The sequence below is a fragment of the Dendrobates tinctorius genome, unplaced genomic scaffold, assembly GCF_039654945.1.
Source record: "Dendrobates tinctorius isolate UK_male_01 unplaced genomic scaffold, ASM3965494v1 ptg000070l, whole genome shotgun sequence".
In the NCBI taxonomy this organism is placed as follows: Eukaryota; Metazoa; Chordata; class Amphibia; order Anura; family Dendrobatidae; genus Dendrobates; species Dendrobates tinctorius.
The window spans coordinates 30,193,406-30,265,494 of NW_027361738.1; the positions used below are offsets into that span (position 1 = coordinate 30,193,406).

The 72,089-nt window shown below is 45.2% G+C and overlaps 2 long non-coding RNA genes and 1 pseudogene across 2 annotated transcripts; 1 reads left to right on the forward strand and 2 right to left on the reverse strand.

The window, feature by feature from the left end:
* Positions 1-13,104: 13,104 nt before the first annotated feature.
* On the reverse strand, positions 13,105-42,148 carry LOC141095515 (nuclease EXOG, mitochondrial-like; annotated as a pseudogene).
* Positions 42,149-57,050: 14,902 nt separating this feature from the next.
* Positions 57,051-58,354, forward strand: LOC141095927 (uncharacterized). The gene is made up of 2 exons (XR_012233508.1): positions 57,051-57,257; positions 58,171-58,354. It is a non-coding gene; the product is annotated as an uncharacterized lncRNA (long non-coding RNA).
* A 698-nt stretch (positions 58,355-59,052) lies between these two features.
* Positions 59,053-61,327, reverse strand: LOC141095928 (uncharacterized). The gene is made up of 3 exons (XR_012233509.1): positions 61,234-61,327; positions 59,374-59,439; positions 59,053-59,080 (listed from the first exon to the last, which is right to left on the reverse strand). It is a non-coding gene; the product is annotated as an uncharacterized lncRNA (long non-coding RNA).
* Between the last annotated feature and the right edge of the window lie 10,762 nt (positions 61,328-72,089).

Below are 72,089 nucleotides of genomic sequence, written 5' to 3' on the forward strand. Positions count from 1 at the left end.
GATGTTACTCACACTCCACTGACTGAAACCCTCAGAGAAGTTCCGTTCGGCAGTTGATTCTATGTCATCGTGATATCACAACATTCCGTGACCTCATAACCGGCAGCCACCTACAGCCAATGCTCTATACATGAAATAGGCTTCTCACGACTTATGGGCACAACTGGTTTTGGCCTTAAAGGGGTTCTCCAAGAAATGTAATAAAATAAATAAATAAATAAATACACAAATAATAAACAGTTTTCTAAATCATAGAATCATAGAATCGTAGAGTTGGAAGGGACTTCCTGGGCCATCTGGTCCAACCCCCTGCTCAAAGCAGGATTCGCTAAATCATCCCAGTCAGATGTCTGTCCAGCCTCTGTTTGAAGACTTCCATTGAAGGAGAACTCACCACTTCTCGTGGCAGCCTGTTCCACTCATTGATCACTCTAACTGTCAAAAAGTTTTTTCTAATATCTAATCTGTGTCTCCTCCCATTCAGTTTCATCCCATTGCTTCTAGTCTTTCCTTGTGCAAATGAGAATAAAGTTGATCCTTCTACAATGTGACAGCCCTTTAGATATTTGTAGACAGCAATTAAGTCTCCTCTCAGTCTTCTCTTTTGCAAACTAAACATTCCCAAATCCTGCAACCTTTCCTCATAAGACAGGGTTTGCAGACCGGTCACCATTCTGGTCGCTCTTTTCTGAACTTGCTCCAGTTTGTTGATGTCTTTTTTAAAATGTGGTGCCCAAAACTGGACACAATATTCCAGATGAGGTCTGACCAAAGAGGAGTAGAGGGAAATAATGACTTCACGTGATCTAGACTGTATGCTTCTGTGAATACATCCTAGAACTGCATTTACCTTTTTTGCTGCTGCATCAGACTGTTGACTCATATTCAGTCTGTGATCTATTAGTATAACCAAGTCTTTTTCACATGTGCTGTCACTTAGCCCTATTCCTCCCATTCTATATATGCTTTTTTCATTTTTATTGCCCAGATGTAGTACTTTGCATTTCTCCCTGTTAAAAACCATTCTGTTAGTTACTGCCCACTTCTCCAGTTTATTTAAATCTTTTTGAATCCTCTCTCTCTCTTCTCTAGTATTAGCTATCCCTCCTAGCTTTGTGTCATCAGCAAATTTAATCAGTTTACCCTCAATTCCTTCATCTAAATCGTTGATAAAGATGTTGAACAATACAGGGCCCAGGACAGAGCCCTGTGGTACCCCACTTGAGACATTCTTCCAACTGGATGTGCAGCCATTTACGACCACTCTTTGGGTCCGATCACTAAGCCAGCTATGAATCCACCTAACAGTTGCCTTGTCCATTCCATACTTAGTCATTTTTTCAATAAGGATTGTATGAGAGACTTTGTCAAATACTTTGCTGAAGTCAAGATATACTATATCTACAGCATTTCCTTGATCCACCCAATCAGTGATACCGACATAGAAGGAAATTAAGTTAGTCTGACATGACTTATTAGTTACAAACCCATGCTGACTCTGTTTGATCACTTCATTCTTATCCAGGTATTGACTTACATGTTGTTTAATAATTTGTTCAAAGATCTTTCCTGGTATAGAAGTCAGACTCACCGGCCTATAGTTGCCTGGGTCCACCTTCTTCCCCTTTTTGAAGATAGGAACAACATTTGCTCTTCTCCAGTCTTCTGGCACTTCTTCTGTTCTCCAAGAATTTTCAAAGATTATGGAGAGTGGTTCAGAAATTTCTTCTGCTATCTCCTTCAGTACTCTGGGGTGTAATTCATCTGGACCTGGAGACTTGAATTCATTTAGGTTAGCTAAGTGTTTCCTCACTATCTTTCTGTTTATAGATATCCTGGATTCTTCTATTCCCTTAATAGGACAGTGAATAACAGTTGGTGTTACATTTCCTTTCTGAGAGAAAACAGATGCAAAATAGGAATTTAAAAGTTCAGCCTTCTCAACATCCTGTCTTACCATTTCATCATTTTCATCCTGTAAAAATCCTATAGCATCTTTGACTTTTCTTTTACTCTTGACATATCCCCAAAATCCTTTATTATTGCTTTTGACATCTCTTGCAAGCGTCAATTCATTTTCAGCTTTAGCTAATCTGATTTGTGCCCTGCAGATTCTGCAGACAGCATTATATTCTTCTTTAGATATGCCTCCCTCTTTCCATTTTATAAACATTTTTTTCTTCCTTTTTAGCATGTGCTTAAGTTCTGTGTTCACCCATCCTGGTTTCCTTAAATGCTTCCTATTCTTCCCTCTTTTCGGAATTGTTAACAACTGTGCTTTGAGAATTTCATTTTTCAAGATTTCCCATCCTTCCTGGACATTTTTGTCTTTAAGGATATCCAGCCATTGGATATCCTTTATTTAGCAGAAAGCTATGCTTTATGGACTGCGCCCTGTCAGGATTTTTGCATGAAAGAGTGGTCCAAAATTCAAGTTGAGAGGTGTAAGAAGCTCTTGATGGTTATGGGAAGCCACTGATTGCAGTTATTATTTCCAAAGGGTGTGCAACCAAGTATTAAGATGAGGGTGCCAACAATTTTGTCAAAACTTCAGTTTCTGGAACAATTTCAAGGGTTCCAACACTTTAGGCCATTATTGTGTGTGTAATATGTATACACAGCAGTCTCGGCGTCTCCTATGTGATGTAGCTGTATATACACCATTCTAGGTGTATCCTGTCCTGTGCCATGTATATAGCTATAGTGCGGTGTTAACATAGTGGGTAATATTTATATATTGAGCTTTTTTTCTCATACCGAGTCAGTATGGGAAAAAAATATTGCACTTCCTCATTCAATAGTATCTGACGGCCCCACGTGGCTACGATCGCTCTGGTTGGCTGTTAAGAGTGAAACAGCCAATCAGAGCGATAGTAATATTTCATCAATTAAAATTGATGAAATATTACAATTCAGCCATGTCCGATGCTGCAGTAGCATCAGACATGGCTGGAGACACCGATTCGACCCCCCCACCGGCGATCGCCCCCCCGCCACTGAATGACAGCGGCGATCTGCCGCCGCTGTCATCATCTGCTCCCCCTCCCATTCCCTCCGCTCTCCACCAGCTTCCGATAACCCCCTCACCCCCTCTCACCCCCCCTGGTACCTTCTAAGTCCCCCTGTCGCTCCCGGTGTCCGGTTCATGGGCGCCGCCATCTTGTAATATGGCGGGAGCATGCGCAGTGCGCCCGCCCGAATCTGCCGGCTGCAGATTCCATTATTTCATTTTGATCACTCGCACAGTGATCAAAATGAAATAAAAAGTAAATGAACCCCCCGATTATCACCCCCATAGGTAGGCATAACTAATAAAATAAAGAAAATATTTTTATTTTTCCATTAGGGTTAGGGTTAGGGTTGGAAAGAGAGTTAGGGTTAGTGTTAGGGTTGGAAAAAGGGTTAGGGTTGGAAAGAGGGTTAGGGTTGGAATTAGGGTTAGGGTGGAATTAGGGTTAGGGTTGAAAATTAGGGTTAGGGTTGGAATTAGGGTTAGGGTTGCAATTAGGGTTAGAATTAGGGTTAGGCTTGTGGTTAGGGTTATGGTTAGGGTTGGGATTAGGGTTAGGGATTTGTTGGGGTTAGGGTTGAAGTTAGAATTGATGGGTTTCCACTGTTTAGGCACATCAGGGGGTCTCCAAACGCGATCTGGTGCAACCATTGATTCCAGCCAATTTTGCGTTCAAAAAGTCAAACGGTGCTCCCTCCTTCCAAGCCCCGACGTGTGCCCAAACAGTGGTTTACCCCCACATATGGGGTATCAGCGTACTCAGGAAAAATTGTACAACAACTTTTGGGGACTAATTTCTCCTGTTACCCTTGGGAAAATAAAAAATTGGGGGCTAAAAAATTATTTTTGTGGAAAAAAAAAGTTTTTTTCATTTTCACGTCTCTGCATTATAAACTTCTGTGAACACGTCTACATAAGTTCCTTGAAAGGTCTAGTTTCCAAAATGGGGTCACTTGTGGGGGGTTTCCACTGTTTAGACACATCAGGGGCTCTGCAAACGTAATGACGACCGCAGACTATTCCATCAAAGTCTGTATTTCAAATCGTCACTACTTCCATTCCGAGCCCTGACGTGTGCCCAAAAAATGGTTCCCCCACACATATGGGGTATCAGCGTACTCAGGACAAACTGGACAACAACTTTTGGGGTCCAATTTATCCTGTTACCCTTGTGAAATAAAAAATTGCGGGCTAAAAAAGATTTTTTTTGAGGGAAAAAAATGATTTTTTATTTTCACAGCTCTGCGTTATAAACTTCTGTGAAGCACTTGGGGGTTCAAGGTGCTCACCACACATCTAGATAAGTTCCTTGGGGGGGGTCTAATTTCCAAAATGAAGTCACATGTGGGGGGTTTCTACTGTTTAGGCACATAGGGGCTCTGTAAATGTAACATGACGCCCGCAGACCATGCCATCAAAGTCAGCATTTCAAAATGTCACTACTTCCCTTCCGAGCCCCGACGTGTGCCCAAACAGTGGTTCCCCCCCCACATGTGGGGTACCAGCGTACTCAGGACAATCTGGACAACAACTTTTGTGGCCCAATTTATCCAGGTACCCTTGTGAAAATAAAAAATTGCTGACTAAAAAATTTTTTTTTAGGAAAAAAAAAGATTTTTTATTTTCACTGCTCTGCATTATAAACTTCTGTGAATCACCTGGGGGTTCAAAGTGCTCACTATGCATCTAGATAAGTTCCTTAGGGGGTCTAGTTTCCAAAATGGGGTCATTTGTGGGGGAGCACCAAAGTTTAGGCACACAGGGGATCTCCAAACACGACATGGTGTCCGCTAACGATTGGAGCTAATTTTCATTTCAAAAAGTCAAATGGCGCTCATTCTCTTCTGAGCCCTGCCGTGCACCCAAACAGTGGCTGCCCCCACATATGGGGTACCAGCGTACTCAGGACAATCTGGACAACTTTTGTGGTCCAATTTCTCCTGTTACCCTTGTGAAAATAAAAAATAGCGTGCTAAAAAATCATTTTTGAGGAAAAAAAAATGATTTTTTATTTTCACTGCTCTACGTTATAAACTTTTGTTAAGCACTTGGGGGTTCAAAGTGCTCACTACACACCTAGATAAGTTCCTTAAGGGGTCTACTTTCCAAAATGGTGTCACTTGTGGGGGAGCTCCAATGTTTAGGCACACAGGGGCTCTCCAAACGCGACATGGTGTCCGATAACGATTGGAGCTAATTTTCCATTCAAAAAGTCAAATGGTGCTCCTTCCCTTTCGGGCCCTGCCGTGCACCCAAACAGTGGTTTATGACCACATATGAGGTATTGGTGTGCTCAGGAGAAATTGCCCAACAAATTTTAGGATCCATTTTATCCTGTTGCTCATGTGAAAATGAAAAAACTGAGGCTAAAAGAAAATTTTTGTGAAAAAAAAGTCCTTTTTTTTTTACGGATCAATTTGAGAAGCACCTGGGGGTTCAAAGTGATCACTATGCATCTAGATAAGTTCCTTGGGGGGTCTAGTTTCCAAAATGGGGTCACTTGTGGGGGAGCTCCAGTGTTTAGGCACACAGCGACTCTCCAAACGCGACATAGCAAGCGCTAAATATTCCAGCATATTTTCCATTCAAAAAGTCAAATGGCGCTCCTTCCCTTCTGAGCCCTGCCGTGCACCCAAACAGTGGTTTATGACCACATATGAGGTATCGGTGTAGTCAGGGGAAATTGCCCAACAAATTTTAGGATCCATGTGAAAATGAAAAAAATTGATGCTGAAAGAAAATTTGTTGGAAAAATTAAAATATCCATTTTTTCCTTCCACATTGCTTTTGCTGCTGTGAAACACCTGAAGGGTTAATAATCTTCTTGAATGTGGTTTTGAGTAGCTTGAGGGGTTCAGTTTTTAGAATGGTGTCACTTTTGGGTATTTTCTGCCATATAGACCCCTCAAAGTGATTTCAAATGTGAGGTGGTCCCTAAAAAAAAATGGTTTTGTAAATTTTGTTGTAAAAATGAGAAATCATCAACTTTTAACCCTTATAACTTCCTAACAAAAAAATATTTTGCTTCCAAAATTGGGCTGATGTAAAGTTGACATGTGGGAAATGTTATTTACTAACTATTTTGTGTCACATAACTCTCTAGTTTAACAGAATAAAAATTCAAAATTTGAAAATTGCGAAATTTTCACCAAATTTCTGATTTTTTCACAAATAAACGCAAAAATTATCAACCTAAATTTACCACTAACATGAAGCCCAATATGTCACGAAAAAACAATCTCAGAATCGCTAGGATGCGTTGAAGCGTTCCAGAGTTATTACCTCAAAGGGACACTGGTCAGAATTGCAAAAAATGGCCAGGTCATTAAGGTCAAAATAGGCTTGGTCATGAAAGGGTTAACATCATCTTTTACATACTATAATTCACTACGTAATTTAAAACTAGTTTACAAACTAATAAAGCAATCTTATATACAGGTATAGATAGAATAGATATAATAAACTCTAAAGTTGGCTCTGAAGGATCTTTAGCCTTGTTTAACCCCTTTCTGACATCGGATGTAATATTCCGTCCACGTGCCCTGGGCCAATTTGACCATGGACGGATCATTACTTCATCAAGATCGACCGCGCTAATGGGGAGTACGCAGCCGATCGCAGCCGGGTGTCAGCTGATTCTAACAGCTAACACCCGGCATTAGGTGCCAGCAGCAGTCACAGAACGCTCCCGGCACTTTAACCCCCAAAATACAGTGATCAAACAAGATCGCAGCATTCCGGGAGCCGACGCAGTGCTAACAGCCCCTCTGTCTTTATATCAGAGACCCTGCAGCGTAACATGGGATCCCGATTGTTGCCATGGTGGGTTACCAGAGCTGGGAAACTGGTTGATCATGCACAGTGCAGCGCTGACAGCTTCTACAGTATGGCATGCAGATGCTGTTTCATCAGGATGCTATAGAAGCGATCAGCCTGCAAAAAAATGGATTGTCCCATAGTGGGACAAAGTGTAAAAGTTAGGAAAAATTAAAAAAAAATGTTAAATAATTGAAAAAATATTTTTAAAAAAATAAAAAATAATAAAAAAATCCATATACAGTGTGAGCCATTTATATAAATACACCTAAATAAAATGGGAATGGTTGGTGATATCAACTTCCTGCTTGTGACACATTAGTATATGGGAGGGGGAAAACTTTTCAAGATGGGTGGTGACCATGGTGGCCATTTTGGTTCCAACTTTATTTTTTCCAATGGGAAGAGGGTCATGTGACACATCAAACTTATTGCTAATTTCACAAGAAAAACAAAGGGTGTGCTTGGTTTTATCACAACTTTAGTCTTTCATGAGTTATTTACAAGTTTCTCTTTGTTTACAGCCATTGACATGTCGCAGAGGTTAACACGTAAGGAGCGGATAGAAATTGTGTTGATGTCTGGTGAACGCAGTACCCGGGTCATTGCAGCAGATTTCAATGCAAGACACCCTACGCAAGAAAACGGTCACCATTCCCATTTTATTTAGGTGTATCCATATAAATGGCCCACCCAAAAAAGTTTGCCTCATCGCTAAACATAATGTTCTGTGTAAATTGAGGGTCCTGTTCCAATTTTTGTTTTGCCCATTCTGCAAATTCAGCGCGCTGATCTGGGTCACCAACCACTCCCATTTTATTTAGGTGTATCCATATCATTGGCCCACCCTGTGTATTCTATCACTAAATAAATATTTGAATGAAGAAAAAAATCTAAACAATAAAAGTACACATATTTGGCATCACCGTGTCCACAACAACAAGACCTATAAAACTGTCTCACTAGTTAACCCCTTTAGTGAACACCATTAAAAAAAAGGCAAAAAACAATGATCTATCATCATACTGCCGAACAAAAAGTGGAATAATACGCAATCAAAAAGATGGATATAAATAAAAATGGTACCGCTTAAAACGTCATCTTGTCCCGCAAAAAACGAGCTGCCCTACAGTTCCATCAGTGGAAAAATAAAGGAAAAATAAAAAAGTTAGCGCTCTCAGAATAAAGCGATGCAAGAATAAACATTTTTTCTATAAAATAATTTTTATTAGTTAAAAGCGCCAAAACATTAAAAAAAATATAAATGAGGTGTCTCTGTAATCGTACTGACCCAAAGAATAAAACTGCCTTATCAATTTTACCACACATGGAATGGTATAAACCGCCCCCCACAAAAAAAAAGAAATTCATGAATTGTTTTTTGCTCTTTCTGCCTCCCAAAAATCTGATCTTAATTCCAGCCAATTTTGCATTGAAAAAGTAAAACGGCGCTCCTTCCCTTCCATGCAACCAAACAGTGGTTTACCACCACATATGGGGTATCAGCGCACTCAGGACAAATTGCACAACATCTTTTGGGGTCCAATTTCTCCCGTTACACTTGGGAAAATCAAAAAAATTGGATCTGAAGTAAATTTTTTGTGAAAAAAGTTAAATGTTCATTTTTTGTTAAACATTCCAAAAACTCCTGTGAAGCACCTGAAGGGTTAATAAACTTCTTCAATGTGGTTTTGAGCACCGGGAGGGGTGCAATTTTTAGAATGGCGTCACTTTTGGGTATTTCCTATCATATAGACCCCTCAAAGTGACTTCAAATGTGATGTGGTCCCCCAAAAAAAATGGTGTTGTAAAAATGAGAAATCGCTGTTTAACTTTTAACCCTTATAACTTCCTAACAAAAGAAAATTTTGGTTCCAAAATTGTGCTGATGTAAAGTAAACATGTTGGAAATGTTACTTATTAAGTATTTTATGTGACATATCTCTGTTATTTAAGGACATAAAAATTCAAATAAAATTTACCACTATCATGAAGTACAATATTTCATGAGAAAATAATGTCAGAATCACAAGGATCCATGGAAGCGTTCCTCCAGAGTTATTACCTCATAAAGGGACAGTGGTCAGAATTGTAAAAATTGGCCTTGTCATTAACATGCAAACCACTCTTGGGGGTAAAGATAATAAATAAATAATTTACAAGAAATATGTGGCTCCCCTCCTGTGTTTGATAACCAGGAAAGGTAAAGCAGACAGCTGTAGGCTGCTATTATCAGGCTGGAAAGGTCCATGGTTATTTGGCCCTTCCCAGGCTAAAAATACCAACCCTCAGCTGCCCCAGAATTGGCTCATCACATTAGATACGCCAATTCTGGCGCTTTCCTGATTGCCCTAGTGTGGGGGGATCACTGGTATTTCCTGCTAGGCCACAAGTCCAACTAACAAAGTCAAGTAATGCTCTATGGGCTTCCCTCACACTAGCTGTCCCTCGTTCCATTTACTGCACAGACCCGGACAGAACCCTAACAGGTAATCTCTGCATGTGTTGTGGCTGTCGAGCAGTCGCAAGACCTGCAGGCGCGAAAACTAAAACATAGTATTTGAGCACGCAGAAGTCACTTGGTTAGTACCCAAGCATGCTCGGATAACACCTTATCTGACCACGTTTGCTCATCACTAGCAGTAATGTTACTTACTGCTATTCACATTCACAGTCACCGGATTGGGGGGAATGCTGGACAACCTCAGGGCTGCATGGGGAACAATTTTTAAAATAAATTGGTGAACAAGTGACATTGTGTTGTTTTTTTTTTCTGTTTGTGTTTTTCCATTAGTGGACTACGGCGGATTTGGTGGACTGTGGCAGATTTCCTTGATGACAGCGGACCTGTGTGGCTTTTTTTTCAAAAAGAAATTGGTGACCCAGGAAAAGTGTTGGAGAGTGTTTTTTAAATAAAATTTATTTTTCTGTCTGTGTGTATTTTTTTCCATAACTTTGTTAGTAATGGGGGTGTCTGATATACACCTCTCCATTACTAACCTCAGGGCTTGATGCCAGCTGTGATTTTTGACATGCGCAGCTCATTGTCTCTGCTGAATATCCGGTTGGACGCTCGCATCATGCCAACATTCAGCCTGACACCATGGTGCAGGGCCGCCATCAGGGCATCACTGCCCTGATTGACGTATGGGGCCCGCAGTATCGGGCCCCCTCTCTTCTGCTTACCGGATCCCAGCGGCAGGATTCTGCTGGTGCAGTAAATCAACCTGCCTTCCGAGACTCAGGTTCAGTTAGTAGAATCCATGCAGGACCTGTTGAAGCGCTCGAGCAGCCGAAACGGCCGTTGTCAGCCTTTCTTGCACTCCTTATGTCACTCCCCCGACTTGACATGTTCATGATATGTCAATAAATCAGTGAAACTTCGATCTTGATGAGTGCGACCTTTTCTCTTTGCATGGATTCCCAGGATTGACTGTTTCCAGGTCTGGCACCCGAGATTCCCAGCTGCTGGGCTTCTGTATGCCGCACATCAATTGAAGTCACACGGTAACAGCGGTGCCGTCCGCTTTTTATCTTGAGTTTTGTCAGTTAATAGAATGTTCATTTCATACAGTTCCTAGTTAACAATTAATGGCTGGTTATTGATTACTCATATCGTCTTTATCATTTCTTGCAAAGCTATATAAGAACATTTTGAGTGAGATTGTAAAATGCAGTACCCAGCCCTCCTCCTCCAAAACCAACTTCTCCACCATTACAGAAGATTGACTCTCCACTCCACTCTAAAGATCACATCTCACCACCTGTGCACTTGACCCGATCCCATCCCACTTCATCCCAAACCTCACCACAGTCTTCATCCCAACCCTAACACATCTCTTCAACCTATCACTAACAACTGGTGTTTTCCCCTCAAGCTTTACACATGCCTCAGTCACACCTATCCTCAAAAAGCCCTCTCTTGACCCATCCTCTGTATCTAGCTATCGCCCTATATCACCTCTCCCCTATGCCTCAAAACTACTGCAACAACACGTCCATCTTGAACTGTCCTCCCATGGCTCATCTCCCTTCCTCTTTGACCGCTTACAATCTGGCTTCCAGCCACACCACTCCACTGAAACTGCCCTGAGGTCACCAATGACTTATTAACCGCCAAGGCCAAGCGACACTACTCTGTCCTCCTCCTCCTGGACCTGTCCTCTGCCTTTGACACAGTGGACCATTCCCTATCACTACAGACCCTCATCTCTTGGTTTCACAGACTTGGCCCTATCTTAGATCACATCATACCTAACCAACCGGACATTCAGCGTCTCCCACTCGTACACCACCTCCTCACCTTGTCCCCTATCTGTCGGAGTCCCGCAAGGTTCAGTCCTAGGGCCCTTGCTCTTCTCCATTTACACCTTCGGCCTCGGACAGCTCATAGAATTTCACGGCTTTCAGTATCACCTCTATGCTGGTGACACACAGATCTACATCTCTGGACCAGATATCACCTCCCTACTAAACAGAATCCCTCAATGTCTGTCCGCTATTTCATCCTCCTTCTCCACTATATTTCTAAAACTTAATACGGACAAAAGAGAATTCATCATCTTTCCCCAATCTCACGCACCCCCCCCCCACGGACCTATCCATTAAACGGCTGCCCACTCTCCCCAGTCCCACAAGCTCGCTGCCTCGGGGTTATCCTCGACACTAATCACTCTTTCAAGTCACATATTCAAGCCCTTTCCACTTCCTCCTGACTTCAACTCATATTTCATGGATCCGTACATTCCTCATCCAAGAATCTGCAAAAACCCTAGTGCATGCCCTCATCATCTCCCGCCTTGACTACTGCAACCTCCTGCTCTGTGGCCTCCCCTCTAACACTCTCGCACCCCTCCAATCTATTCGTAACTCTGCTGCCCGACTAATCCACCTGTACCCCCGCTATTCCCCGGCCTCTCCCCTCTGTACTAGTTGTGACTTGTATTGTTTAAGGTTCCTGTACTTGTATTTATTATGTATACCCCTCCTCACATGTAAAGCGCCATGGAATAAATGGCGCTTTAATAATAAATAATAATAATAATAATCAATCCGGAAGTTTGGACTGCCATCTAGTGGTGGTAAAGCTTACCTGCACATAGGAAAGGAACTTTTTTTTTCTTTTACAAATTTTATAATAAAAAAGAGACATGTAACAATACACATGTCTGTATTGCATGTTTGACCATCACACTGGAGAGTGTATGGATCAATATAGTCATTTTTTTATGCAAACCAATAGTAAAGAATGTTAATAATAATCATGTCGGTTTTCAAATCGATCAGCTGCGATCAGGTTTGGCAGGACATAAACTTTGAACAGAGCTGGAAATCACAGCTCTGCTTAATGTGTAATGGCCGATGCCACGTACTGCAGATCAGATTTATGACAATAAGGATAGGTCATTGATATTATATGCCTGGACAGCCCCTCTGCATTGGATCTATCACTGCTACCTTCTTGGATAGTTAGCTGTATAGCCTAACTACTGCAACTGTAAAGAAGCCTTTCCTTTACTGATGTCTGAATTATTTTCCTCCACTTGTAATGACTGTCCCCTGTTCCATTGTTTTAAATACATCTGTATAGACGTGTGTACTATCAAGAAAGACCACCGAGTAAAGGGATCACCCCTCTAAGGTTGAGTTCACACTAGGCATATTTGCAGCTTTTTTAATGCAAATTTTCAGTTCCGTTTTACACTACCAGCAAAGTCTATGAGATTTCAGAAATCTCATGCACACACATTGTTTTTTTCTGTCATCAGGATTTTGTGTGTTGCATGGTTTTTTGCACAATGGAACAAGTCACTTTCAGCGTTTTTCACCCATTGAAATGAATGTATCAGGTTTTGCTAATTTTTTGTGCCAAAACCTGATTCTATAGAACAGAACTTTTGTTTCAACACTAAACTTTATCAACATGCATAAGAAACAAGTCTAGCATGCCAGAAACACAGCAAAAATGAGAGAGATCAGGTTTTGCTGCAGGAATTGGAAGACTTGCAAAGTCAGCAGTCTATCAAATACTTAATTTTCCCCACTGTATATACTGGCCCAAAGTACGCTCTGGCTGGCCTCCATTACATGAAGAGGGTCCTATGGATAAGTCATAAGAATGTAGGCAGACATATTTTTAGGTATGTGCCAACTCTAAGAATAATGTATATTGAACACCATGTAAATCTAACATCAAAGGGAATCTGTCACCAATCTGTCACCAGGTTTTTACTACCTCATCTGACAGCGGCACAAAAGTAGGAAAAGACAGATTCCAGTGATGAGTCACTCAGTTTACTGTGGCAGATGTGACACAGAGTTCTTAGATACAGCATATACAATAGAAGAGCTGAAAAGCTGCCGTGGGCCACACCACAGCTATGTACATTATCTATAGACAGTGAGCTGCTTATCACAGGAGGGGCGGAGTCGAACTTGGTGTCACCTGCTGCTGCAGTCTGAGCAGTGATAAAGTCCTGGTGATAAAACCTTCATTATAAGTAAACAACAGCACACAGCCTCATAAGGGACACATCGATGAGTTACCCATTTTAACCCTACCTCATACTTTCTTCAGATTACATAGCGAAAGCCTGCTGATGGATTTCTTTAAATATATAGATGTATTTCCATCCTTTGGCAATTAAAAGAAAACATCTGATAATCCCTGATGAGTTGGTAATAATGGCCTGGTATCAATAGTCGTAGCAGCACAAACCGGACACTCAGCCGGCAGCGAGATTTCTCCCCCTTCATGAGTCTGGAAGGGAGTGATCACAGCCTTCTTGGTCCGGCTCACAGACCGACCCACTGAATGACAAATTTAACTTTTTTTCTATGCTTTATTCCCCCCATATTTTTTTTTTACGTACTTTACAAAAGTCCTCATTTAAAGGGATTTTTCCTTGTTAAAGGTCACCTTTACAGATTCCTGAGCAAAGAAAAATAGAACTTGGTTCCATGTGATTATGGGCCCTGTAACATGCAGCTATGACTTGCTACCCTTTCCTTCCGTCTCGTACAGTAACGGTCTCACCAGACTCCAGTTCATTCTTCTTCTGTTCATAAAGTTCTAACAGATACCGGTCCGGCTTTATGTTGGCCTCACGCAATTCTAACATGATCTTCTCCACTTTCTGGAGGCTTCTTGCATTCTTCATGCTCCGTCCTGCAATGTATAGTTTGAACTCTTCTAGTTCAATAAGCTTACAGGTGTCCTCCTCACAAATGTTCTTCACTTCTTTTGATTTGTCCACTTGAGGGAAGAAAACAAGACCAGACGACTTCTCAAGTGTCTCAAGAGGGACCTGAAATTCTGGCAACTGATGCTGAAAGCTGATGGGGACGTTGGGAACAATAAATGCTCCTTCAGCTAGAGTCTCCTCAGAGGGCTTCCTCCTGGCGAGGATCACCTTGTACAGATGTGTGGGCACGACTACATCATCACTGCCAATAACCTGAAATAAAAAATGAGCAAGAACATCTTCATTACACCAAAAAGATCACAGTGCACCACCACAAATTGCAGTAGGCCTCTGTGCACCTACATGGAGACTTCCACATCGCCCCTCACACACCCCACCCATCTTCACTATTAAAGTTTAAACTTTAAGGACTTGTAAGATTTAGAAAACGAATATTAAAATGCCATCAAATAGCAAAAGCGAAAGAAGCTGCGGTGGGCATCTCTATTCCTGGGGACCCAACTTGCCCCCAATAATATAAACTTTCAGCCCACTTATTTCACTGTTATCTGACAATTGGGTCCCGGAAAGCGGTGACTGCATTAATGGATAAATAGAAAATCAGCAAATACCTTTATTACAAATTAGATTGTTTAAAAGTGCCACCAACAAGGTGCATTCATTCTCACTAACCTGTCCGTCCAACGCCTAATGTCAGGTCTGTGGCAACAGAAAGGGAACCTGTCACCAGTAGTGTCATAACAGCTAAAACTATGACTTTACTCAGCATCTGTGCTGCATTTCATAAATGCTTATATACCCCCTGTATACGCCCAAAAAAACCTTCAAAGTTCTCCCGCGTTGTATGGAAATCGGGTCGGTCCTGTCCGATGGCCATGGTTTCGGGCCTCTTGATCCCTCCCTCCCGGCTGCTGCTCGCCGCCCCCTTCCCCGGCTGCTGCTCGCCGCCCTCCTCCCTGGCTGCTGCTCGCCGTCCTCTTCCCTGGCTGCTGCTCGCCGTCCTCCTCCCCGGCTGCTGCTCGCCGCCCTCCGCCCCGGCGGCTGCTCGCTACCCTCTTCCTCGGCTGCTTCTCACCGCCCTCCTCCTTCAACTAACATGGATGATGCCTCACATCAAGATTTCGCCAGGCAATGTGGATGCATCAAGGAGTCACCTACGTCAATTAAAGTAGAACAGCGAGCAGGAGCCAGGGGGAGGGATGGGGAGGCCTGAAACCACGGTTCCAACCTCTATAGTGCCCACAGAATGATAATGAAATGGGGCAGCCCACTAGAAAAAAAGTTTGATGCAAAGTTACAAAGCACCAGAATTTTATAGTGCTCACAGAATTATAATAATGACATTGAGCAGCCTACTGAAAAAAAAAGTGGAAGCCAAGTTACAGAGTATCAAAATTGTGTATTCTAATAAAGGAAGTTCCAGACTCTATAGTGCTGACAGAATGATAATGAACTGGAGTATCCCACTGGAAAAAAAAGAAGCCAAGTAAGAGAGTGTCAGAAGGTTGTACTCTAGTAAGGGAAAAAAGGAAGTTCCAGACTCTATAGTGCTGGCAAAATAATAATGACCTGAAACTGACCATTGAAAACAGAGTGGTAGCCAAACTACAAAGCATTCGCATTGGAACAGTTCCAGTTAGACTGGTACAGTTAGGTCCATATATATTTGGACAGAGACAACATTTTTCTAATTTTGGTTCTAGACATTACCACAATGAATTTTAAACAAAACAATTCAGATGCAGTAGAAGTTTAGACTTTCAGCTTTCATTTGAGGGTATCCATATTAAAATTGGAAGAAGGGTTTAGGAGTTTCAGCTCCTTAACATGTGCCACCCTGTTTTTAAAGGGACCAAAAGTAATTGGACAATTGACTCCAAGGCTATTTCATGGACAGGTGTGGGCAATCCCTTCGTTTTGTCATTCTCAATTAAGCAGATAAAAGGCCTGGAGTTGATTTGAAGTGTGGTGCTTGCATTTGAAATGTTTTGCTGTGAAGGATACATGCGGTCAAAGGAGCTCTCCATGCAGGTGAAACAAGCCAACCTTAAGCTGCAAAAACAGAAAAAAACCCATCCGAGAAATTGCTACAACATTAGGAGTGGCAAAATCTACAGTTTGGTACATCCTGAGAAAGAAAGAAAGCACTGGTGAACTCATCAATGCAAAAAGACCTGGGCGCCCACGGAAGACAACAGTGGTGGATGATCGCAGAATAGTCTTCATGGTGAAGAGAAACCCCTTCACAACAGCCAACCAAGTGAACAACACTCTCCAGGAGGTAGGCGTATCAATATCCAAATCTACCATAAAGAGAAGACTGCATGAAAGTAAATACAGAGGGTTCACTGCACGTCGCAAGCCACTCATAAGCATCAAGAATAAAAAGGCTAGACTGGACTTTGCTAAAAAACATCTACAAAATCCAGCACAGTTCTGGAAGAATATTCTTTGGACAGATGAAACCAAGATCAACCTCTACCAGAATGATGGAAAGAGAAAAGTATGGCGAAGGCGAGGTACAGCTCATGATCCAAAGCATACCACATCATCTGTAAAACACGGCGGAGGCAGTGTGATGGCTTGGGCATGCATGGCTGCCAGTGGCACTGGGTCACTAGTGTTTATTGATGATGTGACACAGGACAGAAGCAGCCGAATTAATTCTGAGGTATTCAGAGCCATACTGTGTGCTCAGATCCAGCCAAATGCAGCCAAACTGATTGGTCGTCGTTTCATACTACAGATGGACAATGACCCAAAACATAAAGCCAAAGCAACCTAGGAGTTTATTAAAGCAAAGTGGAATATTCTTGAATGGCCAAGTCAGTCACCTGATCTCAACCCAATTGAGCATGCATTTCACGTGTTAAAGACTAAACTTCAGACAGAAAGGCCCACAAAAAAACAGCAACTGAAAACCACTGCAATGAAGGCCTGGCAGAGCATCAAAAAGGAGGAAACACAGTGTCTGGTGATGTCCATGAGTTCAGGACTTCAGGCAGTCATTGCCAACAAAGGGTTTTCAATCAAGTACTAGAACTGAATATTTTATTTACAATTATTTAATCTGTCCAATTACTTTTGGTCCCTTTAAAACAGGGTGGCACATGTTAAGAAGTTGAAACTCCTAAACCCTTCATCCAATTTGAATGTGGATACCCTCAAATGAAAGCTGAAAGTCTGAACTACAACTGCATCTGAATTGTTTTGTTTAAAATTCATTGTGGTAATATCTAGAACCAAAATTAGAAAAATGTTGTCTCTGTCCAAATATATATGAACCTAACTGTATTTGCACTAACAGCAGTGATGAGGGCAACAGGTCCAAGCATTTACCCTGGTTTTGGATATTATATCAGGTACGCCGCCCCAGATTATGATTACGGCTGATTGCTGGCACAAATCACACATAGGTGCAAAAACGACAAAGAATATTTGCCCAGAATCACCCATGATGCCAATGATCATGCCATGGAGGTGTTGCAAACCTGCCATTCGCTGCCCCACGAAGCCTTTTATTGCATATTATGCCCATAGCTCCTCATTTAAATTCTGAATTTATAATTTATCAAATTATATCAAAAACCAGGGGAAGAGTCTTGAGGAGATCATTTGCATATTCCCAGTGCCTTCTGGGATAAGTGAAGAGTCTCCGCGAGCTCAACGATCACTGGGTTTTGGCCGTTGCAGCTGAAAAGAGGAAATCGGAAAACCAGGGGAAGAGTCTTGAGGAGATCATTTGCATATTCCCAGTGCCTTCTGGGATAAGTGAAGAGTCTCCGCGAGCTCAACGATCACTGGGTTTTGGCCGTTGCAGCTGAAAAGAGGAAATCGGAAAACCAGGGGAAGAGTCTTGAGGAGATCATTTGCATATTCCCAGTGCCTTCTGGGATAAGTGAAGAGTCTCCGCGAGCTCAACGATCACTGGGTTTTGGCCGTTGCAGCTGAAAAGAGGAAATCGGAAAACCAGGGGAAGAGTCTTGAGGAGATCATTTGCATATTCCCAGTGCCTTCTGGGATAAGTGAAGAGTCTCCGCGAGCTCAACGATCACTGGGTTTTGGCCGTTGCAGCTGAAAAGAGGAAATCGGAAAACCAGGGGAAGAGTCTTGAGGAGATCATTTGCATATTCCCAGTGCCTTCTGGGATAAGTGAAGAGTCTCCGCGAGCTCAACGATCACTGGGTTTTGGCCGTTGCAGCTGAAAAGAGGAAATCGGAAAACCAGGGGAAGAGTCTTGAGGAGATCATTTGCATATTCCCAGTGCCTTCTGGGATAAGTGAAGAGTCTCCGCGAGCTCAACGATCACTGGGTTTTGGCCGTTGCAGCTGAAAAGAGGAAATTGGAAAAACCGCGCGCCGATAGGCTCATCTTTCATCGTTTTTAAGAAATCTCAAGATGGAAGAGGCCAGGAGCCATTTGGTGAGCTGCATTTCTTGCTACATGTTCACAGACTTACCAGTGGAAAAGCCAAACTTCACATGCCACAAATGCAAGCTTGTGTCCCTGTTGGAGGAAAAGTTGCAAAATCTCGAAGAGAGGTTAGCTACGTTGAAGATCATTAAGGAAGGTGAAGAGTTCTTGGACAGAGCACAATTATCTCTTCATGGTACAGAAAGAGAAGAAATTCGAAGTGCACCTGAAGAAACAGAGGAATGGAGACATGTGACCCAGAGAAGCAGGAGGATCAGGAGGCAGTCAGCACCCATACTGCTCAGGAACCAGTACCAGGCTCTCACGCAGGAAAACGATGAAGAAATACATCAGGATAAGACTTTGCCAACAAACAGCAACCTTGTACGCCCTCAGAGTCCTCCTGGATGGAGAAAGAAAAATGTTGTGAAGAAGAAACGGAGAGTGGTGGTCATGGGGGATTCCCTGCTGAGAGGAACAGAGGCCGCTATCTGCAGACCGGATATAACTACAAGAGAAATGTGCTGTCTTCCAGGTGCAAAAATTAAAGATGTGTCTGACAGGATATCAGGACTCTTCAGACCTACAGATGACTACCCATTCCTGCTACTACATGTGGGGACAAATGACACCGCAAGAAACGACCTGGAAACCATCTGCAGAGACTTTGAAGACTTAGGCAAGAAAGTGAAAGAACTGGGAGCGCAGGTGGTCTTCTCTTCCATCCTCCCAGTGGATGGCCATGGAACAAGGAGGTGGAATAAGATTCTGCAGGTGAACAACTGGCTACGTCGATGGTGCCGTCAGCAACGATTTGGATTTCTGGATCACGGAGTGAACTACTTATACGATGGACTACTTGCTAGAGATGGGGTGCACCTTACGAAGACTGGAAAGCATGTATTTGGAAGTCGCCTTGCTACACTTGTAAGGAGAGCTTTAAACTAGAACAACATGGGAAGGGAAGCAAAAGACCAGAAAAAGCCATACACCTGACAAATGCTATTGAGAACTCTGCTATTAGAAGTGGAAAGGAAGAACAAAGACGAAAGAATCTAATTAATAAAAATATTGGAGAAAGAGAAACCAATCACAAACTAAAATGTTTCTATACTAATGCACAAAGCATGGGCAACAAACAAGGAGAATTGGAACTACTAACACAGGAACAGAAATATGATGTAATTGGAATCACTGAAACTTGGTGGGACAATACACATGATTGGAATACAAGACTAGAAGGATACAACTTATTTGCAAGAAACAGACTTGATAAACGAGGAGGGGGTGTCGCATTGTATGTTCGAAACGCGTATATCTGCACAGAGATTGAAGCTTCAGAGACTGGGAGTTCTGTGGAAACTGTTTGGGTAAGAATACAAGGACAGAACAATGGAAAGGACACCATTGTAGGCATTTACTACAGGCCGCCTGTGCAAGCCGAAGATATAGATGAACTCTTTATGCATCAGATGGCCAAGTTCTCCAAAAAATATGACATAGTTGTCATGGGAGATTTCAACTATCCAGACATTTGTTGGGAATCTCTCTCAGGCAAAACTAACAGGTCAAGGAAATTCTTATCCTCTCTTGCTGACAACTTTATCTTCCAAAAGGTAAGGGAGAAAACAAGGGGAACTGCTACCTTGGATCTAATCCTTATAAACAGGGAGGAAATGGTTGAGGAGGTAAAAGTGGCTGGGACCCTAGGAGGTAGCGACCATGCTATTTTAGAATTTTGGATTACTAGAGGTGGAAGACCTGTGAAGACTCAGACGTCAAGGTTAGATTTCAGAAAGGCAGATTTTAAGGGATTCAGAAAGAGAATTGGAGGGATCCAATGGCTGGATATCCTTAAAGACAAAAATGTCCAGGAAGGATGGGAAATCTTGAAAAATGAAATTCTCAAAGCACAGTTGTTAACAATTCCGAAAAGAGGGAAGAATAGGAAGCATTTAAGGAAACCAGGATGGATGAACACAGAACTTAAGCACATGCTAAAAAGGAAGAAAAAAATGTTTATAAAATGGAAAGAGGGAGGCATATCTAAAGAAGAATATAATGCTGTCTGCAGAACCTGCAGGGCACAAATCAGATTAGCTAAAGCTGAAAATGAACTGAGGCTTGCAAGAGATGTCAAAAGCAATAATAAAGGATTTTGGGGATATGTCAAAAGTAAAAGACAAGTCAAAGAGGCTATAGGATTTTTACAGGATGAAAATGATGAAATGGTAAGACAGGATGTTGAGAAGGCTGAACTTTTAAATTCCTATTTTGCATCTGTTTTCTCTCAGAAAGGAAATGCAACATCAACTGTTATTCACTGTCCTATTAAGGGAATAGAAGAATCCAGGATATCTATAAACAGAAAGATAGTGAGGAAACACTTAGCTAACCTAAATGAATTCAAGTCTCCAGGTCCAGATGAATTACACCCCAGAGTACTGAAGGAGATAGCAGAAGACATTTTTGAACCCCTCTCCATAATCTTTGAAAATTCTTGGAGAACAGGAGAAGTGCCAGAAGACTGGAGAAGAGCAAATGTTGTTCCTATCTTCAAAAAGGGGAAGAAGGTGGACCCAGGCAACTATAGGCCGGTGAGTCTGACTTCTATACCAGGAAAGATCTTTGAACAAATTATTAAACAACATGTATGTCAATACCTGGATAAGAATGAAGTGATTAAACAGAGTCAGCATGGGTTTCTAACTAATAAGTCATGTCAGACTAACTTAATTTCCTTCTATGACGGTATCACTGATTGGGTGGATCAAGGAAATGCTGTAGATATAGTATATCTTGACTTCAGCAAAGCATTTGACAAAGTCTCTCATACAATCCTTATTGAAAAAATGACTAAGTATGGAATGGACAAGGCAACTGTTAGGTGGATTCATAACTGGCTTAGTGATCGGACCCAAAGAGTGGTCGTAAATGGCTGCACATCCAGTTGGAAGAATGTCTCAAGTGGGGTACCACAGGGCTCTGTCCTGGGCCCTGTATTGTTCAACATCTTTATCAACGATTTAGATGAAGGAATTGAGGGTAAACTGATTAAATTTGCTGATGACACAGCTAGGAGGGATAGCTAATACTAGAGAAGAGAGAGAGAGGATTCAAAAAGATTTAAATAAACTGGAGAAGTGGGCAGCAACTAACAGAATGGTTTTTAACAGGGAGAAATGCAAAGTACTACATCTGGGCAATAAAAATGAAAAAAGCATATATAGAATGGGAGGAATAGGGCTAAGTGACAGCACATGTGAAAAAGACTTGGGTATACTAATAGATCACAGACTGAATATGAGTCAACAGTGTGATGCAGCAGCAAAAAAGGCAAATGCAATTCTAGGATGTATTAACAGAAGCATACAGTCTAGATCACGTGAAGTCATTATTTCCCTCTACTCCTCTTTGGTCAGACCTCATCTGGAATATTGTGTCCAGTTTTGGGCACCACATTTTAAAAAAGACATCAACAAACTGGAGCAAGTTCAGAAAAGAGCGACCAGAATGGTGACCGGTCTGCAAACCCTGTCTTATGAGGAAAGGTTGCAGGATTTGGGAATGTTTAGTTTGCAAAAGAGAAGACTGAGAGGAGACTTAATAGCTGTCTACAAATATCTAAAGGGCTGTCACATTGTAGAAGGATCAACTTTATTCTCATTTGCACAAGGAAAGACTAGAAGCAATGGGATGAAACTGAATGGGAAGAGACACAGATTAGGCCGGTTTCACATTAGCGCATTTTCAGCGCGCGCACGGCCGGGGGTAGCTCCGCCCCCGATCCGGCTCTCTGCCCGGCGTGCCCGCCCCTTGCTTGTAGCGCCGCCTACTAGCGGACAGCGGCGCCTGCGATCGGCGCACCCTATCTTTAGCATAGGGTGCGCAGATCGTGCGCAGGCCGTGCGCTAGTTGCGCTTTGACCTGTGCTGCGCACTTTTGACGGTGCGCCGTGCGCGCCAAAATCAAACTTTTCGGATTTTGGCGCGCACGGCGCACCGTCAAAAGTGCGCAGCACAGGTCAAAGCGCAACTAGCGCACGGCCTGCGCATGATCTGCGCACCCTATGCTAAAGATAGGGTGCGCCGATCGCAGGCGCCGCTGTCCGCTAGTAGGCGGCGCTACAAGCAAGGGGCGGGCACGCCGGGCAGAGAGCCGGATCGGGGGCGGAGCTACCCCCGGCCGTGCGCGCGCTGAAAATGCGCTAATGTGAAACCGGCCTTAGATATTAGAAAAAACTTTTTGACAGTTAGAGTGATCAATGAGTGGAACAGGCTGCCACGAGAAGTGGTGAGTTCTCCTTCAATGGAAGTCTTCAAACAGAGGCTGGACAGACATCTGACTGGGATGATTTAGCGAATCCTGCTTTGAGCAGGGGGTTGGACCAGATGGCCCAGGAGGTCCCTTCCAACTCTACGATTCTATGATTCTAAATTAGAATCTCACCCTGGTTACTGAGCAAACAGGTAGCTCTTAATGAGAATGTGCGGTGTCTTTCACCCTGAACTAAGAAATTTAGTGGATCGGAGGCTGCCGATAAGAGGAACTTCAGTTCACGACTGAACGCTTCTCAACACAATCAGGCAGGAGCAGAAAGCAATGATCAGCCAGACTGAAGGAGGCTCATTGTTTTCTAGAACACGGCGGCCGACCGGTCATCTCTGAAGTCACTACATGAACATGTGGTGGTAAACAGCGGCTCACCTGATAAGTGACACTTTTCTTGCCGTCCTCATTCTGCACGGGTAACAGCAGGGGGCGCTCACAATCCAGACATCATCGAATCGCTGTGTCAGGTCTCGACAATACATTTCAAACCTGGATAAAGATTTCAAGCAATGAGAAAAATGAGCCGCCATTACTCCATTGTAGGACTGATCTCATTACACTACACATGCAATGGCCTGGCTGATGACTGTCCCCGGAGAACATGTCCACCTCAAGCCGCCATCGGTTATGTTATTCTTTGCAGATATTTCTACATATCTGTATCTGAAGCTCCAGATACGGTTCTCCTAGACCTGTGAATAGGAAATTTACCTAGTTACATGGTAATCCATAAGCAGAGGGGTGTCACCGTGCAAATAGATGCCATCCAGGACTGAGTATCAAATCACCGTGAATAATGACATTTATGGCATGGGGTATTCCCATCCCATAAAGTGATGGCATGTTACTTTATGATCGGTGGAGGTCTGACCTATGGGCCCCTCACCGATCCTGAAAATGTTGCACTCTCTACACAGTGACGCCAGAGGGGAACTACAGCTCAGCGGTATACCACCACCTTCCTCGGCGCCTGTGCTGCATTACAGAAAGTTGTATACTATGTCCTGACTCCCCCTTATATCTCCAAAAAAAACTACTGAAGTGCTCCAGCAAGGTATACAAATTAGGACGGTCCGGTCCCAGTGGTGTCATTACAGCGGGGCCTGTCCCTCCTCTCCCCTGCTAAAAGCCGTCTTCCAGCTTTGATTGATGTGGATGACGTGTCCTGTGTCATCCACATAGCTGAATGAAATCTCGCGCCTGAGTAGGGACATTGCCGGATTGTACAAACGCACTTTCCTCTTCTCTACTGCAGGCCGAGCCTAAAACCTAACTGCGCATGCGCCGGTACATGTCTTTCCAGCTCCTGCTTACCAAAACCATTTTGCCAATATTGTTTTCTGGGCAAAATGGTTCCGGTAAGAAGGAGCCAGAAAGGAAGGAAGGCTGTAGAAGGCGCCATGTCTCGTCATATCTTTGTGTTTGTGACATTGAAGGCTCAATGTGGGTTCAAACTGCAGTGGTCCAGGAAAGACCACGATATGTTAAAAGGATTGTCCATTACTGAACAGCCTCTCATTAAATGCTAAAGGACACCAGATTTAAAAAAAATAAAAAATATATTTCTATATATTTACACACACTTGTCGGATGGAGGTTATTCCAGCAATCTTTAATCGCTGGTATAACCCGAGTCTTTTGATAGAGGACACTGGTGTCACAGGAGCGTTGCAGACTGCCACACCGATCAGCTGCAGCCTTCAGTCAGGTGAAGCCATTTTGTCTGATGCCACGATGAAGGCTGGAGCCGATTGTCATGTCACATAACCTCTGGAAGACAGCTCCAAAAATCACTGAGATGTGGAGTCCGGGTGGTAAGGAGGTGATTTTTGCTATTGACAACCCCTTTAATCTTTGAACATGAGGCAGGACTGCATCTGCATTTCAGATTGTAAAGTAAATCCCTGTTGACCATGGACCTTACCGATTCCAGAAGCCGGCGTTGTTTTTATAGTTTTGGGGCACAATGTTTGACAGGTAAAATGTTTCAGCCATGGCCTCCTGTGGACGTAAAAGGGAACTGATGTAAATAGTCAAAATAGTAAGGGTCTGTGCACACGCTGCAGAGTTGTCGCTTTTTTTCTGCACAGATTTGTCATAAAGTGAATGAGAATCCTGAAGTCTCATGCACTTATTGCTTATTTGTTTTTGTTTTTTTAATTCTTTTATTGAACCAAAGGCAGGGTATACAGTATGCAAACCGACAGCAATGAAAATATCATGTAACACACATTCATATCACAGAGCAACAATGTCAAGCAGCGTGTGTATACCAACTGTGCATTGAATAAAACATACTGTCAATTGCCTTATATTAATCTGTGTATTATTATTCAAATAATAAAGCCTGCCTACTTCTAAAACATTACTACTACAACAAAACAACTATTTGCAGCCTGTGTCTATATATTTAGCTCTTTATCATGCGATATCTCCGTCCTACAACGTGAGGTGAGAAGAGTTCCACCTCTCCCATATCTTCTCAAATTTACCGGGGCACCCTCTGTTTTGGTAAAGCGTACGCTCATATGGGATAATCGAGTTCACCAGTTCTATCCAGGCCCTATCCAGGCCCTAAGGGAGGGATCCGAACCCCCCATCCCCCGCAGTGCCAACACCTTCCATGCCATGAACAATGTCTCCCTTAAGCAAATCCCCGTATAATGTCCCCATGTCTCATCATCCCACACCCCAAACAGACAAACCAATGGCTCAAGGGGAACAGGAATCTGTGCCAGGGAGGTTAATAATGACGTCACCTCTTTCCAGTAGTGTACTATAATCGGACATTGCCAAATCATGTGGATAAAATCTGCAACGGATGCATGGCATCTCAGACACTCCGAAGATTGTAAAAGGCCCATCTTAAAAAGTCGAGTCGGAGTCAAATATGATTGGCTTATGATATAAAGTTGTATCATTCTAATGTTAATTGACGGAGACACCTTAGTTGGTGACTCCAGAATTTCCTCCCACTCCCCCCCCCCCCCCCCCCCCCCGTGTGTCAGGGATGAGCCTTTCCCATTTCCCCCTAACCAAGCATACAGCAGATTCCGTCCCCACCGATAGCATGTGTGTGTACAGAGAGGAGATGAGACCCTGTGGACCCTGTGATTTAAGAATGCCTATCAAGGGTAGAGACGAGATGGCACCATTCATACCGATATATCTCATGTGCGATTGAAGGGCCAATCTTAATTGCAAATATCGGAAGAATTGTGACCTCAGGACATTGCACTTAGCTTGTAATTGTTCAAAAGATAATAGTGTACCGCATTCATATATATCCCCTATCGTAGAGACACTGCACTGAGGCCAGAATTCAGCAGATGGGTGGGCCAGCAGTGTCGGAAAATAACTGTTATTCCATAAGGGCATTTCAGCAAAGATGTCACTAAATCCAACCACCCTCTTAATGTCTCCAAACTAGTCTTGCCAGACGAAGCATGGGTAGCAGACGTGGGACTTTTACTTTTTCCATCTCCAAGAACCCTAGCGGGCAATCAGAACGTGCGGCATGAAGCAAATGGCTCTCAGAATTAGGAAGATGATTACCAGGCATCCACTTATTTATAGCTCTTGCCTGTCCCACCAGATAATATAAAAAAAATCCGGTAGCGCCACCCCCCCCCTTTTTTGGCCTTTGTACGGTGGTTAGCTTAAGTTTTGGCCTAGTTTTCACCCATATGAAAGATGTAATTTGGGAATTTAAGTTAGTGAAAAAAGACTTAGGCACCACCACAGCACTATGTTGGAGAAAATAGCTGATCTTAGGGAGTAGTATCATTTTAATTAGATTAATGCGTCCAGCTACAGACAGCGAGAGTTTACTCCAAATCGCAAATTTGACTTTAACCATCTCTAATAATGGATATATATTAAGTTGTAGATCAAGTGTGCTAGATTGAGAAATATGAACACCCAAATATTTAAAATGTGGTACAATAGGCAACAAGGAGAGATTCTCGAGTCGCGGCATCGGGGCATGAGAAAGAGGCATCAGAGAAGACTTCTCCCAATTTATATACAGGTTGGAATATCTACTGAATTAATTTATAGTGGCAATCACCCCCGTCAACATCTCCTCCACTCTATCCATAAATATTATCATATCATCGGCATATAGGCCTATGGTATCCACCCGATCTGCTATCTCTATACCCATAATATTAGAAGTTCTCATGCGAAATAAAAAGCCTCTATTGCAAGAGCAAAGAGGGCCGGGGAAAGGGGACACCCCTTACGAGTCCCCCTGTGCAAAGAAAAAGACTCGGAAATGGAACCATTTACAATGACACGGGCTTTAGGTTTCATATATAATGTATTGACCCATTTTAAAAATCTATTTCCAAAACCGTATTTCTGCAAGCATGCGTGGAGGAAAGGCCACTCAAGGGAATGAAAGGCCTTGGCCGCATCCAACGATGCCAATGCCCATCTATTGTCCGGCATCAGGGAGCTATATTGAACCACTGATTGAACCCGTCTAATATTAATGGAGGTGCTCTTACCAGGCATAAAGCCGGTCTGGTCAGGATGTACAAGTTCCAAAATAATTGAATTTAGCCTAGTTGCCAAGATCTTCGTAAAAATTTTGTAATCCACATTTACTAAAGATATGAGGCGATAAGATCCACAGTCCAGAGGGTCCTTCCCTTCCTTCTTAAGCACTATTATATTAGCCTCACAGAAGGACTCCGGCATGACCCCCCCCCCAATCTCCCGGAGCACCGACAACAAAAGTGGCACTAAAATCTCCCGATATTTCCTGTACAGCTCAATAGGAAACCCATCCGGCCCAGGGGCTTTCCTAGAGGCCATATCCCTCATGGCATCTTCTATCTCTTCCAGAGTGAACTCAGCATCCATAAAGGCCCGCTGAGAGGCACTTAGCGTGGGAAACGTTATATCTGATAGTCTAGACACCCCTGGTTACCAATGAAAATTTTTTGAACTGTACAGTGAGCTATAATAATCATGGAAACATCCCATTATTTCTTCCGTCGAGGACACCACTGTACCATCTGAGCTGCGGATCTGTAATATTGTGTTAGTTGTATTGTGCTGCCGCACCAAATAGGCCAGAAATTTGCTAGACTGGTTCCCTAGCTCAAAGTAGGACTGGCAAGTAAAAAATAATTTACGTTTGGACTTGGAGTCTATATGTTGAGTGTATAATCTTTGGGCAGTTAGCCATTCCACTCTATTACCACTAGTTTGATTAGATATGTAAGCAGCCTCTGAATCCTTCAATCGTTGCTCTATTTCGTCATCCTCCCCCGACGTCACCCGTTTGATGCAGGAGATTGTCGAAGATAGGCAGCCCCTCAAGTACGCCTTAAGGGTGTCCCAAAATAAATTAACATTCCAGGGTTCGGGGTGGGAGGACACGAAAACATGTAATTGGTCAATTGTTCTGTCAGGTGACTTGATCAATTTCAGCCAGAAAGGGTTTAATTTCCATGTTATCCTACCACCCGGCGGGCCAAACCTGAGCTTAAGAATGATTGGGCTATGGTCTGAAATCCCTCTACTTCCATGTTCAATACTATCCACCCACATCGCCAGACCACTAGATCCAAAAATGTAATCTATACGAGATAAGGAACGCCTAGTGGAAGAATGGCAAGTATACTCTCTTGTTTCTGGGTGACGTGTCCTCCATAGGTCCAACCATCCACTACCTTCTATAAACTGTGATAATTGGGATGTAGCTACTGCCGGGGTCCCACCCTGTGTCCCGTCATCCAGTCTCAATCTATCGAGGCAATTATTCATAACCAAATTAAAATCCCCCATACAAATAACATCTGCGTCTGGATAGTTTAAAGCAAAACAATGCTTTTTGGAGAATCGACGTACCAGCTGGAGGGGGATTATAAACACACAGAATAACATATTTCCTAGAATTGATCAGTGCATACACAAATATGAAGCGCCCTTCAGAGTCTCTCCGGGCCTCCCATCTAACGTCTTTGTGTATTAATAATGAGACCCCCCTAAAGTAACTGGTGTGAAATGCGTGTATAGACCATTGAACCCATGGTTTTTGTACACTCCGAGCAGTATCCCTGGTCAAGTGGGTCTCGACCACAGCCACAATATGAGGGTGATAGTGCCTAATTTGTGAAAATACTTTAATCTTTTTCCTGGGGGCTTTGATACCCCTCACATTCCACGTCATGCAGATTAATTCAGATCCCATCTCCACTTATCTGGGTATGTTGCGTATCGGTGCCTAAGTAGAACTCAGAGACATCACACAAATAATAGGACTTCCATTGGCTGCAACCTCTACCTAAGTAACACTGAAAGCTAAAACTAAAGCTTTTGGAAAAAAGACAAAATATAACCCTAGTAACATAGGAGCAAAGTCCCGCTCCTCTATCAAAAAACAAACAAGGGGATACCATCACTGAACACAGTGTCCGGTATTGTAGATCTCTGGGTGTCCGCCAGGACAGCTCCGATTAAGCCCGCAATGAGAGGATCCAGATGAAAATAGATACTCTAGGACTCCTATGTAGGGGACCCTCTATGGGACCGCAGCCACTCGGCAGCCTCCGCCGGATCTGTGAAAAACACGGAGGAACCCCCGTGGACAACCCGAAGCCAAGCTGGATAAATCATGGAATATATAATGTTCCTTTCCCTGAGCCGCTTCTTGATGTCGATAAATTGCGCACGCTGCTTCTGGAGTTCCACGGAGAAATCTGGGAAGATTGAAATCACGGCGTCGTTGAACTTGATGGGGCTCTTTTGTCGTGCGAGGAGCAGAATGGTGTCTCTATCCTTACAGTTGAGGAGACGCGCCAGGAAGGGTCTAGGCGGGGCCCCCGGAGGTAGAGGTTTGGTGGGAACTCCGTGGGCTCTCTCAACAGCAAACACCGAGGAGAATTCATATCCCAGAGCTTCAGAGCGTTCAGGCAGACCGATGACACGGATGTTGTTCCGATGCATTCTGTTTTCTAGGTCATCTGCCTTTTGCCTCCAGGCGTTCATAGATCCCGCTACCTTAGTTAGCTTAGCCTCCATAGGTGTAATGGTGTCTTCCACCCGGGACACTCTTGTCTCCACCTCCGTGATGCTCCCCATCATGGCCTGCATATCGTGACGGAGTCTCCCCAACCTCAGTGTAGACATCCTCTATTTTCTCCGTCAGGGATGTCCTGGTGAGGGAGATAAACAGGCATCTGAACAGCTGATGCAGGCTAAGGGTCATTTCTTCCTGTTCAATCTCCTCTCCACCCTCTGAGGGACGATTTTTACGTTGAGATTGTGAGGTGTTCCGTAAATAGCGTGCGCTCTCAGAGGGGTCAGGTCTGACAAAGTCCTTCAATTTTTCTGCTGCCGTCGAACCCCTAGACCGATTCATGTTTAAGAACCACGAAGTATCCCAGTGTAGCTGAAATTATACAGTCCAGAAATCCTCCTGTTGCGCTTATATGTATACAACAGGGGTTACGTTTATTAGTTATAGCCTGGGAGCAGAGTTCGTGTAGACAAAAATAGAATGTCACCAAGGCTCCTATGGCAGGGGGGAGGGATACCTACTCCCAGAGAGATAGCAGCAATGGGAGGGGGAGCAGATTCCCCCACTGTAATGGCACCAGCAGGCCAGTGATGCAGAGTAGAGAGAGGACATTATGCAGGGCCCATCTTTCAGGGCACTCACCGCACTCCTCTCAGATCCTTTAGGATACAGGTCGCTGCCCCTGCGACGCTGCAACACTGGAGACTGGACACCGCGCTCCTACTGGCAGAGCGCGCGTCCTATATGGCCGCCGCTCCCTGCGGGCCCCGCCGTCCACTCCCGTCTTCCAAGGCTCCCCCGCTCACCGCGTCCTCTTTTATCTTGCCAGCTGACTTCTTTACTGCACAAGCAGCGGTGCAGCAGTGGGGGCCTACGCGCAGCTCACAGCAGCCGAACCGCTCGCCCAAGATGGCCGCCGCCTCGTGGAGGAACAGCCGCCCACTCCAGCTCCTCCAGCCGCTCACACACCGGCCGCTCACCGTCCTCCTGCGGGGGCCCAGGGGGGATCCCGGTATCCAGAGGAGGCCAGGCAGCCCCGAATATGCCGTTGAAAAGGGTCCTAGCATGCAGGATTATACAGGATGGTGAGGAGCTCTCCCGTCCAGCGTCCTCTCTCCCTCACTCCATAGCCACGTCCCCCCTTATTGCTTATTTGTGACTTGCAGATTTCACTCATATTAATGAGTGGGAAAAATCTGCACCAAAAAAAAACATTTAAAAAATGGGGCAAAAATGCATGTATTACACGCTGTTTTTCGTGCCAAGAGATGCCGAAATGGTACAGAAATTTCTGCACCAAACATTTAATGTCTGCACACACCATAAAGCTTTATGACAAGTCAAAGTAATGAACTTTATATTCCATATTCTTATGTAAATACAAAAAGAAAAGAAAAAAAGACTAATTTTTATAGATTTTCTTCTTCAGATAAGCAGAAAACAGATTCTTACTGCAGAATATTTACTGTTCCCCGCTGGCGCCATGTGACCCCGGGACCACCCGCTACGTAAATAGTCTTCATTGCTGGCACTAAATAATTGCGGAATGTTTGGATCCGGTTTAAATCGACAGTGTTTCCGGTCAGCAACGCCTAAGGAAAAGATAAAAAAGAAAAACATGTTCTAAAACCTAGACAAACAAAATAAAGCACAACACCCCCTGAATTGGGGGGCAACTATATTTATACTGAGCCGTCCTGCTGTTTACAGTCCCAAGAGGGGCCTTTCCATTGGCAGCTGTATACGACCATTAGGGCTCGCTCCCACTGGCGATTAAAGAATAATAATAATCAGATTGCATTCGTACCAATTTAATCCTATATTTCATTATCTATCAGTGGCGGGTTTTTGCCAGCGCTGATTGGATTGCAATCGGACAGGAAAAAAAAATGGCAGCATGCTGTGATTGCGCGCCAAATTCGGATCTCACGCACCCATACAAGTCTATAGGAGAGTGTGTAACATCGCACTGCACTCGGATATCAGATGATCATTTCCACTGTGGATTTGGTCACTAATCCACAACAAAACGTGTAATGAATCCACAGAAGGAGCCAGCATTTGTTGATCGTGGATTCCACCCTGCTCCGTTACTAAGCATTATTGAATAGGGTGAAATCCACAATCAAAATCTGTACATGAATGAGCACGCTGCAGATCTGAAGTCGGCACCATGCTTTCATTTTTTTGCAATGTGTGACTGAGACTTTCAAGTCTTCTAGACTGCTGCAGACTAAACCACAATTCCGCAAAGTGTGAACTTGGCCTCAGGACATGCCGCAGCCTCACTTAAAGAGGACCTGTCACCTGTGTGTGGCTGCACGTACGATGTAAGAAAAGAGAGAGCAGCCACAGACCGACGGTTTTACAAATCATAACTCATTAAGAAAGACGTCCAGCAGTGTCCCTAATGACAGGCTAAAGGTCCGGACTGTCTAGAAAAAAAATCAGGTCCGAACTTCCGGGTTGTGGGATCCCGACATACAGAGCGAGATCCAACAACCCTCCGTGGCCTCCGTGACAGTAAAGTGCGAGGCCGATTATCTACACCACAGCGGATACATCATTTACTGAGAGGCGAGGTAACCGCTCTAATGATGTTACCGACTGGTAACTGCTACGTACCGGACGGGGCGACACTGGTTTGGTTCCAACGTGAGATTTCATGACACCTCACGAGGTCTCACACTGTGGGAATCTGAATGCCACGATCTAACAACATGCAAGTTTGAACCTGAATTTTGCTTGAAAGTCGGGTCTTTTAGGTTGGTATTAGCAACACTTTTTGAATTTCATTTTTGCCCATAGGCTGTTTAAAAAAAAATTAAAAATCACCAGTCGGAGGCTGCCCGCTGTTCTCTTAAATAAAAAGAGTGACCTGAGACTGGTGGCAGGCGCTCTGTAATGTGACCGCTCTAGACAAATGTCTAATGCTACAGTTTTCCCAACACTGAAGTCAGTAAGTGAAAACGGAGTCAAATCAGAAACAAATAGAAGAGGTTTGAAAACTTTTTTTTTTACTGCATGGGAATAAACAATAAGAATTCACTACAACGTTGTCTGGCCTAAGTGGTGAATTGTCAGAAAAAATACTAAATACATCAAAAATCAGATGTGTAAAAGTGCCACTAAAAATGGATCCTGACATATTGTTAGACCTCTGGGAATCCAGTGCTGAATAAAGGGGGCTGTCCCACTCTCTGTCTTCAGGAGGGCACAGCTCCCGGTGAGCATGAAGTCAGAAAATAGGAACGGCACTGAGCGCCCGATACATTGCGACAGATGAGACGAGCCGCATGTTTCCACCGCTCACTGGAACGGAGCGCTTAGCTGCTGTTACAGGAGGCGGCTCTGGCTCCGCTTCTACACAATAATTATTATTATTATGCTTTAGCTTATATAGCGCCATTAATTCCACAGCGCTTTACAGATCTTGTCTTCACTGTCCCCATTGGGGCTCACAATCTAAATTCCCTATCACTATGTCTTTGGAGTGTGGAAGGAAACCGGAGAACCCGGAGGAAACCCACGCAAACACAGGGAGAACATACAAACTCCTTGCAGATGGATTTGATGATTTGAACCCAGGACCCCAGAGCTGCAAAATAAAGGTGCTAACCACTGAGCCACCATACAATGCTAACCACTGAGCCACTTTGTTGCCCATTGTGCTCCTTACTAGGAGACCAGCCGAGGTAATGGAATTAATTCCCTTTTTACTCACCAACTATTTTCTCTTTTGTAAGATGCTCAATGACCCAACGTGGGGTCTTCTTTGCTTGATCATAAGATAAAGCATGACCGATATATTGCCTGACCTCCTCTCCACTCTGCGGGAATCCAAACTCCTCGAATGGAGACTTCTGTATAGGTTCAGGGGGAAAAACAAAAAGATTAAAATTAACATTATATCTGGTTCAGTAGGATCAACCCTCCTAAGTCATCTAGATCAGGGGTCCCCAACCGCCAGTCCGCAGCCCAGCACCGGGTCCGCTGCAGTGCCCTTGCCGGTCCGCGGACACAAGGGGAGCCAGGGGCGGTCAGTGGCGTAGCGGGGTCTGGGGCGGCGCGCAGCAATTCTTAGACTGCCCTCGTGTAGCGGCGGCCAGGGAGCGATCAAAGCAGTTCCGTTGCCTGCAAGAGGTAATAGCAGGAGCGGAGCTGCAACGACCAGTCCAGCTTCCTGCCCGCCGCCCGCGCTTCCTTTCTCTGACTGACACAGAGAGGAGCGCGCCGCTGCTGTGTCAGAGCGAGGAAGTGCGGGCGATGCTGCGACAGGTGAGAGGTGGTGTCTGTGTGTATGTATAATGTGTGTGTGTACATGTATGTCTGTGTGTGTGTGTGTATGTCTGTCTGTGTGTGTACATGTATGTCTGTGTGTGTGTGTGTATGTATGTCTGTGTGTGTACATGTATGTCTGTGTGTGTGTGTGTGTATGTATGTCTGTGTGTATGTCTGTCTGTGTGTGTGTGTACATGTATGTCTGTGTGTGTGTGTGTGTATGTCTGTGTGTGTACATGTATGTCTGTGTGTGTGTGTCTGTCTGTGTACATGTATGTCTGTGTGTGTGTGTGTATGTCTGTGTGTGTACATGTATGTCTGTGTGTGTGTGTCTGTCTGTGTACATGTATGTCTGTGTGTGTGTGTGTGTGTATGTCTGTCTGTGTGTGTGTGTACATGTATGTCTGTGTGTGTGTGTTTGTCTGTGTTTGTGTAGGTGGAGCCTGGCCTTGGAGGAGATGGGGACATGAGGAGAAGACCGTGATGGGGAGAGAAGGCATGGGAGAAGGCCATGATGGGAGTGATGGAGAGACGGCAGTGATGGGGTGAAGGCAATGATGGAGAGACAGCAGTGATGGGGTGAAGGCAATGATGGAGAGACAGCAGTGATGGGGTGAAGGCAATGATGGAGAGACAGCAGTGATGGGGTGAAGGCAATGATGGAGAGACAGCAGTGATGGGGTGAAGGCAATGATGGGGAGAAGGGAGTGATGGGGTGAAGGCAATGATGGAGAGACGGCAGTGATGGGGTGAAGGCAATGATGGAGAGACGGCAGTGATGGGGTGAAGGCAATGATGGAGAGACAGCAGTGATGGGGTGAAGGCAATGATGGAGAGAAGGGAGTGATGGGGTGAAGGCAATGATGGGGAGAAGGGAGTGATGGGGTGAAGGCAATGATGGGGAGAAGGGAGTGATGGGGTGAAGGCAATGATGGGGAGAAGGGAGTGATGGGGTGAAGGCAATGATGGGGAGAAGGGAGTGATGAGGTGAAGGCAATGATGGAGAGACGGCAGTGATGGGGTGAAGGCAATGATGGGGAGAAGGGAGTGATGGGGTGAAGGCAATGATGGAGAGACGGCAGTGATGGGGTGAAGGCAATGATGGGGAGAAGGGAGTGATGAGGTGAAGGCAATGATGGAGAGACGGCAGTGATGGGGTGAAGGCTATGATGGGGAGAAGGGAGTGATGGGGTGAAGGCAATGATGGGGAGAAGGGGGTGATGGAGCACTCATTCAAAACCTATGGTGAGTTGAGTCACATTATAAATGTTATTTAATTATAAGTATGCACTGCTACACTACAACCGCGCCCATAGCCCCGCCCCCTTATGATCAAAGCCCCGCCCATGCCACACCTCCATCCCCGCCCTGCCGGGCCATGGAAGAATGGTCTTGCTTGAAAAAAAGGTTGGGGACTACTGATCTAGATGGCCACGCAAGTAAAAAAAAAATAAAAAAAAAATTATAAAATGATAACGTGACGTCTTCAATCTGATCTTATTACCTAGAAATCTACACTTGTCTTTATATGTAAATGAACGGTTAAGATCTACGGGCCGGACATAGATCTCCCTGAGAATCTGCCTCCAGAGACTTTTTTAAATGAAAGGAGGTGTTACCAGTGTAGATCAGGAGAGCTGACTGTCAGTCATTACATGTCTCACACCAGCAATGCCGCATTTCATTTAAAGTTGTCCACTGCTAGGACAACCCCTTGTCATACCCCACGCTTTGCCCCAATAAGATAAAAAAGCCTATACTCACATCCCGTGCCTGCGCTGCTCCCACGGTGTCAGCACGCGCTCTCTGCAGGGCTCTCATGCGGTTTGACACTGACACACAATCAGCGCTGGCGTCACTGTCCCCACCCTTCATATGAATCGAACATGAAGAGGAAGTCGGAGATCAGCCGCAGCCCGGACTTACTCTTCATGTACAACTCGTATGAAGGCGCGGACAGTGACGCCAGCGCTGATTGTGCACCGGAGACACGTGTCACATCGTACAAGAGCACCAGGACCGCGCGTACCGGCCCCGCGGGAACAATGATGGCACAAGGGGCGAGGATAAGCTTTATGTAATCTCTGTAATCATTCTGCACCAAAATACTATCTGTGCCAACTGTTGGCGGCATAAACTTAAAATGAAGGAAACAATGGTGTAAATTGCTGCTGTTTCACAATACAACTCAGCCTGCAGAAAAACACCAAATATCAGAGCTACAGACAAAAAAAGAAAAAAAAGAGTATAAAAAACAGAAGAGATGCTGAGCAGTGATGAGTGAGCGTGCTGAGGTGTTATCTGGGCATGCTGGAGCGCTAACAGTGACTTCGGTGTGCTGAATAATATGTTCTAGTCCCTGCGGCTGCATGTGTAGGGTCGGTGGGCTGAGCTGGGGGTGGTCCCTCGATATACCGCGCAGAGACAAAACAGAGACAATATGGAGGCAGGTTCTGGGTGCAACAGGTCCAAGTTTATTCCACTCGCCGTCCGCCTGACTGCCTTTGCAGTACACCGCACTTCTCTTCACCTCACAGCCCTCCGTTTCTAGGGCCCGTTATAAATACCATACTTTCACACTAGGGACGTACATGCATATACCGTCCTTCTTCACTGTTTGACGCTCCTCACAGGTCTGTCACTGTGGCCGCCTTAGGCCCGTAAACCAATAGCAATTTTAGTGGTCAGGCGTTGTGTCAAATACTTTGTCCCACACCCGTTGTCTTGTCTCCACTGCGGTTCTTCCTGTCAGGACCACCCCCCTGACGTTCTCTCTCCTCAGTCCCCCTGGTTCGGTTCTCCTCAGAGCGCACAGACTGTCATAGTCCTCCTGTCACCTGTGCTCCTCCTGGGGACTGGAACTTTCTGGAACCCTCCCTCAGTATTTATACCTTTCCTGGTTCCCTGTAACTCCGCCCCCCAAGACCAACAGTATCCTAAGCCCTAAGCTGATGTCAAGTCCTTTGCTCACACTCCTCCATGCCCTCTAATGGTCAACCCAGGTACTGCATGTCCACTACACTTTCCTAGCTGTTTCCCCACTGTAGTAACTGACAACTATCTGAACTGTGCAAACCTTTCCTTCTCTATACTGACAGGTCCGTCCGGTCACCTTCCCTACACTCCCCTTCCTTTGTCCATTGTCGTCCTCGACAATCATCATCCCTGCCTTCGTCGTTCTGAAGCTTCACCTACACTCTGTTATCGGACCAGTTGTTGGGCCAAACCCACTACCTGCGGAGGCCGAACCATACTGGGAGCACCATGCTCTGAGCAGCCTACTGCTACTCACCAGCGCACACGCCACATGACAACGTCTTTCAAATTGGGCTAGGTACACCCATATACTCTCTATGGCGTGTACCTTCCCCTACTCTCCCCTTGTTACCTTCCCTAGTCTGTACGCCATGATCGAGGTCTCACACCTACCAGATCATTGCCAGCCTCCGTCTAACTCCTTCAGGGGTGTCCGTGGCGTCGGGGACCTGACCAAGGACGGCTGTCTTTTCCACATCTTCCACCTCTTGTACCTTTCTTTCAATTACATGTCATGGTCGGCGTCTCGGTCTCCCAGACCCTCTTCACACATAGACCCCTCTTCGGATCTCACACTTCCCGTAGGTCCCTCAGACCTTCCCTTACCCGAGCCTGTTGCATTTTACTTTGGAATATTATACATTAAACAACTTCATAATAGCACAAGTACCCATTTTTTTTTTTTCATTTTCTTTTGCTTCTAAAACCATATAACAATACAACATCACATGTTCTCCTTCCCCCCTTCCTTTGACATTGACACTTCCCCCTTTTTTTTCTGCATCCCTGCCACGTCAGGCAAACTAACTGCAACTTAAAAAATTTTTTCTATAACTTGGACAGAAAACTGTCCTCGTGGTCTGCACAACGGTGCAACGAAATCCTGACTGTCCAGACCATCTCCTGATGGCCGGTAGCAAGGGGCCCCACCGCCATGGAGCTCCTGGGATGCAGGGAGTGTCCATAACAGTCCTCTTTACAGGGGTTCGCCTTCTTCGGGCTCCGCCAGTACTGCCACCGCATAATATCCGCGGGGGCAGTATTCTTTATAATAAGAAGCTAAGTCCCCTTCCTTCAAAGCCCGACCAAGCCGTATGGAGGCCACATTCACATACACCTTCTGGACAGTCTTATCACGGATGAAACTGTACCCCCTGTCAACGTTGGTGTACACCAGCCGCCCCTTCGATCTCTTAGCCGCCCCTTCGATCTCTTAGCCGCCATACCTGCCTCTCCCTTTTCATGCAGCTGTTTCCAAATCACTTGCTCCTGTGCCTTCTTCCCCTTAATAACCTCCGCAACCCAAACGGAGAGTACAGCGCAGGCTCTAGAGTCTGGTGGGCGGGACTTTGCCAAAAAAGCGCGTAGGGCAGAAGCGGCCGATAATATCTGCGGCCCAGCAGCAGCTGGAGCCGGGTGGCGGACGGGAGCAGCTGTGTTTCCGGAGGACTGAGTCACAGGGCCTGTCAAGCAGGCCACAGCCGGTTCTAGCGCCAGCATAGCCGTGTCTTCTGTAACCGAGCTCCACGCTGATGACTCCGGGCGGGATGACTCGCTCAGCTCCGTGTACACCATAGGGCCCTCCGCGGCCAGACCTTCCGATACGCTGGAGGCTGCGTGCCACGGCAGGGTGGTGGGGGCTGCTTGTGAAGCCGCCGGCAGGGCCGGGGGAACTCTCACCTTCCCCGGCCTCCGTCACGTCACCACGCGGCTCTTCCCGCAGTCTCCGCTCCTCAACTCGTTGTCCCGTGGGCCTAGCCTCCAGGCTCAGGGACTCCGCGGGGAAGTTCTCCGCCGGTATCAACGGCGGCCGCTCCTTCTGGCTCCGCACCGGCTCCGCTTCCTACCCGTGGATCTGAAGATGACGTCTTCTGGCGCAGTTAAGTCTCCCGCCGCCATTGCCACTCCAGGCGGCCGATGCCCCGACACCCGCAGCGTCTCATACCGTCCGGTGGGCAGCAATCGAATGGCGCCAAGCAGCCACACCCAAGCTTTTCTTCGGTGTCACTCCCTCTGTGGGGTGGGGCGTCGGCAGGCCTCTCCAACCACCTGTCAGGGTCCAATATATGGAAGCGTCTGTCTCCGGGCACATACCGCTTCCCTTTGGGGTATGTTGGAGGGGGTCCCAGTCCATTCTGAACAACTGCGAACACCCGGACCTCTCCTCTACGCTGAAGCAATACCGCCATACTGCACAGTACCTGGTACCGCCCCAGATCCTCTGCTGGCCACACAGATCCGCCACAGCGCTCCCCATTTGTATTCCACAGGTGATTGTAATCCAAGCAGAGTAGTCCAAGTCTTTTTCCATTCTTTGAGGCAGGTCTGCCGCAGAAGATGACGTATTAGCGGCGTTGATCCTGCCGACTACGCCAAGTGTAGGGTCGGTGGGCCGAGCTGGGGGGTGGTCCCTCGATATACCGCGCAGAGACAAAACAGAGACAAGATGGAGGCAGGTTCTGGGTGCAACAGGTCCAAGTTTATTCCACTCGCCGTCCGCCTGACGGCCTCTGCAGTACACCGCACTTCACCTCACGGCCCATTTCTAGGGCCAGTTATACACACCGTACTTTCACACTAGGGACGTACATGCACGTACCGTCCCTTCTTCACTGTTTGACGCTCCTGACAGGTCCGTCTCTGTGGCCGCCTTAGGCCCGTAAACCAACAGCAATTTTACTGGTCAGGCGACGTGTCAAATACGGTGTCCCACACCCGGTGTCTCGTCTCCACTGCAGTACTTTCCTGTCAGGACCACCCCCCCGACGTTCTCTCTCCTCAGTCCCCGTGGTTCGGTTCTCCTCAGAGCGCACAGACTGTTGTAGTCCTCCTGTCACCTGAGCTCCCCCTGGGGACTGGAACTTTCTGGACTGGAACCCTCCCTCAGTATTTATACCTTTCCTGGTTCCCTGTAACTCCGCCCCCCATGATCAATGGTTTCCTAAGGCCTCTTTCACACTTCCGTTTTTTCTTGTCAGTTAAAAGCCGCCAAAATGTCGGAAAGCGGATCCGTTTGTAACTGATGCAAACGGATGCCATCGGACCGTTTTTTTGACGGATCCGTTGAAGGGAGAATTTTAAAGGAACCGCAGGAGAGAGAGAGAGAGAGATCGATCCCCGGCAGACTTCCTTTCTCCGGGCATGCGCACTGTAAAATTCGGATCCTACAGCAAAAAAAACGTTGCAGGGTCCGTCCAGGCATTACCGGCGGATGCAAACATTTTGGCGGATCCGCAAAAAAACGGATCCAACGGATAGCCATCTGTCAAGATCCGCCGGTAATGCAACTCAATGGGGAAAAAACGGATCCGACAAAAAAAATTGCGGATCCGTTTTTTTCAAAAACTGGTGGATTTTGACTGATGGTCAAAAGCGGAAGTGTGAAAGAGACCTAAGGGTATGTGCACACGCTGCGGATTCTGCTGCGTTGTACAGTACCTTTATTTCCTATGGAAATAAAAAAAAGCTGTGCACATGCTGCGGATTTTTCCGCGCGGTTTTGCTGCGGTTTACAATCCGCAGCATGTCAATTGTTTGGTGCAGAAACGCTGCGGTTTTACACCTCATCCATTATGAGGTGTAAAACCGCAGGGCAAAACCGCAGAAAAAACACAAGATAATCCGCAGAAAAACCGCAGCACTTTGTCCTGCGGATTTCCTGCGGTTTTCTCTACAAAATCCGCAGAGACTAAAAACTACGTGGGAACATAGCCTAAGCCCTAAGCTGATGTCAAGTCCTTTGCTCACACTCCTCCCTGCCCTCTAATGGTCAACCCAGGTACTGCACGTCCACTACACTTTCCTAGCTGTTTCCCCACTGTAGTAACTGACAACTATCTGAACTGTGCAAACCTTTCCTTCTCTATACTGACAGGTCCGTCCGGTCACCTTCCCTACACATGTCTCGTGACAGCGGTGACACATGTACGGGTATGTTCCCACGGTCAGTGGACGCTGTGTACATCCGCAGCGTCCAGATGTTACAGCACAGTGGAGGGGGTGTCATCATATCCCACGCCCACTATGCGGGCAGACGCCTCCGGCTTCCATGTGGAGCATCTCTCCCGCCCGCAGCATGTCTATATATGTAGCGGAGACGCTCTGTCTCCACAGGATAAATCTCACCCGTACAATGTAATGGGAGCCGTGATCCCGCACGGTTCAGTGATCACATGTGGAATCAGCGGCGTTCAGAAGCCGGCAGCGCTGTGGATGGAGCGGACATGTGCTGCCAATACTGACCGTGGGAACATCCCGAGGAGTGACTGACAATCCCTGCATGTGCCGCTGCTGTCAATCAGCCACGAGACATGCAGCCGCGGGGACCAGAGCATAGTATTCGAGCACGCCGGGCACTATGAGCACTCGAGCATGCCCAGATAACACTTCATCCGGCCCCGCTCACTCATCACTGATTCCACGGTGTCGACGTTGCGCTTTTTTACTTCTCTCCTATAAACCGACACAGAACACACCCCAGACAGACACCATAACGATCTATGGCCCCTCTGCTCCGTCCTGACAGGAGGGGGCGCTGCAGTAAGGCAGAGGGTGAGAGGGGAGCTCGTACTGACGTCACTGGGAACTAGGGGGTGACACATACACTGTACCCTGCTCGGACCGGTCACTCCCACACGTGAGCGCGGACACGAGGCCACGTGACTCCGCCCTGATTCACTGTGGCCGCAGTTTCGGCGTTAACCCCTCCGTGCCTGTTGAGGTCCCCGGATGCCATGAGGAGCGCGCACAGAGCAGAGACCCGGATGCAGGCCGCAGCCCACGCGTCTATGACAGGGCCTCCCTCAACAGGGGTAACGGCGCACACTCTCCGCCAGGGGGCGGCTTTCTCACCTGGCTCGGCTCTTTTTCGCTCGTATAAATACAGCGCGGCTAGGAGGACGATGTGCTCAGTGTAGCCCCCAGCACGAAACCCCCCAGAAAGCGGCGGCTTATAATCCTGTAGGAAATATGTCCTGACATCTTCACGTAGTTGTAAAAGAGGAATGAACCGGAGCCGCCACCTGCTGGCCGGGAACAGTACAGCACTTGATTTGGAACCCAAGGCGTGCTACCAGCGACATCTTGCGGCCAGACTTGTTTATTGCATGTGAATAAATTGTATGTAGACGGGCGCCACCTACTGGCGCGGAATAAGACTGCTGCTGTGCTGGTGATCGGACATGAGGCGTCACATATCTGAGCTGTGATTTGGGGTCACCTCAGGAGTCAGGTATAGGTGTAAGCAGGGCCGGACTGGGGCGAGAATTCAGCCGCGGCATTGTAGGTGCACAGGCCACGTGTGGGATGAATGTGAGACATCTCCGTGCACTTGTAGGTTGTAAGAAGTGAGGTTGGAGTAACACGACTCTATGGCCGGGGTCAGACTTGTGAGAAACTCGGACGAGCCTCGCATCAATACCCGGCACTGCCGCCGGCACTCGGGACCGGAGTGAGCGCTGCATGTATTTCTATGTGGCTGAGCGCTCCGGGCCGAGTGCCGGCGGCAGTGCCGGGTGTTAATGTGTGAGGCTCGTCCGAGTTTCTCACTTGTCTGACCCCGGCCTATAACACGGTCGCAGGTGGTCCAGTATCACAGCTCCGTCCTATTGCCGCCACTTTACCTACATATACCGGGGTCTCGTAGATAATGATGAGGACGCTGCGCTCTCCATGGTGCTGGGGGTCTTCATACAGCTCACGGGCCGGGATGTAGATACCCCCGGAGCTAATGCTGATGACCCATGCTACAGACAGCGATCAGTCTCAAGTCCCCAATCATCACTTTTAACCCTTTAGAGACTTAACAATTTTCTGTTTTTTGCGTTTTCCTTTTTTTCCTCCCCTTCTCCCCAGAGTCATAACTTTTTTCTTTTTCCGCCAATACACCCACATGAGGGCTTGGTTTTTGCAGAACAAGTTGTACTTTTGAATGACACCATTGATTTTACGATATAGCGTATTGGAAAATGGGGAAAAATTCTAAGTGCAGTGAAATTCTAAAAAAAAAGAGTGCAATTCCACAGCTATTTGGATTTTTTTAAAATTTACCATGTTCATTAAATGATAAATCTGACCCGCCTTTATGATTCTCCAGGTCGTCACGTGTTCTCAGATACCAAACATGTCTAGTGGTGAAAAAAAAAAAAAAAAGCAAAGATTATAAGAAAAGAAAGGCGCCATTTTCCGAGATCTGGAGCGTCTCCGTTTTTTGTGATTTGGGTCAGGGCTTCTTTTTTGCTGCTGACGTTTTATTGATACCATTTCGGGGTAGATACGATCACATTTTATTGCAATGTTGCGGCAACCAAAAAAGTTATTTGGGCGTTTTGATTTTTTTTCTCGTTACGTCATTTACCGATCGGATGAATTTACTTTATATATTGATATTTTGGGCGATTCTGAACTCGGCTATAACAAATATGTGCATTTTTTTATTTACTTTTTAATGTTTTATTTTGAATCGGGCAAAAGGGGGGAGATTTGAACTTTTATATTTTTTAGCCCACCATATGTAGCAAATATCATCATCTATGAACGTCGGCCACGGGCCAGCGTTCATATTAGCTTCACAATGACAAGCACGGGAGTCTCCTGCAGACATCCGGCTGTTGTGACAACCCATTGGCACCCCACGATCATGTGACAGGAATGCCAAAAGGCGGCTCTTGTGACACGCTTCCGGTTAGCGCGAGTTAAATGCCGCTGTAAGAGGTTGACGGCGACATTGATTACCAGCCATGGGTGGATCGTGAATCCACTCACTGCTGTTAGATGCACATGACAGCTGATCAGATCAGTAGTCATGTGCAGGGAAAGCTGCGGGCTCCGGCACAGAGACACCATCTTGGAAGTATCTATATGTCCAAGGCCGTCAAGGGGTTAAAGGCCAATGTAATTTAATAGAATATAATAATGGAATGCATGTAAGCCACCGCACAAATAAAAGAAACCCCAGAGTGGTGCTTTACTGCAGCTTACCAATAGATATAAGGGACATGTTATCATTATTCTCTCAGTACAATACTGCAGCTTATGGAGAGAGTCCACTGTGACTGTGAAAATGTTTTTTAGCTCCACGTTTTGCATCTTCATAAGGGTAACGGGAGACATTGCACCATACAATTTGCTGTGCAATTTCTCCTGAGCGTGCCGATGCCCCAACGGGCATTAGAGGATCCCGGCTGGTAATGAAGCTCTACACATGATGCACCTCCTGCAATGTCTGGGGGCTCCTTAGGATGGGAAAGTGCCTTTACTGGTAACTTTATGATCTCTAATATATGGATTCATTTAATTTACACTATATGTCTTATAATATACTGATACACGTGTGTGTACATTCTGTATATACAGTATATCCCTTGCATTGTTTTTTTCTTATACCCTCCATAACCACTAGGGGGCAGGATTGTACTATTTTTTGGCTCCCAGGGCTAATGTTGTGTATCCCTGTGTCTGTACTCCACATTGATCAGTTTATTTCCTATTTTTCTAACATGTCATGCAATGTGCACCATTTTATTTATATACCAGTCGTTTCATTCTGCAGTATATTTCCTTTTTTAATTGTTTTATGTATTTTTGTTGAAATGGAGATATTTGATTATAAATGCTTTTCATGGGAGTATTTTTTGTAGGTTTTCTTATACTCTTCTCTTTGTGGGAATGCAGCTCCCTCAGAGCAGTATCTGTACGGCGCGTGTTGGCAAGAGGTTAAAGGAGCTGTCCTGCCTAAAATGTAAAGTCTGCAGTCACTCTGTGTGACTGCAGACTTATGAATCCCTCAAGTGCAGCGCTGTGCGCCGTAAGGATTTGCGCGTTTCTGAGCCGGTAGTGGCGGTGATGTATAAGATATGCATACTCCCGGCCAGAGCCCGTCTAGTGGGCATAACCCTACCTTTTTATCCTTTGCTCCTAGTGGCCAATTACCAAACTCCAACTTTCCCTAGCTGATACATTCTACCTCCAACATCTACATGTAATGGTTACAGCACATATACATTTGTCCTATACACTCAAACAGGTCCAAGTCTTAGTCCACCCTCCTACATACCCCCTTCCTGTGACCATTGTCGTCCCCGACAATCCCTTACCTTTCTTTTTTTGTACTTCCCCAAATTGCTTTTGTCTGTGTGGCCGGTTGCCGAGCAGAGCCCGGAGCACTTTAGCTCTACATGGGGTGCTGGGCAGAGCCTGGAGCAGTTAAGCTCCGAGTAGCTGACGGCTACTCGCAGGCGCTTGCGCCTATATGACAATTTCCATTTTATTGGGGGTAGGACCACCCGGACTCCTCAACGCGTGCTTTCCCCCACTTTTCTTATGCTTCCAGAATCGTTTTTAGTTCTAGGGGCGGAATGACCGAGGCTGCCATGGAGGCTACCAGGTAATTGTTCCCCCCTCCTGTTTTTGGGATATTTCCCACCGAGGACCTAATCAGTGGACCGCTGTCTGCACCAAGTCATAAACCATCATATGAAACTTTCAAATGCTTTCTTTTACATTTTGTCATGGCAGGCATTTCACATTTTCCTATATATCTACATTTTTAACATTTTCATCTATAACATTTTTAATATTTGCAACATTTTAAATATGTATATTTTCAACATCTTCCATCATTTTCAAACATTTGGCAACAGTGCTCTCCCTTCCTGTGCGGGAAGCACTCCGTACATCCCTGCCACGTCAGGAGACAGGGTTTCTTACCCTGAGGGGATGCAGAACAGTCCCCATGCTGTGCAACCGTGCACGGTAGTCCCAGCAGTCCGTTTCCTTCAGCGGTGCTCGGGGCCGTCTCCTGGTGGCTGATTTTTTTCAGCCGGTAAAAAGGAACTCCACTGCCGTGGAGCCCTCAGGATGACTGGCAGTCTCAGATTGTGCATACGTGCACTCACTAGAAGGGCAAGAAGGGGCCACGGAGAGTTCCGCAGCTCGCATCCCGTGCCGTGTCTCTACGGGAGACCCGAACCCTGGCACGGGCCGAAGAGGACTCTGCAGCCGAAGAGCGCCCAACCCGTGAAGGATAAACGGGCAGAGACGACCTCAGCTGCCTCTGCACGGGGACCGACATTTTCTCCGGAGGGCTTGGTGGTCTCAGGGGACGCCAGGCGGGAGTGCGGGTGCTCAGTGACATGGACCTTGGGCCCCGTATCCCCGCAGTGGGACAGCATTGGGGCTGCGTGGTCCGCCACCGGCTGAGGTAGAGATGCACTCACCCCCTTTGATGTTGCAGTTCCGCTCCGTCCGGCCCTCATCTCCTGCAGGTACTGCTGCATGCTGGAGGCCGGGGTCTCCATCGGTTCCTCGATTTTCTCCTCCTGAGTTGTCCCCGCTGTCTCGCCGTCACTTCCGTTGCCGCCGTCTCGGGTGCGCTGGGGTTCACCTTCCGCCTGCCGCCCAGCAGGAACAGCTCCCAGGTCTTTCAGTTCCTCTAGCTGCAGAGTGGCTTCCACTTCCCACGCTGTCTCTGGTGTGGACCGTGAAGAGTGCGGACGCATCTCCGCTGGGCGATCCGGCTCCGGGACATCAGGCGCAGATGTCGGGGACTCCATATGCGGCAGGTCTTCAAAACAGATGAGTGCTTGCTGCTTTTGTAACTGCTCCCAGATCCGCAGGTCCTGCTGTTGGTGATTCCACCTCCCGCTGTAGTCCTTCAGAGTGCCCGGCTTTCCTGCCGCGGCACCCAGCTTTCCCAGCCGCATCACTCCCGTTCCAGGGTGGGGATCTCGCCGGTCTCTCCACCCATTTTCCAGCATTCCATGGGGAGGACGCTTGTCACTCGGCGTATACGTGGACCGTGAAGAGTGCAGACGCATCTCTGCTTGGTGATCCGGCTCCGGGACAGCAGGCGCAGATGTCGAGGACTCCATCTGCGGCAGGTCTCCAGGACAGCTGAGAGCTTGCTGCTTTTGTGATGGCTCCCAGGTCATGCTGTAGCCCTTTAGCGTGGGAGGGTACCGAGCTTTCCAGCAGCGGCATCCAGCTTTCTCAGCAGTGTTCCAGGGGCGGGCTCGGCTTAGCTGCCCCTGATAGTCCAATGCGGCAGCAAACTCCTGCGATTCTTTCAGGCGCTTATATGCCACAGCCATTTCTGTAAAGTCCTTTTTCCTCTGATTAAATCCCGCAATCACAATCATAGTCCAATTTGTAATCCACAGCGGTAAATCTTCAACCTGTTCAGCTTGGATCCTTTGGATCTTCGGCGCGCTCTTACCGCTGCCGTTGGTGTATTGGCGGTGGTGATCCTGCCAACTACGCCAATTGTAGGTATGTGTACCAACTGGGGGGTGGTCCCTTTGTGCCGCGAACAAACTGGAGACAGAAACCAATGTACGTTCAACAGGTCTTCTTTATTGGTCGTCCTCCCGACGACCACAGCAGCACGACAGCTTCCGTACACACAGGCCCGGGTACCTTTCACTTCCTTCTCTTTCATGAAATTGATGTCCCTCGCAGCTCTATCACTGTGGCTGCCCTAGGCCTACCACCACAACGCTTCTCCTGTCCGAGTCCGTCCGTCTGGTACCCCTGGACTTCCTATGTCCTGCGGCTCTCCTGTCAGGGCCACCCCTCTGACCGTTTCGCCTTCCAGTCCTTCCTGGAGTTGTTCCGCTCTGTCTCTTCCGCCTTCAGTCTCCTTCTCTGCTGAACTCATCCTCCTGGACTGGCTCCCTTCTGGAACTCTCTCTGCCGCTTTATTCCCCTCCGAGGGAATTTCCCTCTAGAGCCCCTGTAACTCCGCCCACCATGACTACCCGGTTTCCTAGCCTTAAGCTGTTAAGCCCTTTCCTCACTGTTCTCTGCCTCCATCTTGTGGCCAATCTCTAGTACTGCACCGTCTCCTTTTCCTGCTGTTCTTGGTCTCCCTCTAGTGGTCAAAACCCAGTACTTTACCATCTTTCACTGTCTCTAGCTGTCTCCCCGCATACATATTCATCAGTTCACGTCAAGCACTTTTACGGTACATTTTGCATTCACCTTCCTACTGCAGACAGGTCAACAGGTCAGTCCACTTCCATACACATACATGGATAGGGATGGAGCCATGCATACAACGATAGGGATGGGGCCATACATACATACATTGATGGGGATGGGGCCATGCATACAAGGATGAGGATGGAGCCATGTATGCAATGATGGGGATGGTGCCATGCATACAAGGTTGGGGATGGAGCCATGTATGCAATGATGGGGATGAGGCCATGCATACAAGGATGGGGGTGGTGCTATGCATACAAGGATGGGGATGGGGCCAAGTATGCAATGATGGGGATGGTGCCATGCATACAAGGATGGGGGTGGTGCTATGCATACAAGGATGGGGATGGTGCCATGAATGCAATGATGGTAATGAGGAGGCCGTGCATACCAGGATGAGGGGACAACGCATACCAGGCTTATACTTGAGTCAATAAGGTTTCCCAGATTTTTTAGATAAAATTAGGTGCTTCGGCTTATACTCGGGTCGGCTTATACTCGACTATATATGGGTAATTAAAAAAGAAAATAATATTTTTTGGAGAATAAAAAACAATGATAAAAAGTAATAAAAAAATAAGAATTAGAAATTGGAAAAATATTGTTCCATGGTACCCAAGGTCACTCTCCAGCAACATTCTAGTTGTACCAACAAGCGTTCTACATCACCCCCCTAATGCCACAGTGGAGCCAGTAAATGCCTCGCACCTTAAAACCAGTAGACTCTCAGCTATGTCAGGAGGTGAAGTGCCTTGGGATGGTCTTGAGCAGGAAGATGTCATCAATCTCATGTGCTGCTTGGATATCTGTGACATGCTGTCTGGTCTGTACAGTGGGGAAAAAAGTATTTAGCCAGCCACCAATTGTGCAAGTTCTCTCACTTAAAAAGATGAGAGAGGCCTGTAATTGACATCATAGGTAGACCACAACTATGAGAGTCTACCTCTACATTACATTGATGTAATGTATTACAGGGTTATTTATTTGACCTCTTCCTATAGCCTATTATGCTATTATGTTATGTATAAATTTTGGTGATGCCATTTTATGTTTCATGTGTACACCCATTTTTTTAATAAAGGGTATTTTATCTCACTTTTTTGCGTGTAGCCATATTTTATTACACGTATTTGATCCCTGCCAGTTTCAACTTCCATCCTACTTAGTGTGCATTGTGGTTTTTTTCCAAATCAGACAAGGTGATTTTCTGGATTTGTTTTCTCATTTTGCCTCTCATAGTTGTCGTCTACCTATGAGGTCAATTACAGGCCTCGCTCATCTTTTTAAGTGGGAGAACTTGCAAAATTGGTGGCTGACTAAATACTTTTTTCCCCACTGTATATACCCAGAAAATGAAACCTATATAAATCAAATAACATGTACATGTGGCATAGTAAATAACGAGTAGTGCCACATGACATATAACTTGTGATTTTAAATAGTTTTCATCTGCAGAATAAAATGTTAAGGACCTAATGATGTTTTTACATGCATTAGTCTGGTTGCAGTAGCGTAGCTACCGGGGGGGGCAGAGGAAGCGGCGACCCCGGGCCCCGGCTCTAGAGGGGGCCCACCTGGAGCTACGCTACAGTAACTGTATCGGCATGCACAGCGCACCGATACAGTTACATTCTGCGGCAGAGCAAGGAGAATCGATCTCCCTGCTCTGCCGCCCGGCCGCTATGGGCAGGTAGGGTGGGCCCGTTGCCGATACAGCTTACCTCCCATCATTCCCCTCTTGCTGACAGCGGGTGCGATGACATCACTGCTCGGCGCCCGCTGTCAGGAGATGAGCTGGAGCAGTGCAGGAGCCGGGAGCAAGAGAGGTGAGTATTAGATTTATTTTTTTATATGGGGGTGCATTATACTACAGTCTGCCTAGTGGGGGCTTCCTTATACTACAGTCTGCCCATAGGAGATGGGGAGGCTGCCTTATACTACAGTCTGCCTATAGGGGATGGGGTGCTGCCTTATATTACAGTCTGCCTATAGGGGATGGGGGGCTGCCTTATACTACAGCCTGCCTACAGGGTGGGGGTGCTGCCTTATATTACAGTCTAACTGTAGGGTGTGGGCTGCCTTATACTACAATCCACATAGAAGAAAAGGTCGCACTCAACGAGTCACGTAAATTTTCACAGGTTTATTGACACATGCAACACGTCAGGCCGGGGGAGGGTCCCGTTGAAGCGCTCAAACAGCGCGAAAGGGCCGTGGTCAGTCTTTTCCGCACTCCTATGTCACTCCCCTGGCCTGACATGTGTTGCATGTGTCAATAAACCTGTGAAAATTTACGTGACTCATTGAGTGCGACTTTTTCTTCTATGTGGATTCCAAGGATTGCCTTTTTAAGGTCGGGCACCCGAGATTCCCAGCTGTCAGTTTCCTGCATGCCGCACGCCATCTGAGCTTCTACGGTAACAGCGGTGCTGTCCGCGTTTGTTTCTTTTGATTTCACATGCCTTATACTACAGTCTGCCTTAGTAAGATTAAAATTGACAAATCACCAGGCCCTGATGGCATTCACCCTCGGGTATTAAGGGAGTTAAGTAATGTGATAGACAGGCCTCTATTCCTTATATTTAAAGACTCTATAGAAACAGGGTCTGTTCCTTTTGATTGGTGGCAAGCAAATGTGGTACCAATATTCAAAAAGGGGTGTAAAAGGGAACCTGGAAACTATAGGCCTGTAAGCTTAACATCTGTTGTGGGTAAAATTTTTGAAGGGTTTCTATGGGATACCATTATGGAATATCTCAATGTTAATAAATGTTTAACTCCATATCAACATGGATTTATGAAGGATCACTCCTGTCAAACTAATCTGATCAGCTTCTATGAGGATGTAAGCTCTCAAATGGACCAAGGAGAATCATTGGATGTCATTTATCTCGACTTCTCTAAAGCATTTGACACTGTCCCACATAAGATTGGTAAGTAAAATGAGAAAGCTTGGGCTAAGGGAAAATGTGTGTAGATGGGTAGGTAGCTGGCTTAAAACAAAGAGTGGTTATTAATGGGGCATACTCAGATTGGGCCAGAGTTACTAGTGGGGTACCACAGGGTTCTGTATTGGGTCCCCTACTATTTAATATATTTATTAATGATCTAGTGGATGGCTTACTCCGTAAAATATCAGTATTTGCAGATGATACAAAACTATGTAAGGTAGTTAACACAAAGGAGGACAGTTTGCAACTACAGACAGATTTGAGTAAATTGGAGAATTGGGCTGAAAAATGGCAAATGAGGTTTAACACAGATAAGTGTAAGGTTATGCACATGGGAAGGAGAAATAGATGCTACAATTACTTACTAAATGGGAAACTGCTGGGGAAATCAGACATGGAAAAAGACTTAGGCATCTTAGTCAAGGATCAACAATGCAGAACAGCTGCACTAAAAATAGGCTGAACTAGATGGACATAAGGTCTTCCTTCAGCCTTCAAAACTATGTTACTATAGGGGATGGTTAGGCAGCCTTATACTATAGTCTGCCTATAGGGGATTGGGAGGCTGCCTTATACTATAGTCTGCCTATAGGGGATTGGGAGGCTGCCTTATACTACAGTCTGTCTATTGGGAATTGGGAGGCTGCCTTATACTACAGTCTGCCTATAGGGGATGGGAGGCTGCCTTATACTACAGTCTGCCTATGGGGTATTGGGGGGCTGCCTTATACTACAGTCTGCTTATAGGAGATGGGGAGCTGCCTTATAATACAGTCGGCCTATAGGGTGGGGGTGCTGCCTTATATTACAGTCTGCCTATAGGGGATGGGGGGGCTGCCTTATACTACAGTCTGCCTATGTACGAAGTACATTTGATCAAAGTATGAGGCAGTTATAACATGGATGAATGTGACACGCATCTCTATTCTCTTCATACAGGTAACCAGCTTTTTCAATCTCTGCTCTGAATCAACTCCTGTGTGTCTCCACTCCATTCCATGTCAGCAAGCAGTTAATCCTGAATGCTACATATGTGTTTTCAACTATGCAAGCTTATATCTGGAATATAGTTATTTCAACTTACTCTGCTTGTCCCCTTATGCTGTGAGGTCAAGAAACTTTTCAAAGTGGTTTATGATGCATGTAGGCCTGGACATTGGTTTATCTGAGCCCAACATTTATTGTGCCCTGCTGTCTTCGTTTAGTTTGATTAACGAGAAGAGAGAGAGCAAAAAAAGAAAAGATCTAAGCCTTAGCCTCCTATATATTCAGACATAGCTTGGGAAAGGCATTTATGCAGGGGGCATTTATGCACATTTAATCGAAGTACATTTGATCAAAGTATGAGGCAGTTATAACATGGCAGTTAGACAGGGTAGGAGACAGGTAAGACATTTAAAGACATCTATTTCCTGCACATTTGGATTACAACAAATATATACGATATGCACTTGTGTAATTTATATCCTGGCCGCTGCATTCACACACATCCACTGCCATGGCATTAACTCTCTACACTCCATCCATATCGGCCCCTCACTCCTTTCCTCTCCTATGTATAGCACGCACGCTCTTTTCACATTGCTAAATTGCACAGATCCATTTAGTCCCACCATTCAACATCAGAGACGCTCTCACAAATCACTTAACCATCTGCTCACTCTTTCTATCCTCCTCCTAGTCGCAGGAGACATTGCTCCCAACCCTGGTCCCCCATGTTATAGAAAGTCAAACCCCCACCTGCAACACTCAGAAACCCCTCTAATCTTATTAATGTTCCCTGCATGCCATCTGTCTCTTAATTGTGCCGTTTGGAATTTTCACTCAGTGTGTAACAAACTCTCCTTCATCCATGACTTCTTCCTTTCGAATTCTCTTAACCTTCTGGCTCTTACTGAAACCTGGATCCTACTGAAACCTGGATCCAGCAGTCAGACACTACCGCTGCTGCTGCTCTTTCATATGATGGACTACACTTCTCTCATACTCCAAGATCAGACAATAGAGCAGTTGGAGGCGTTGGTCTGCTCCTATCACCCAAATGTGCCTTTCAGGTTATCCCTCAAGTACTCTCACTTGTCTTCCCTTCTTTTGAGGTCCATGCCGTCAGACTCTACACCCCCTTCTCCATGCGAGTGGCGGTGGTATATAGTCCTTCCGGCCCCTCCCATCAGTTCCTGGATCATTTTGGCACTTGGCTTCCACATGTTCTCTCCTGTGACATCCCTACCCTCATCATGGGCGATTTCAACATCCCCATTGCTCTTCCCCTCTCCCCATCTGCTACTCACCTTTTATCTCTAACCTCCTCGTTTGGCCTTTCACAGCTTACTAATTCTCCAACGCATGAAGATGGAAACTCCCTCGACTTGGTCTTCTCTCGGCTTTGTGCAGTGGATGATTTTGTAAACTCCCCTCTCCCTCTCTCTGACCACAACCTTCTTTCATTCTCTATCAAGAACTGCCAGGCCACTCAGGTCACCCCCACTGTCCATACTTATAGAAACATACAGGCCATTAACACCCAGAAACTTATGAAGAACTTGCAGTCTTCATTGGCCCCTATCTCCTCCCTCTCATGTCCTGATTCTGCATTGAAGCATTACAATGAAAAACTTCAAAGTGCCCTGGATGAATTTGCACCCTCTATATATAGAATACCACAACACAGATGGCGACAACCCTAGCACACCCTGCAAACACGTTTCCTGCAGCGGTGCTCCAGGTGCGCCAAACGTCTGTGGAGAAAATCCAATCTACACGAAAATTTCATCCATTATAAGTTTATGCTTAGAACATACAACACTGTCCTTCACCTCTCCAAACAAACCTATTTCAACACCCTCGTCACCTCACTGTCCAATAACCCTAAACGTCTCTTTGACACTTTTTATTCTCTACTCAACCCAAGAGTACAGGCCCCAACCACGGAGCTTCGAGCTGACGATCTGGCCAATTATTTGAAAGAAAAAATTGAGCAGATCCGACAGGAAATTATCTCCCAATCACCTCATAGCATGCACTGTCCTCCCTCCTCCACTGCATCTAGCTCACTCTCTGATTTTGAACCAGTCACAGAAGAAGTAAGCAGGCTCCTTGCATCTTCTCGTCCAACCACTTGTACCAGTGACCCATTTCCATCACATCTCCAGTCCCTTTCCCCTGCTGTCACCACTCACCTAACTAAAATATTTAACCTCTCTCTCTTCTGGTATCTTTCCCTCATTTAAGCATGCCATCATACATCCACTACTTAAAAGACCATCCCTCGACCAAAACTGTGCCGCTATCTATAGACCTGTCTCTAATCTTCCCTTCATCTCTAAACTCCTGGAACGCCTGGTCCACTGCCGTCTTATCCGCTATCTCTCTGATAACTTTCTTCTCGACCCTCTCCAATCCGGTTTCTGCTCTTTACAATCTACTGAAACTGCCCTCACTAAAGTCTCTAATGATCTACTAACAGCTAAATCAAATGGTCATTACTCTATGCTAACTCTCTTGGATCTCTCTGCAGCATTCAACGCTGTGGATCATCAGCTCCTCCTCACTATGCTCCGTTGCATTGGCCTCAAGGACACCGTTCTCTCCTGGTTCTCCTCCTATCTCTCTGACCGCTCCTTTACTCTATCTCTTGCTGGTTCCTCCTCTCATATTTCCATTTCTGTTGGGGTTCCTCGAGGATCAGTCCTAGGCCCCCTCCTCTTCTCTTTGTACACTGCCCCTATTGGTGAAACAATCAGTAGATTTGGTTTCCAGTACAATCTCTATGCTGATGACAACCAATTATACGCTTCTCCGGACATCACGCCTGCCTTTCTAGAAAACACCAGCGATTGTCTAAATGCTGTGTCTAACATCATGTCATCACTATATCTGAAACTGAACCTGTCAAAGACTGAACTCCTTGTGTTTCCTCCCGCTACTAATGTACCTATACCCGACATTGCCATTTCCGTGTGTGGTTCCACTATTACTCCCCAGCAACATGCCCGCTGTCTTGGGGTCATACTTGACGCCGAGCTTTCCTTTGCTCCCCATATCTGATCATTGGCTCGCTCTTGTTATCTGCATCTCAAAAACATTTCTAGAATTTGACCTTTTCTTACTTTTGACTCCGCAAAAACTCTTACTGTTTCTCGTATTCATTCTCGTCTGGACAATTGTAACTCTCTTCTAATCAGTCTCTCTCTTACCAAACTCTCCCCCCTACAATCTGTCTTGAATGCTGCAGCCAGGATCATATTCCTCGTCAATCGTCACACCGATGCCTCTACCTTGTGCCAGTCATTACACTGGCTACCCATCCACTCCAGAATTCAGTATAAACTTATTACCCTCACCCACAAAGCCCTCCATGGCTCAGCACCACCCTACATCTCCTCCCTTGTTTCAGTATACCACCCTACCAGCGCCCTCCGTTCTGCTGATGTCCTGAGGTTAGCATCCTCAATAATCATAACCTCCCACTCCCGTCTCCAAGACTATACATGTGCTGCGCCAATTCTTTGGAGTGCACTTCCCAGGTCAATACGATTAGTCCCCAATCCATAAAATTTTAAGCGTGCCCTGTAAACGCATTTATTCAGATTGGCCTACCGCCTCAACATATTAACCTATCCCTGTGTGGCACAGCCAAAAGTTTTACCATAACCAGGTTCCACGCATCATGTTCCCACATGCTTTATACATCTATTAGCCCTCTGTGTCTGTACTGTTACACACTTAACATTATGGCTGGTCCAAACAATCAGGGCAACTGTTACCACCCACCTTTCGTGTCTCCCTTTTTCCTCATAGATTGTAAGCTTGCGAGCAGGGCCCTCATTCCTCTTGGTATCTGTTATGATCTGTGTGATTATTGTTATGCTGTAATGTCTATCGTCTGTACAAATCCCCTCTGAAATGTAAAGTGCTGCGGAATATGTTGGCGCTATAGAAATAAAATGTATTATTATTATTATTATTATGGGGGAGTGCTGCCTTACATTACAGTCTGCTTATTGGGGGCTGCAATATACTATACTACGTATATTGAGGACTATCTGGTGTGTTATACTATATGGAGGCTGTCTAGGGGGCCATCATACAGTGTGTAGATTATAGTAAGGGGGCCATCATACAATGTGGATTTTTCAGTGAGGGGACCATCATACAGTGTTGGAGCCATCATTGGGGGATACTAAGGGGTCAGTATATATACAGTGAGGGGGCATTATATTGTGTATAGGGGAGCGGTACAGGGGGTATACTCAGGATTTTATTAAATGTAAAGTGGGCACTTATTGTTATAGGGGAACTCAGGTTACTGTGACTGTCAAATGGGGCACACAGAGGGCATTATTACCTTCTAGGGGACAAAATGTAGGCACTGTTTTCTAGGTCACTTGCACCCGGCATTACTGTATTATAGAGGGATGCTTTAGAATTTAGAGGGCACACAGAACCACACAATAGGTGCAGTAATAGGGACACATACAGCAGCAGCGGCTCAGCATTGGGGTATCGGGTGCAGTAATAGGGACACATACGGCAGCAGCGGCTCAGCATTGGGGTATCAGGTGCAGTAATAGGGACACATACGGCAGCAGCGGCTCAGCATTGGGGTATCAGGTGCAGTAATAGGGACACATACAGCAGCAGTGGCTCAGCATTGGGGTATCAGGTGCAGTAATAGGGACACATACGGCAGCAGCGGCTCAGCATTGGGGTATCAGGTGCAGTAATAGGGACACATACGGCAGCAGCGGCTCAGCAGGATGAGGGGTTTGTGCAGGTTGGGGATACATGGTGATGGGGCTGGAATATTAGAAGTGAAACGTGTCAAATATTTTATATTTATTTATATGCATCTCCAGTTGGAGTACTGAGGGTTTTGTTTTGTTGTATAACTATATAATTTCACATTTTTTTACTTGTGGAATCTGCATAGCAATTATTTCCTAAATTGTGTTTTTTGTGTTGTGCCTTGGCGGGGGTTCTGTAGGAGGACCATTGGATTCGTAATGTATCTTATTTTATGCTGTTTTTGACTGTATATTAATTACTGCTGGTGTCTTTGTCCAGGACGCGAACTTGCGGTGTTCCTGCGGTGGTTCTTCTGAGCGATGGGTCCTGGCTTTCTTCTTCGGCGGTCAAATGGATATATTCCCTCTGACGCCTATTTTTTGAACTGACAATCTCCTCTTCCCCTTTAAAAGGTAATTTTTACCCAAAAAAGCTGATCCTTTCTATAAAATCTACAATATCCTCTTTTAAAATATTCCCCTCTATTACAAATGGCTGAATGGTATAATTTATGTTTTCATATTCCCTTTCTATATATCAAAATTATCTCTGACGAAATTCTCAGTTATAATATTGAATTATCCTTCTCTTCTCTAAAATTTGCTTTTTGAATGTAACCTTAGATATAGATTCATTTCCATACGGATATTTTTTTCTGTCTACTAATTACTGATAGTCCTTTACTATGACATCATATATATATATTTTTATTATTCTTAAACAATAAGTTTTCTCTTTTGAAATGCTTTCACAGTTATAAATATCTGCATGTCAGTACGTCGACAGCGATGTCTTTTCTCTCTGACAAATCCATCTTTGTATACTCACACGCATATTATTTATACTTTTTAATTATGACGTTTTTTTCAACAATAAGTGATGATGGGTTTCTCCTTGGATATGATCTCGGCATAATATCGGCCCCAGTCTGGGAGTTTGCGATGTCTTGTGACTTTCCCTCACTCTAGAGCAGGGTTCCCCACCTCCAGTCCTCAAGGCCCACCAACAGATCATGTTTTCAGGATTTCCTTAGTATTGCCAGGTGATAATTGCTTCACCTGTGCAATACAAAGGAAATCCTGAAAACATGATCTGTCGGTGGGCCTTGAGGACTGGAGGTGGGGAACCCTGCTCTAGAGCTTCGAACAGAAAAAATCCCCCTCCCCTTTTTATATTGTCTTCCTCTTTTTTATATTGTTTGTACTGGGAAATGGATTTATTTTACATGGTAAAAACGATCACTTTATATTCATAATTATTAATGGACACAGTTCACTTAGATTTTTTAAATATTTATTAATTTTTTAATGTGTTTCTGCTCCGCAGGTTCTCGTCCATATCTTCTCTTTTGAAGAAAGCTGGGATCCACTCATTCATTTCTTCATTTTTTTCTTTAAATAATTTTTCAGTTGTTACCCGTTAATCTGTGAATAGAATTGAATTGATGATTAAGAAAGGGATCCTTAATGTATATGTTTAATTCTATACCGATAAAGACGTGTTAACCTTTTGTCAACCATGAACTCTGACATCATGCGTCATTTCATCGTTAGGCGCCATTTTTTGAATTTAGCATGTGCTTAAACCTTGCAAGCACCTTGTCTCTTCATATTGTATGTGGTATTTCCTGACGAAGGGGTCATTGGAACACCGAAATGCGTTGAATAAGCCACTGGAATATTTCAATAATTTCTGGAATTAATCTATTGCGGCAGCGCGGAGATAATCCACACTTCCTACTGAGCATATCTCTTCATAAGGTCGTGGATCGACCTGTGGATCTGCGGCAGCTGCCATCTTTACATGCCTGTATTCACCTGCACCAGGTGAGCAGTTTTCTTGGTGTCTCATCTTTGTGATACGTGGGATAAGACCCTATTGCGCTTTGTGTCTCCCCTCTTTCTTTTCTATATATAGCAAACTGATGATACCGCTTAGAGTTTGTAAATCTTTCAATAGAAAAATTATACTTACGTTTTATTTATTGTGTTCCCGCTCTGCTGAAGCAGCAGGTAAAAGCTCGGAGGAGCCAGCTGTATAGAATGGAGAAGAAAGGAAGGGAAGGTGTTGGTATCTTCCATTAAAAATATACTGTACAATATAGAATAAAGGGAAGACACAAAGTATATCTACCCATATTATGGGCCTTAGTGTAACAACATGTCACATACAACAATGGGGGAAGCTTTTCCTTACTTTGTTGGACGTCTCTGTTTCTTTTTTATCACTTTTGCTGCTGGAGAAAAAGAAAAAGTGATCACAAATAAATATATAAATATAATAATCAGGAACAAATCCTAGCATCATAGGGATACATATAATAAACATAATGTATGCCCTGTCTCATATACTTCACCACATCATATAGATTGCTAATTATTAGCTCATTGAATACATTTCACATGCACTTGCAAGCGGACTGATCTGCCTGTGTAACTACCAGGACAAATCATTGTATAATTTTGCATCTAGAAGTCAGCGTTTAGGACATAAGGGCACATCCATTTGTGGGAAGGGTTAAATACTTACATGTTTTTGACAGTGGTCTGGTTCTTTCTTCTAAAGCATTTCGGCTTCCACCATTTATGTTTGTGTCTTAAAAAATCCAAACAAACAAATTGAGACTCAGACAATTCACATCATCATTCTGATCAGTCTATGAGAATTTATACAGTGATATTGTCCTGTGTAATGTCCTATGATAATGTCACAATTAGTGATGGGTGAACCCCTGGATGTTCGGGTCCGGCGGGTTCTGCCAAAAATTTAAAAAAAAGTTTGGTTTGGGTACCAGAACAGTACCCGAAACCGAACCTAGCCCCATTCAGATGCATGGCGTGCCCGAACACCCATTGTTTGCCATGCTGTCATTTGCAGCACAGCACAGCAAACACTGTCTGTGATCAGTCAGAGAGCTGTGGTTTCCAACACCAGCTATGAAAGTTTACCTCTGTTCATAGAGGCGTCGGCTGATTAGAGAGTACTATTCCCAGCAGCCTACGCCTGCTGCCGCTAATAACAGCGAGATCAGGTGTCGTTGATGGGAGTATTCATCAGTCAGTGCCTGCCAGGGCCGGACTGGGACAAAAATTCAGCCCTGGCATTTGAAGTTACACAGGCCCACTAGTCACATGGTGACTATATAATATATTTGTACACTTGTAGGTTGCAAGAAGTGATAAGAGATTAACACGACTATATAACATGTAGCCACAGTTGTGCCCAGTATTTCAGCTCAGTCTATTTATTGCTTTTAGGTACAGAGCTCATCCCAAAGCTCTGTCCCCTTTTGTATGCATGATGACAGAATTCCTGGCAGAACTGCTATCCATTGGGCAACCAGACCCCCTGGTCACAGCCGCCCCTATCATACCTCCCAACTTTTGAAGAAGGGAAAGAGGGAGAAAGACAGCGCCGCGCTGCTGCAAATTTTAGGCCACGCCCCGGCCACATCCATTTCACAACTAGTCACACCCATGTCCACGCCCAACCGCACCTATTTAGCACTGCTGATCACAGACTGGTACTGATGGCACAGTGGCTGGCATTATGGGCACACTGACTGGCACTAAGGAAGAGAGAAAACAGAGAGAGAGAGAAAAAAGAAAACAGAGAGAGAAAGAAAGGAGAGTGAGAGAAAGAAGAAAGAAGAGAGAGAAAGAAAGAGGGGAAAGAAAGAAAAGAGAGAGACAGAGAGAGAAAAGAAAGAAAGAGGAAAGAAAAAGAAAGAAAGAGGGGAAAGAAAAAAGAAAGATTAGAGAGAGAAAGAAAGAACAGAGAGAGAAAGAAAATGAGAGAAAGAAATAAAGATTCTATAAAGATACTATAGCAGCCCGGCTCCCATTGTAGTGCCCACCTGAGCCTCCCAATGCAGGACATATCATGATCCGCTCACATGGCCGGCATCCCCGATTCCAAGGCGATACTGCTGTCTGCGCTGTTGGAGGAGGACATGGTGATGGAATTGAAGCATTCCCAGTTCCGTCACAATCTCCTCATGAAATTACCTCATTTCCGATCAGCTTCCAGCACATCACTTCTGGTGGATCATCATGTGTGAGTTTTAAATGCTCCTTGGGGCTCCGCGTGTACTCCTGTGTCCGTGGGAAAAACCCGCTTTGTATGCTTCGTACACACTTGGCTCCGCACATCCCGCACACACAAGGCTCCACTTCGTACACGTGCGGCTCCGCTCATCCCGCACATGCGCGGCTCCTCTCCGTACACCCCGAACACGTGGCTCCTCTCCGTACACCTCGTACATGTGGCTCCTCTCCGTACACATCCTGCTCCGCTCCGTACACACGCGGCTCCGCTCCGTACACCTCATACACACACAGCACTGCTACATCTACCCTGAAAACCACCCCTGACCCCACACATACTTACCTCATCCAGCACCATGAAAACCAGCACAGCAGAGTCCGGCAGACACCAAGAGGCAGGGCTGTGCGCACAGGACCTGTGATGAGGTCACAGGAGGGGCGGAGTCAGGGGGTCACATGATCAGGAGCCTTTGTCCAGACCCTGGGTCTGGACAAAGGCTCCTGATCATGTGACCCCTGACTCCTCCCCTCCTGTGACCTAATCACAGGCCCTGTGTACAGAGAAGAGAGCAGGCAAGCGACGCTGTAAGTGGCTGGGGGGGTCTCAAGCTAGGGCAAGGATGGGGTGCGTGGCGGCTTATCTCCCTGCAGTGTGTGCAAGGCAGCAGGAACAGCAGCCAGGCCAGTGGCCGCATGAGAGCGGCCCAGCGGGAAAATGCCTGGTTGGGCATAATACCAATCCGGGCCTGGTGCCTGCACTATAAATAAACACAATTTTTTTTAAAAAATGACGTGAAGTCTTTCTATTTTTGATTACCAGTATGGTAAAACTGACAGCTGTGAGCTGCAACATTTAACTGTCAGCTTTAGCAAAGATGGTTATCAACAATAGAGGGGTCCCAACGGCATTTAAAAAAATAATAAAAAAAAAATGGAATGGGATCCCCCCATTTTTAACAACCTGCCAAGAATTAATGCTTAGGAAGCCTATGGATAAAGTTATCTGACTGGATATAACTGCTATCCATGTATTCTTGAGTACATTTTTTTCCAGGAGACTCGGCGATGTTCTGGGAGTGTTGGCGAATACATTATAATCTCACTATCTGTCTACTTACAAGCTGATATTCTCATTGCTTCCTTCTGATGTGGCATTCACCTTATCCACCTCTTCTTCCTCCTCCTCCTCTTCATCTTCCTTCTCCTCGTCATCCTCCTTCTCTTCTTCTTCCTCCACTTCACTATTGGATATATAGCATACACTTTATTTAGCAATTCTCAAACTGCCATTGTTGTTACAATTACTCATTTTATACGAGAAATTTCTCTAAAAACTTCTGAATGTCTATCCATCGTCACTGTTATCCTCCAGTTGCCAACTATTAGCAGAATGAAGGCTGCAATTTATAGTAGACTGTGTATGGAGGACATAAATGGTTTCATAAAACTCCCAGGCATGATCAGTAAAAATCACTCGAAGAAAAGGTGTCCGTGTTACTCACAGCAACCAACCAGATCACTGCTCTCATTTTAAAGGAAATTGAGATGTTGAAATCTGGATTCTGATTGGCTGTGAAGGGTCACACTGATACTTTGTCTTAGAAGAGTTTTTATACATGAGCGTGCCTGTGTCTGCTGATGGTGGCACAGTGACAATGAGGGGATGTGAAATCCTCATGAATTTCCAACTCTTTCTTACATCATTTCCCCTTGTAGATACTGTACATTGATTATGACAATAGTATATCTGAGGGAACAGCTCAGAAATATGACTCTGTTTATAATACCAACTTACAAGATGGTCTCCAGGGTAGGCGCGCGGGATGCTCTTCCAAATTTGTTTTTCCTATAATAGAACATACAGCTCTGGTTAGAATCATAACACACTGGCTCATCATCTGCGGCTTTTTATAAGTCACTTTCCTTATATGTCTTGTGGTATTTGTTGCTGTTTTGGCACAGAATTCATCAAAATAATGTGCGTGATTCATGAATTTGTCGCAAAGTAAAAAATAGGCTTTTTTCGTCTTTTGAACTGCGTTTGTGATGTTTGGTCTCATATTTTGGAGTCCTGAAAAACACACCAGAGGGAGGAAGAAGGAGACTAGAGAGAATCTGTCAAAAGCTACAAAAGACAAAATGAAAAAAACCCTGCTATAATTAAATAAGTAAAAAGCAAAAGTGCATTTAAATCATACGGAGTTCTTAGTAATACTGTAAGTGATTAAACATAGCATAAAAGCCATCCCATCATCGACAAGGTGACTGTGATCGGGGCGGTCCTACACTGTCTAGTATTAATAACCTTATGTGTCAAAGTTGACGTCTGTGTGAATAAGGGCAGACAAGGACCGGGTCCCAACCAGTGGACACCAGTCAGGGGAAGCCTTTAAATACAATTTCCAGCTCAGGAGAGGGAGGCCACACCCCAGCTTGCAAAAATAAATTTTTGTGTTTTTTCTTTGTATTTTTGCATTCTGTGCAAGCTGGGGTGTGGCCTCCCTCTCCTGAGCTGGAAATTGTATTTTAAGGCTTCCCCTGGTGTCCACTGGTTGGGACCCGGTCCTTGTCTGCCCTTATTCACACAGACATCAACTTTGACGCATGATAAGGTTATTAATACTAGACCGTGTAGGACCGCCCCCGATCACAGTCACCTTGTCGATGGTGGGATGGCTTTTATGCTATGTTTGATCAAATACAGTATTACTAAGAACTCCGTATGATTTAAATGCACTTTTGCTTTTTACTTATTTAATTATAGCAGGGTTTTTTTTTCATTTTGTCTGTAGGTTTTGTATGCTTTTTGGCCATATGAACATGCATTTATATGCTGCATGTGTACCAACTCAAACCAAGCTCAATTTTTGTGTTGTTTTTTTTTTTTAGAGAGAATCTGTGCCAAATCAGGTGAAAATATCTGGAATTGTTAAAAAACGGCCAAAAAGCAGCAAAAATTAAAAAAAGGCGAGCACATGTAAAATTGACTTAAAAAAGGTGCAAATAATGAAAAGGGTGAAAAACAACAAAAAAAGGTGCCAACACACAAAAGTAGACATAAAGTGGACACAAAGGTGGTGATGAATCTGGGCCACGATCTTTATAACCTGTCCCTCAGATAACAGCATGGACATAACCTCCAGAATCTCTCCAGCTCTGCCATCACATAGATTGTGCTACACAGAAGGATGATCCTTTAATCTCAGGCTCCAAGACAACATTTGGTTGGTCAAGAGTCCGGATAAATTTGGGGCATTACTGTAATTGGCTCCTGACCGTATTGTTATTCTACGAATAAAAGGGATGAGGAACAGTATGAAGAATTAATTTGGGTCTAAGTTCTTTATTATTGAAAGCAATGTCATCCTTCTTATGGAAACAGTGTAAATGCCCCTGAGTGGGAGCAGTAATGCCATGATATCACCACCATGGAGTCCTTCCCTTATTGGGACACATACTACTCCTATATGAATGTGGAAGGAAGATATAATAAGATACATACTCGAATTCTACCTCCCATAGCTCTATGCTGACTCTCCATCTATTAAAGAAAAAGAAAACAGAATGAATAATATTACACATACACAGTCACCATGATGGTAGGAAGAGGAATGATACTATTGAGCCTTAATATAACCAATGCAGACTCATAGGGAACATCTCTGTGGTGGATCATTACAGGGAGAGTCCAGGAGGATCAATAATCCCAGTTATATGATATACATACAGCTCATGCAGGAACTCCTTGTACTCCTTGTACTCCTCTTCTAACGTCATCCTACTGAAGAGTAAGGAAGACAATTAGGAATTATTGTATCTGCTCCATAGCTGATAACAGATCATCAATGGTCACTAAAATGTACAACTGTTGTATGTCAGAAACCTGGCGTAGTGTAAGCCCCTGTTCACATGTACGTGTCTCCAGGGCGTCTGGCAGCCGTTTTCACCCGTACTGGAGACATATATCCACGCGTACCCATTACAACCTATAGGGCTGCTCATATGTCCGCGTTTTACCAGCAGCACAGATGACAGAGGCCAATACAAGTCTATGGGTTGATTTTTACAAAGCCATACTGGAAAAAAACAGATGTCACATGGATGGTGGCACACTAATGGCTCATTGATGATACAGTGATAGCACTCGGGTGACACTGGTGACACACTAATGGCACACTGATGACACCAAGTCATCGCCAATTGTGGTACTTTACAAATTAAAATAAAATCTTTAGTTCAGTACTAGAAAAAATATTTATACAAAAAAACACCAATTAGAGTAATATAGGACTAATTACCCCATTTTCAAACTATTTAATTAAAGTTTATATTCTAATAATTTGTAAAATATCACAATTGGTGGAGAATTGGTTTCTAAATAGTGTGTACTCTAATAACACAATAACGCTTTGAGCTTTCTCAAGGATGACACACAGATGGCTCACTGATACTACACTGATGGCACACTGACAGTACACTGATCCAAAACACTGACACCGGTACTGTTTTTTCCGGTATTGGTATCATATGGACGTGTGAAGGGGGCCCACAATGTCCTCCCCCATGAATGAATTTCCCAAAATTTGGACACTAAATCTGCCACATCTGAACTTGCCCTTCGGCTGATGCTCGGCGGTAATAGAGTCACCCGGTCATTCTGACATGGAGCTGCAATGTTTCCCTGTGGGAAGCAGAATTGCAGGAGATTACGGGTGACATGGAAGGTGACTCTCCGCCATCCAGGGGCTCCAGTCTATCAGAGAAATTGCAGATTTAGGGTAAGTAAGCATTTACCTCATTCTCCTCACTAGATTCTCGCTCATAAACTATAAAATAATAGAAAAAGAAGAATTATAGCAGACATTGTATTTCATTCCTGTTTTGATATTTGTGAAGAATTGCAGGGATTAACTACATAACGATTCCATTATTAAAGGGAAGTGATGTCCTGACATTACAGGGTTAACACCTATAGATAAAGGAGAACCTATCAGAACATAATAAAGGACACAAAAAAAGAGGCTAATACAACGTTTCCTTCCACTTTACGCCCGACTGCAGCCCTCTAGTGAGTGTCCCCTCGGCAGGCACCATGATGTCACTGTGTGATGTCATCCCATTTCATGGATTACTAATCACCAGTAACAGCAGTAACTGTCAGGAGTGACAAAAACCTACAACCAATCCCATATCCATGAAATAGGGTTTTAAGGGATTGTGCAGGACTAGAAAAACATAACTGCTTCCTTCTAAAAACAGCGCTGCACCTGTCCACGGCTTATGTTTGGCATTGTAACTCGGCTTCATAGAGATGAATAGAGCTGAACTGTAATCCCGGACACAACCAACAGACAGGTGTGGCGCTGTTTTTTGAAGAAAAGAGAGAATTTTTCAAATCTTGTACAACCCTCTTAGATTCTTTACCTTAAATCAAAACTTTATCAATGTAATCACCTAAATATAAAGCACATAGCCTCTTCACAGAGGAAGAGGACAGGAGCTCTAGCGCCACCCATTAGAGGAGGCAATCCTAAAAGTCAATATCGACCCTTTCATGAGCCTTGGTACATGACTTTGGATAGGAAACCAAACCAGAAACTCCATTTACAGACAATGGTTTTGGATTTTTTTTGCCACTTATTAACACAAAGTCATCGCCAATAGGTGGCACTAGAGCTCCTGGCCTCTTCCTCTGAACAGGCACCCTGCATATTAAAATTCCCAGAGGAGCATTACTTGGCCTATAAGTCTCCCCACACCAACTTGGCGCCTCCACAAGGGACAACGTTACCCCTTAGACCCTGTAAATGTTATGCAACTGTTACAAAATGGTAAAAAATAAAGGTTCATGGCAGTTATTTCTATATTCCTAATTATACCTAATCTATACATTGCACTGTATTGTTCACATGGATGGTGGAGGATACAAAGAGAGAATGCCGGTTAGATAGATGACACAGTTTAAACATTAGCAAAAAAAAAAGTTGAGTTATTATTAGAGAATGAGGGAAATGAGGAGAGAGAGTCACAGACACATGGGATATAATAGGACATAAATCAGGAGCGAGAGTCACAGACACATGGGATATAATAGGACATAAATCAGGAGCTAATATAAATGATGTTACTCACACTCCACTAACTGAAACCCTCAGAGGAGTTCCGTTCGGCAGTTGATTCTATGTCATCGTGATGTCACAACATTCCGTGACCTCATAACCGGCAGCCACCTACAGCCGATGCTCTATACATGAAATAGGCTTCTCGCGACTTATGGGCACAACTGGTTTTGGCCTTAAAAGGGTTCACCGAGAAATGTAATAAAATAAATAAATACACAAATAAACAGTTTTCTAAATACTTTTATTTAGCAAAAAGCTATGCTTTATGGACTGCGCCCTGTCAGGATTTTTGCATGAAAGAGTGGTCCAAAATTCAAGTTGAGAGGTGTAAGAAGCTCTTGATGGTTATGAGAAGCCACTGATTGCAGTTATTGTTTCCAAAGGGTGTGCAACCAAGTATTGAGATGAGGGTGCCAACAATTTTGTCATAATTTCAGTTTCTAGAACAATTTCAAGGGTTCCAACACTTTAGGCCATTATTGCGTGTGTAATATGTATACACAGCAGTCTCGGCGTCTCCTATGTGATGTAGCCGTATATACACCATTCTAGGTGCATCCTGTCCTGTGTCATGTATATAGCTATAGTGCGGTGTTAACATAGTGGGTAATATTTATATATTGAGCTTTTTTTCTCATACCGAGTCAGTATGGGAAAAAAATATTGCACTTCCTCATTCAATAGTATCTGATAAAAGAAAAAATATGATAAAAATAAAATATCGGATAGCACACACCCAATTTATACGTTTGTGTGCATGAGCCCTTATTCCATGTATATATACACTGCACAGTACGGGTTCTCCTGTCCTGTATACTGGGTATAAGGGCTCATTCACACTCCTGTATAAAATATTGATCTGATGTTGCTTCAGAAAAGTTGGACACGTGGAATCCGTATGGCTGAACTTATGCCATGCGAGTGTGCAATTTGTTTTCTCCCCCAGTATCCGTATGACATCTGTGCGACATGCATATGCAATGTGTTCTTAACATCATCTTTTACATACTATAATTCACTATGTAATTTAAAACTAGTTTACAAACTAATAAAGCAATCTTATACACAGATATATGATAGAATAGCCCCTCTGCCATTCAATCAGAGACCCCGCAGCATAACGTGGGATCTCCACGGCTGCCACTAGGAATTTCGGGGCCCCATACTGCCAAAATTTTCGGGGCCTCCTTGAGACTCTGCCCAGGCTCCACCCCTCGAACTGTCCACAGTCCCACCGCTCTCTCTTGGAAAAACTCCACTTCTCACCTATCACACATTAAGGCTATGTGCCCATGTATGCAGAAAAAAACCTGCACTTCTTCCCAGGAAAAACGTGCGGGTTTTCTTACGTCTTTTTACGCATTTTTGCCGCGATTTTCACATAGTGTTTGACGAGTGTGACCAACTTTTTACTATTGAGGCCGCCTATGCAGCATCAGTAGTAAAAAGATCTAATGTTAAAAATAATAAATAAAAAATCTGGTTATATTCACCTTCCGGCATCCCGCACAGCCTTCCCAGGCCCGGACCTCAGCGATGCTCCCGTTCCCAGTAATGCCTTGCGACACTTTTGATGACGTTGCGGTCTCACAATGCTGTAGCGATCTCGTGAGGAATAGGGACCGCTACAGTAATCGCGAGACCGCGACGTCATCAAAGGTCTCACAAGGCATTACTGGGAAAGGATATCTTTGCACTAAAGCACTTTACATATATGTATATAATTGTCTTGATGTCAATTTTCTGTGCTCCCACATGTGCTATTTATAATGTAATTCATTTTTAATTACTTATGTAGTCACCCAGTTTTCTTATTTCTTGCCATCTTATTTCTGTATGGTCTGCCTAGTCTTATTTTATCTTGCATTTACTTGATCAATAAAATTAACAATTTTTAAACCTTCTTTGGAGGTCCTTTTCTCTTGTTCTTTGTTTCTGGCTTCACGGTCCTCCATGTTATGGATTTTTTTTAAATTTTTTGATTTGTACTCTAACCTATTAAACATTTGTTAAAATATCCAATACAATTTAGGTATATTTTTTATTTATTTTTCAATTTTAAAAATATCACATCCAAAGGGACAAATACCACCGCACCATGACCGGACAACATATTACCACCACATAATTACCTATAATACCACATACAAGGAATAAATACAGCCAAACCATGACCAGACCACATATTACCACCACAGTGACAGAATAATAGCACATACAAGGGACAAATACCACCGCACCATGCCCAGACCACATATTACCACCACATGGTGACTGAATACTACAATACTGATCATTAATATAAAAATACATAATACTATCACCATAAGTGCCATTATACACAGGAGATCTGTACTTAGTATGCTGTGTATGTGTACAGGTAATACAGTGATCAATGACATTACACACAGGAGCTCTGTATATAGTGCCAGTGTACAGGTAATACAGTGATCACTGGTGACATTGTACAAAGGCACTCTGTATATAGTGTATAGTGTCAGTGTACAGGTAACACACTGACTCACCAGTGACGTCTCTAGGTGAAGTCCTTCAGCTTCGCTTTTCATCTTTCATCCAGCACAGACCACCATCACGTCTTCCAGCCAGGGCTCGTCTCTGCAGGAAATAACACAGTTATCTAAAGCTCCACTTGCAGAACACATTACTGAATTTTTTTTCCAACTTCTACAATACACCAGATGAAGAAAAAAGGTGACATAGTGTCACTCTGCACAGTAACTGGAACTTCCCCCATTTAAAACAGTATCCTCAAAAAAATAAATACATCACTGCAGTAATAATATCCTTTAATTAGCCCCTATGGTAATAATTTCCCCCATCCTGGCCCTCGTGTGTCTCATTCCTGGCTCCAGTCATATTTTCTCTCATCCTGCCCTCATGAGTATCCATTCTGCCCCCATATGATCTCCCCATCCTGCCTCATCTGTCTACATCGTATCCATCCTGCCCCATTATCCTGCACCATGTGTCTCCCCATCCTGCGCTGTGTCTCGTATCTTGCCCCTCCTGTATCTCACTGTCACTTTCTGCCCCATGTCTCGCATTCTGCCTCTGTGTCTCGCATTCTGCCCCCATGTCCACCCTGGGAAAGTTGGATGTGTTTTACATGCTCCGGTACTGAGTATTCAGATTCTATAAGATTTTTTTCCCTCCAGCTGAGCAGGTGCCACCACTGGACCTCTTGCCCTGGCACTGTATCTTACCTTTCAGGTGGGCACCAAGCCATGCTTACACCCAACAATTTAGCACTCTGCCACCATGGCCACTATGTCCCAGGTCCTATATCAATTACCATAGCGGAGGGTACAATGGGGACCTGGGCACATCACACTGGAATATACCCGTGGATCGCCCCGTGCCAGGGCCGAGGGGTACTTGGAGCCGGGCCCAGTGGATTTCAATGGGAGTTGTCACGGCAGCTGTGACCCGGTCCGTGGCCCTGGGCGTCCATTGTAAAAGGGGGTGGAGAGAAGGGATGATGATTAAAGTTTGTAAGTGAATGATTCGTGACGCCACCTGTGGTGTTTGGCAATAGAGATGTTAAGCCGACGCTGCAGACAGATCCTGAGACAGATGGTGTGGTGCAGCAATGATGGTGTAGCCCTCCACAGGCAGGGCTGTAGTCCCAGGGCAGTGTAGATGAAGAGGATAAGTGTTGAGGAAGAGGGTGTAGTGTTTGGCACAGAGATGTAGCAGTGCTGAGCGGTTTGGCGCAGGAATAAGCGGAGGACACCAGGGCATGTAGTTCCAAAGCTTTACTCACAGTCTGTTGTGCAATCAGGTACCCGCCTCAGTGCTGTGTCCTCCAGGCCAGGGGCTCAGCCAACCTCCAGGCAAGATGAAGTACTCTGTTCCAACACTCCGCCAACATATGTGCATTTTCTGAACGTCTCCCTTTTGTGCCTATAGTGAAGTACTCTCAGTACTGAGTTACACTGGAGTTCCTCCTGTCAGATGTTCCTATGAACTCTACTTGTATGGCAGACAGCTGTAGCCTGCTTCGGGGACTCCTTGCTACTAAGTCCCGGCTCACACTCGTTGCTGTTGTGTCCCCAAGTCTTGTGTGGGAATAAAGTGATGACAACTTCTATTCCTCCGGTGTCTGCTGCAGGACAATTAGTATCCATACAACCTCAGGGACCGGACCCCGGCCATACACTGTGAACTTGGGAATGGTTCTGCTCTCACCCTAATCCTTAGTCCTCCTCTCCTTACGTTCCGTACTAATCCTTCTTTCTTATGGAGAGTCAGGCTTTCCATCAATGTACCTTTCTTGTGCCAGCGGACCCAGGTCCCTGAGGTCGGCTGCAGCACTTCCTTCATCCATCCCTCTCTGGGGAGCTTCTCTGACAAACTGACGAAATCCTAATCTCTTCCCGCTCTTTTAGTGCCAACTAAACTCCACCCACCTCCCAGCACGCTTCGTGTTCCAAGCAGGGAGCCACCAAAGGGTGCTTTGCTACACTACTAGGTTGTGTGGGATGCAGGTATTGGAGTGTGGTCAGGAGTCTCCACCTTACCTGAATGGTGGGGTACCACACATCAGGAGGTGCAGTACCTCTGTGGCGACTGAACCCTCAGGGGCACCACACCCGCACTCCCCCGTGCGGGCACACAGGGCTGACACCTAGGCACACACTGCAGGAACACTGTCACACCCTGCACACACACCGCACTGTAGGTCTGTGCCGCTGGGCCTGGTATGGGCCTGCTGAACCGCAGCCTCATACACCCGCACACACCGCTCTTACCAGCCACCGCTGAGGAGGAATACACGAGCCGCTGAGACTCGGCCAAAGCCCTGGCCTGGAGTAGGACAGCCATCCGACCGGCCACGGACACATGGAGGGGAGGAGACAAGTGCCGAGCTCCGCCTCTGAATGACAGCCGGGAGGAGGGGGCAGCCGCCTCCACACTGACCCCGCACCAGCGCCGGGGATGTAACCAGGGATGAACAGATGCCCACACAGTTGAACTGCCACAGCGCCGCTAGCCAGGGCCCAGTTTAGCCTGCCGGTAGGGCCCGGTGAGCAGATGAGATGGGGCCCAATGCGGG